Source organism: Microcebus murinus, chromosome 10 (genome assembly GCF_040939455.1).
Source record: "Microcebus murinus isolate Inina chromosome 10, M.murinus_Inina_mat1.0, whole genome shotgun sequence".
In the NCBI taxonomy this organism is placed as follows: Eukaryota; Metazoa; Chordata; class Mammalia; order Primates; family Cheirogaleidae; genus Microcebus; species Microcebus murinus.
Window position 1 is genome coordinate 56,726,603 of NC_134113.1, and position 68,251 is coordinate 56,794,853.

Sequence of the window (68,251 nt, forward strand, 5' to 3'; positions counted from 1 at the left end):
CCCCTCATTTCTACTTCTCAGTCCACCAAATTTCCAGCTGAGTTTATACTAGCGGTTGTCTGGAATTTCACTGTATTTTCATGTTTCCTGTATGGCCCCTTTCTTTTGGTGTGCTTGATTAAACGATGGCCAAAGGCTGTTTCTTAGTAACCAAATTAATGCTGCCTCCTTCATTGCTTTCCCCACCTACCCACAGCCTTGTTTTGTGCTTCTCAAGATGCAGTCCAGGGACCGCCACCTGCGTCAGGGTCCCCTGGTAGTTGGTAAATGCGCAGATCCTGGGTTCCATCCAGAACCACTGGATCAAAAGCTCTAGGGATGAGCCCAGGAATCTAGTTTAACAAGCTCCCAGGTGATTCCTGTAAGAACTAAAATTACAGAACCACGGGTTTGCGTGAGCAGAGGCGAGAGGAGGCCAGGCAATTCTGGCTGGGGTGGTGACTTTCCCTGAGCTTCTCGCAGGATCAGATTAGCCCCTTTGCGCTTCTCCTTTGTCTTTGCTGAAAGGTCAGAGCCCCACTCTGGGCTGCACACATCAGGAGCGACTGGGTTAAGGTACTGACGGAGAGAAGGCAGCCTGTATTTATTAAGTGCCTGCTAACTGCCTGGGGTACATCGCACATGTATTTCATTCATTTCTAATAGCAACAGTATTATCTTCATTTTACAGATAAAGAAATTAAGGCTGAAAGAAGTAACTTTACTAAGGTCACACAGCTAGCCCACGATTCAAACTCAGGTCTAGGGAATGCCAGACCTGAGTTTGGCATTCCCACCTGATGGGCATTCCCATCTCCCATTCATGCCCTTTTCCCACCGCATTTCCCTAACCGCCCCTTGGGCTAGGCATGCTGGCTGCCAGAATGCTCCTGGAGCTCGGCCTGCTGCAGCTTTACAGTTGTCTGACACTTCCGAGGTGGAAGGTGACTTGACCTTCTGGAAACATTTGTAGAAACATCTCTCCATAGAGTCTGCTCCCCAAGAACTCGGACAGATCTCTTTATGGGGCGGTTAAAAGAGGCCTCTTGTGTGGAACCCAGAATTAAAACTCAGACCTCTGGCTGGAGGGCGTTTGCGGGGGCGCCTGGACAGAGGCAGTGGATCCGTGCACTCTGTGTCTGGCCCGTTCCCGCACTGACAGCACAGGGAAGGCCTCCCCAGGGAAGCCTGCTCAAAGCCCCTCTGATGTGGGCTGTCCGGCCCTGGATATGATGAACGGGGACAGAGGTTTCTGGTGCTTAACTCTCTTTCATTTGATTTACAGGAAGACCTCTACTTCTCTCAGCTTATTTTATTTGGAACATTTAAAAAAAAAGATTTTTAAAAAGGCCTGACTGGATAGAAGATATTTTGCTACCAGAATACATATTTATTCTCAAGACCAAAAAAAAAAAAGCCTTTAGATTTTTTAACTTTTTTTTCCTCGATCCCTCTAAAATTTCTTTTCTCTTTTCTACTGCTCGTTCACAGCCGCCAGCCACCGGGTGCCCCTCTCCACAGCCCTGACACCCTGGGGCTGGGGACCGGGCCTGGGGGAGGAGGACCAGGACCCCCACCCCGCGCCCTGCCCCACACGGGCGACCCCAAGGGTCTTTAAACAGCCGCACTCAGACACACTAAGTACCTGGAGGGGGGACGGGAGGGGGCTGGTAGCCCCACCTCTACACTACCTAAGACCCCAGTGCTACTTGCAAGTGACAGGTCCAGCCCTGCATCGCCAGCAACCCCCAAGCACATCACCCCACAACACCAGGTGAGCGGATGTGCCCAGGGCAAAGGGCGAAGCCCGACCAAGCTCCCTCCAGGCGTGGGGGCCGGCCGCGTTTCAAGGCGTCTCGGGGGCAGCGGGATGTGGGCGCACTGCAGAGACCCAGGGACTGTCCAGGGTGGGAGGTGGCCAGGGCTCTGCCAGGGCACAGCCTGATATCCTCTGTTGGAGGTGTTAGTTTGGTCTGTGATGTTTCAAAGGAGACGGGCGCCCAGGAAAGAGGCCTGACTCACTTCCCGTGGGCCCATTTTATTGTGTAGGCGCTTGCTCTTCTGGCTTTTCTTTGATCTCTCCATGTCAAGTCACTCGACTTCTCCTTTAAAACTTTTCTTTCTATAAAACATCAATCTTTGGTTACCCTTGTATTGTACCTTTTGCCTGCTGTGAGAAATAGATCATCCATGAGGAGAGGGCTGCGGGAGCCCAGGACCCTCCCGACCAGAAGAGCTCGCTCTGGACTCCTGCGGTGGGTCGCAGGGGGGCTGGGGGAAAGGTTTGCATCCCCATAAGCCACAGGTGCCTCTGGTGGGCTGGTCTTTGCTCCCAAAGCTTGGAAATGTATTAAAAAGCTTATTGACATCTCCCAGATTCTGTCTGATTGACCTTTCAATGTGTGATGTTACTATTTTGGGGGTATCTGATTTGGTATTTTGGTTTTGCTTGGCCCAGATCCATGGTAACGTCAAGTTGTCTTCCCCAAGCAGACTCCCTTCAGCATCCTAGAACCACAGGAGGCAGCAGGGCTGGGAAGGGGTCAACCCCCTCATGTCACAGAGTCCAGACTGATGCTCAAAGCATGGAAGCCACTTCTTGCCCAAGGTCTCACTGAGACCTGAGGGTCTTGGCAGAATTGGGGGTCAAATTTTCATCTCCTGACTTTTTAGCCCCTGAGATTTAGCTTTTCCTGTGGCTGAGTGATGTCCCCTAAACTGAACACTGACCTGTTCAGACTGTGACTGTGCCCTCAGGCCCTGGTTGCTGGGAGAATGGAGGGGTGCAAGTGAGAGGCTTGGAGGAGGTCGGGGGGTCTCAGCCAGCAAACCTCAAACAGAGACAGCCGAGTGCTCAGCAGCCACAGCCTGCAGTGGGGCTGCAATGGATGCTTGGGGCTTGAAGAGAGGCCTGGTCAGCATGCACAGGCTTCCCTCTCAGGGAAAGAGGCCGGGATGGAGCGGAGGAGGGGCTGGTGGGCAGATACCTGCCTGACAACAGGAGTAGCCAATCTGTGCTCCTCATGGAGAGGTGGAGCCGAGTCCCAAAGGGCTGGATGTCCGCACCTGCTGCTGTGCCAGCTGCCTGAGTTCATCCAATGTATCGCAGGCCTGGCTTATCCTGGAGCCCCATCCTGGGCCTTAGTGGAGGGTCAGAGCCAGGAAGAGACACTTCCTGTCCTCAAGGACCTTCCAGCTTGTTCCAGGCTCCAGACACACCCATTGACACCCCAGAGATCCTCAGGGTTCCAGACACTGTGGTGCGGGAGGGGTGTATGTCGGCGGGGGGGACTTGCCTCCTTGGGGTGGGGTGCCTGTCTGATCAGTGCTGGGTGCAGGGGTTGGACAGGGCTGAGGAGGAGGAGGAAGGAGCCTGCATCTGGCATAAGAAGCCCACACACGTGCTGGGAAGTGATGGAGCCAGGTGCGAGGGGTGAGAGCAGTGAATCTGGGCTGGGGTCCTGGCTGCTGGCAGTGCTTAGGGTGAGGTCACAGGTGGGAGCTGGGGCTGTGGTCCAGGCCTACAGGGATTGAGAAGGACCGAGTAGAACCATGCTGTGGAAGTGGATAGGAAAAGCGGTGACACCAGGGGGTGACAGGGGAAACACTGCATGGGGCTGGACTAGGGTTAGTCAGCTGGAGGTGGCGCAAGAAGGGAGTGGAGACATTGAGATTCACAAGATCACATACCCTTGCATGGCAGCAGCTTTTATTGAAACACAGATTGAGACAGCTCAGAAGGCGAGGCACCCACAGACAGTCATACCCACAGAGGGAGTCTTTGAAATGTACACAGGTGGACTGGACAGCAGGACCTGCCCAAAGGCCCCCAACCGGAGGGCTGGAGGCGAAAGCATCCCCACAACAACGGGCCTCTTGAGTGGGAGGTCACACGAGGAGTGTGGCTGGAACGGTCAACCCGAAAGGCGGTCAGTGAAAGAGACAAACAGAGCACAGGCAGGAAGAATGGGCAAGTGCTTGCCGTGGGCACCATCCTTCCCAGCTGGGAGGGCCTTGTGGGGAGGGTCTTGCTCTGTTTGATTCTCAGGTTGTGGGAGGTTAGTATCGTGCCTCAACCCAGGGGAAGGCCAAGCTCCCGTGCTGTCCAGCCACTCGAGGTGACTGATAGTGTCCCAGAGAGCTTGGAGAATAATACAAATTGGCCACAAGTATTCTGGGGCCAGGTTGGAGTTAAGCGAAGGGCTGTGAATGACTTAAACTGAAGTCACCAGGAAAACTAGGACACAACTCCTCAAAATGAGAAGGTGGAGGATAGTGGCCTCCTACAGAGGGAGGATCTTTCCCTCTGTAGGAACATCTGGAAGATTCTGGAAGCAAGCACACCTTTTGCATTCACACACCATTCAGTGCTCGGCTGCCACAGGCGGGGCGGGCTCTGGACTCCACTAGGCGAAGCGGACGGACCGGCTGCTTCCGCAGCTGAAGCTGCAGGGGCGGGGCTGGCAGGGTGCACAGGAGTCGGGGGCTGGCACCGTGATGCAGCCCCCTGTGGCTGCGGGGCCAGAGGCGATCTGGCGCCCTGGGGTGGTGCTGTAGGTGAGGCCCCCACAGGAGACTCCACCACGGGAGCTGCTGACACCTGTGGGGAGAGGTGACAGAAAGGTGAGGGCTCGCTGTGATGGTACCTGTCCCATGACAGGCTCCAGAGGGTAGTGGCACTGCAGGAGCTGCCTCCTCTCCAAGGGTCCAGTGGTTGACAGCACAGACTCAGTCCCTCAGCTGCACATCCCATCTGGGAGACTAGGGCAGGAAGGAACTGAAGACCCCTGGGCGCAGAGGAGCAAAGCTGCCAGGCCCGGCATGGCCTCAGCCCATGGTTGTCACTTGTAAAGGGTGCTGAGCTCTGCTTCCTCTAACTCCCTTCATGGCCGTTTCTTACAAGGGGGAACATTCGTGGCCCCGTGGTTCAGGCCAAAGGGTTTAGCTTTGCCTATCGACAAAGCCATTTTTCTAGGGGATTTGGGGCAGATACTTACAGACATTCACGGAGCCCACACCTTCACACAGCCTGGGGGAGAGAAAGCTCTGTTAGCTGCAGACACTCAGCTGGATTCCTTGAGACCCATAGTTGCGTGGGCACAGAGAGGCTCATGCTGTGGACAGTCTATGCCCTGGGAGGCAGGAAGGGCCCCCCTAATTTGAACTAACTGCTCACTTCTTTCTTCAATGGATCTCTAACCATGGGGACAAGCCCTTCTGATTCTCGGCAGCCCTGGGTGAGACTGTGACCTTCACATGCTGCCCCCAATCTGAGTACCGTAGCCCACCCCGGGTAGTGCCAACCAAGCTCTCAGAAAGGAGTCAAGTGAGACGCAGCAGCGTGCGGAAGGGCTTTGCAGAAGGAGAGAGCTGAACGCATGCGGAGGTGCAGCCTCACTGTCATCCACGCGCCTGCAGCGGAGCAGGAAGCTCCTCTACAAGAATGCCTTTGGGGGCAGGTGACTTGTGTGCAGAGCTCTGCTCTTCTGCTTATTAACTGGGTAGCCATTAAGAAGACACTGAACTCTGAGCCTATTTCTTTATCTTTGGGTGGGAAAAATGATACTGATCTCATTGGATTATGAGGATTATAAAATGAGCACTTAGCACAGGTCTAGCATATAATAAGTATTCAGTAAGCTTTTGCTATTATTATTGAAGGTTGGCCTGTCAGAGTCAGAGCTCACACTGGCTCAAGGAAATCCACTCCCAGGACTAGGACTTCCACCCTGGATACCCTACAATGTCCTCTTTAGCCTCACCTGCTCTCCTCGCCCTCCAGCAGGCGCCTGTAGGTGGCGATCTCGATGTCTAGGCCCAGCTTGGAGTTCATCACCTCCTGGTACTCCTTGAGCAGGCAGGCCATGTCCTGCTTGGCCTTCTGCAGGGCGGCCTCCAGCTCAGCCAGCTTGCAGCGCGCATCATTGAGGGCTGCCTCGCCCTGCTGCTCAGTCTCGGCCACGGCGGCCTCCAGCTTGGCACGCTGTTGGGTTAGGATAGAGGGCAAGGATGAGAGAGAGAGCAGGCACAGCCTGGCTCACCCAAACTGATGGCAGGGAGAGGAAGGTTCTGGAGAGAAGGCTGGGCCCAGGGCTAGGTGGTTAACAGGGCTGTGAAGGTGAGGGAAGAGGTTGTGGGCTTTCTCCATCTCCACTTGATGGTGGTCTGCAGGGCGCCCCAGGAAGGGCTAGATCCTCCTTGGCAGGTCAGTGATGTGGGTCATCCAGCCTGAGTGCTGTGAGATGTCGTTGAGCCCCTGCTTTCACTCTGGGTCCCTGTTGCCTCACACTGCGAGGCCTGACTGGGGCCATGCCAGTGTCCTCTTGTGGGGAAAGAGCCTGGTGCTGCAACCTGCCTGTGCTGGGTATTTGAGTCTTCCCTGGACCCTACCTGGCACTTGGCATTCTCAATTTCAGCCGTCAGCCTCTGGACCATGCGGTTCAGCTCGTTGATCTCCTCCTTGGTGCGGCGCAGGGTCTCCCCGTGCCTGATCACCGTGGCCTTCATCTCCTCGCACTGGGGAAGCAGAGATACTCGTGAGGATCGGGATTGGACATGTCATCCATTCAGGACACCAGAGATGATTGTGCAGGTTGTGCAGTGCTCAGCCTGTGCAGCCACACATGGCAGTCTTGCCCTGCCACTGCAGCCTCACAGATGCAGCCCTTCTCTTACCATGCTTAGAGATCAGAACACCAGACCAGAGAAGCCTTTTTTTAATAGACACCTTGCTTCCTTCCCACTGCTGTGTCTAGGGGGCAGGTGTCATGCACCACTCACCTTGCTGCGGTACCAGGACTCGGCCTCGGCCCGGCTGCGGCTGGCGACATCATCATACTGAGCCTTGATCTCAGCGACAACGCAGTCCATGTTCAGGTCCCGACTGTTGTCCATTTTGACAATGACTGAGGTGTCTGAGATGTGGGCTTGAAGAACACGGATCTCCTATGGGGCCAACAGCCAGTTTGGTTCTGGTGCCTGATCTGGGCCATGTGCTGCACCCCTCGGGGCAGCGTCCACTCCCTGGAGGGGGCACTGGTCAGGGATGTTACACGAGTCCCGATCCCACCACCTTTGTTCACACATGGGCTTATTATAGAACAACAAAGCGGGACAGGGCCCCAGAGGTCATCTGGGAACAGACTGTGACTTAATAAATGGGAAAACGGAGGCCCAGAGGGTGAGAAAGGCCTGACCCAGAGTCCTGGCCAGGGAGCTGGGCTTGGATGCCAGGACAAGTGATTAGTCCACTAATTAAGACTACTCCCTGACCCCATCCACATGCACACTTTGCAGCTCGTCTCTAGACTGACACACAGACAGCTCATAGCTTGCACACCCCAACACACTGAGGTCACAGTCACAGGGCAGCCCAAGCACACAGACACCCATCCTCCTCACACACGAACGTGATGTGGCCTCCGTACCGTGGGCCCCTCGCATGTGTGTGCAGGTGCATTTCACACTTCCATCACACGCTGGCAAACACTTGCACATGCACGTACCCTTGCCCTGCTCCCCTGGTCTCCACACCTCCCCTCCACCTGCCCTGGCTGGCAGGTGCCCCTCACCTCTTCATAGAGGCGCCGCAGGAAGCTGGACTCCTCCACCAGGGCCTCCACATTGGCCTCCAGGTCTGATTTCCGCAAATAGGCGCAGTCCACGTCCTGGAGGTGGAACCAAGAGGGGAGGAGTGCATGGAGGAGGAAGACAAAGAAAGGCGCCTGTGGTCAGCCTGAGGACTGTGCCCCAAGCTGGAGATGGCGCAGATGGGTCCCCTCCTTCCTGTGACCAGCCCCCTCACCTTCTTTAGAACCACGAACTCGTTCTCTGCTGTGGCTCTCAGGGCCACCTCCTCTTCATACCTGAGCATGGGAGAGAGAAGGGCTGGAACTGAGATATCACACCTTGAATACCAGCCCAGCTCCCAGGCAAGTTCTTCCAGGGGTCGAAAAGGAATGAACCCCTCCAGACCTCGTTGTCTTGGCCTCTCTTTGATCTATTTTGTGTATTATTCATGGTCTAGCCCTTGTTCTAGCCTGGTTTCCTTTCACCCCACTCTTGCCTCTGGGATGAAATCAGGAATACACATTCCAACCCCCAAGTCTAAGATCATCTGCGCATCCTAGGTCCCAGGAGGGCCGGTCCCCTGGGCAGGGAGGACACAGAGCCCTGTCATAAAAGTAAGCTGTGCAAGGTAGGGAGCAGAGAGCTGTAGAACTCCACTGGCTTTCCCTTCCTTGCTCCCTGGCAGCCAGTCCTACGACTCACAGGGCTGGAGTCTTAGAGGAGGAGCCAGGAATCTGAAGGAACGTGGGTCCCACTGGACACCCCCTCTGGGTCTCAGGCAGCCTGTTGGAGGAATCTGAAAGATGCTGCTCCAAGAGGCTGTGGGCAGAGCCTCTAGCGCTCCCTGTGAGCTCCCCCTCACACCACACTCACCTCTTCTTGTAGCCCTCCAGCACCTCCTGCACGTGGTTGAGCTCCGAGGCCAGCCTCCCGCTGTCGGCCTCCACGCACTCGGCCTCCCGCCTCAGCGTCTCGATGTAGCCGCTGAACAGGGGCTCCAGGTTGCTCTCGCAGCACTCGCGGTTCTGGTAGAACTGCCACTTGGTCTCCAGCAGCTTGTTCTGCTGCTCCAGGAAGCGCACCTGCCATTCGGGTGGAGGAAAGAGACTCAGGGGGAAGCCTGGTGAGGGGAGGCTCCTGGTCCCCGGAGCTGCCTGCCCTTGGGAGCTGGCTGAATGGGCCTGAGCCATGGAGTGGAGTGTCTGGGGCTCGGGGGGCTCCATGCCCAGGCCCCCAGGGAGGCAGTTGTGAGTATAAAGAAAAGTTATCCACTGAAAGCCAAAGGTCCTAGTTTTGCCACTTTAAGTGGGTAAGTTGTTTAACCTCTTGGTGCTCAGTGTTCTAATTTCTAAATTGAAAATAATAGTGCCTATCTTAGAGTTGTTGTGAAGATTGAACAAGTTAATACATGTAAAGTGCTTAGAGCGGTCCCTGATACAGAGTAAGTACTTAGTCAATTTAACTATTATAATTACCAGTTGTCCTTCATTTATTCATTTATGCAACAAACACTCATTGAATATTCACTATATGGCGCCAGGGCCTGTGCTAAGAGACACGTTTGTCTATGTCTACATCATCCACCTATAAATTTTATTCAATTTTCACAGCCCCTTGGGGAGGTAGCTATTACTTACTCCATATTACAGATAGGGAAACTGAGACCCCAAGGTGTAAAATTACCAGCTCATGGTAGCTGATGGAGTCAGACTCAATACCCTTGAGTCTTATACCCCACCTTTGCCTGCCAACATAGAGTGTTTGAGCAGCTCATCCAAATGCTCTCAGCTCCAGTCTGTTATCTGAAAAATCTACCCCGTGGGGGTCATTCTGAGGATTAATTAAGACCACTAAAAAGAAACAGGAAGATCACCTCCTCTGCCCCCAGAACCCTGATCCCATGCCCTGGAACCTGTTCCTTCTGCTCTGCCAGAGCGAGGCCTGCAGACACAGGTGTGCGCGTGTGCGCCCCCCCCCACACATACAAACACACACATGTGCGTGCATGCTTTGGACCACAGACTCCATTTCTAGACCACACCTGGACCTTATTAAATGTTGCTGGAATTAAATGATGAAAACGGATCCTTCTACCCACATTGGCCTGCATTTCTTTTCCTCTGCTGCCTCAAACCTGTCTCCCCAACAGGGGACCGTCCAGTGGAAGGGGGAGGGCTGAGGTCTTCTCGGGACCAGCACGGGCCTCACTGACCTTGTCGATGAAGGCAGCAAATTTGCTGTTGAGGCACTTGATCTGCTCCTTCTCCTCGTGCTTGACGCACTGCGCGTTGGGGTCGATCTCCAGGTTGAGGGGCGTGAGGAGGCTCTCGTTGACCGACACTGTGGTGATGCAGGGGGCGCTGGGCCCGCACACGCCCCCGGAGCGGTATCCGAAGCTGCGCCCGCAGGAGCCGGCGCGGAAGCCCCCGGCAGCCACGCGGGGTCCGCAGGGGCCCAGGTTACAGAGGCTGCGGCTGCCGAAGCCCGTCAGCCCCCGGTAGCAGGAAACCCCTCGGTAGGGGGCGGCGCTGATGCAGCAGCGGTTGCCAGTTTTGGGGGCCACAGCTGAGCAGGAGCTGAAGTTCCTGGTGACCCCACATCCCGAGCTGATCCTGTAGGAGCGGCACGACATCGTGCGGGGGTGAGCGGAGTCTGAGAGGCTGGGCGGAGGTGCGGGCTGCGGACTGCGAGGCTTAGGATCTTTCTGGTCTCTCTGATCCTCCCTGGTCCTTTTATTGGTGGGGAGAGCTGGGGTTGGCTGCATAAAAGGAGTGAAAATTCATTTTATGTTGTTTAATTGGCTTGGGGAGTTTGCCAGCAACTCCCCAAGGACTCGTCTTAAAGGTGAACTCAGCAGCGACCGTGGGGCTCTGTAAAAGTATTGAAGATGTTATTAGGGACACTGTGCGTTTGCACTTTTCATCTTCAAAGCTCGTTTACATGCATTAAGTAATTACTTTTCTCACAGTCTCTCTGTGAGATGGCCTCAACCCACACTTGGAGACAGATTTGAACTCCACAACAGTCTCCGAGGTGGCTGGGTTTGGGATACAGGAAGGGGCCATTGTCTCAAGAGAGAAGTTCTAGGGTCGCAGGTGAGGTGAGACCTGAGGCGGTCATTAGCCCTGTCTGCCTGGCTCCGTCCAGGACACCTTTTCAAGTACATCATTGCATTTCAGGCGCTGACAGGTGAGGCAAATCCAAACCCACCCAGGTGGCATTGCCTAGAAGGTGGCTCAGGACCAGAGGGGCCATTTTGACCATGTTCGCTCCAGGACAGAGGGCTGGAGTGGTTGGTCTCTTGGCACCTTCTGGATTCCAGCCCAGAAGCTCTTTTCAAGAGCTTTCATCTTTCACCCAGCGAAAGTGCAAACCACACAACTCTCAGTGGCTACAATTATGGCCACTTGAGGATAATGGGGAGAATTCCCTTTAGCCACTTTCTTCTGTTTGCCCAAAAGGATTGGAGAACTCAAACTTGGGGAGAACTCAAACCCGGTGGCTATATACTTGCTCTGAGCACCTCCCCTTTGCTCTTTAAGAAGAAACAGGTCCTGTGAGTCTTCCTTCTGAGACCACCAGCCAGAGAAGGTATTCACTCCTTGGCTAGCCACAATTGCCATCCTTCAAGGAAGGTTTAGAAATTGCTCTCCACAAGGATGGGAGTAGGATATTCTTGTTTCATTTCTGGCTCCCAGGGGCTCTTGGAGACTCATCCCTCCAAAGTCTCTACTTCCCTTTGTGTCCTTGGGACACTTATTAGGATAATGAGTGCTATTCTTTTAATGTTTATTGAGCACAAACCTTGGGGATGTGGTCTCTGCCTTCAGGGAGACACCCGAGGTGTTAGGAGCTTAAGGAAGAAGAGCTGATGGATGAGCTTCCTCCAGAGTGACTCCTCCAGGAAGCTTTCCATAACCAAAACACTGCTCACTGCACTGCCATCCCCTGGGCCTCTGGGAGATGCCTTGCGCTCTGCCCTCAGTGCCACGGCTGGCCAATCCCAGGTCTACACTAGGATCGGGGTGAGGGATTCCTGCCTCCTCATCCCATGCCTGTGCTTCAGGGGAGGGTAGACAGACTTTGGCAGCTGGTGGGGGAAGAGCAGGCGGCCTCACATGCTGGCCCTAAAAGATATTCAAGTCTTAATCACCCATGGGGAAGCAGCTGGGTTTAGCAGCCTAGGCAATGGAATGAAAGTGGAAGACCTGGTTCTGGGGCCAGTTTGGACCCTTCCTAGCTGTGTGGCTCTGGGGAAGTTCTTTACCTCTCTGAGCCTACGTTTCCTCGACTACAAAGTGGGATTTATTCTTACCCTCCAGGGCTGTCGGGGGGTTGCATGGACAACACATGAGAGTGTGCTATTGGGACCATAACACTGCGTAAAGGCAAGGGCCTGTAGCTCTCTACCAGCGACAGCCGCTGCCCGGCCAGTGGAGAGTACCTGCTCCTGTCCTGCCTGCGTCACCTCCTCTGGACATTTACGACTTCTTCACCCTTTCAAGGCTACTTTTAGTGTTTTCTTCAGCCTGATTTCACGTGCCTAAATGTTTTGGGTGGAGTCTGGGGACAGAGAGAAGAGGCTTTACTGGGGGAGCATGGCGGGTGGTTCCCTCTGGGGGGGGCTTGCTGCCCAGGGTCCAGGGATGTCTGCTGGGGCTTTGGCCTGTGGGGTCACTGGCCGACTGCTGTGCAGGCCTGGAGCTGGAGTGGTGTGGCCAAGAGGGATTTGGGGAGGAGGGTGAGGGTTGAGCATGGGAGGTGGAGGAACCTAAAGCCCATAAAATCTCCCCCTCTTCGCAACTCCTACAAGCCTCTGTTCTCCTCCAGCTTGTTGAAGATGCTGGAACCAGATCCACTTCTGTCTCTCCTTAGGGGCAGGAGGGGGTGGAGGTTTCATCCCAGAGGGAGGCTCCCGTGTCAGCTGCTTTCCCCTGCCCCAAACACATACACCTCCCAAACCTCCACCCTGAACTGGGCGCCGAGGGTGGGGAAGGGGAGCCAGGGGATTCAGGAGGCCTGCGTGCAGCTCCGCTATTTCCAGAACTCAGGCCCTTGTCCAGGCCCGCGGGACTGTCCAGTAGAGGGTGTCGGCACCTGCAAGGGTGTGCTGGAATTTAGGACATGGATGTGCTCGTGGGTGCTGAGTGAGGTTTGCAATGGCAGAGCTGAGCCCAGGGCTGGCAGGGCTGTTCAGGACACCTGTCCAGGTGGAGCTTTGGGTTGGAGGAGCTTAGGGCAAGCCAGGGGGAAGGGTGGTGGTGATTCTTCATGGGGCTGATGCCAGGCAGTCCAGGGCTAATGAGGAATTCATAGGCCAGGTCAATCTGCCATAGCTGTCCTGGAGAGACCCGGGCCTTTGCTTGTGGCTTCACCTATGGAAGAGACAGAGACCTTGTACCCCTTGCCTGTCTCTACCCTTCCCCCAACCACTCGCTCAGTGGAACCCAAGTCCCTGCCGTGAGAGTCAGGGCCCTTCAGGGGCTGGTCTTGTCCTCATCCACTGCCCACCTGGACCCACTTGGTTCCTTGAATAGTCACACCCCTCTCCCTTCCTCAACCTCTCCATGTCACACCTTGGCCTGGAATGTCCCAGAACTGCTCCCTCTTCCAGGAAGCCTTTGTGAACTAGTCAGAGGGAGGCTGTGATGTCTCCTCCTTGCTGTCTCGTAAAATGCCTGCTCTGGGGCTTCCCAGGCAACTCCTATTGCTCCCTTCCACACCCTCTTGTCCTAGGTGCTGTTACCACCTCCTTTGGTCCTGTCCCCTCCTGCCCTCACACCTGTCAAAGGCTCTGCCTAGTGCTGGGAATGTCTGCTCGAGAGCCCACGAACCCCCGTAGTTTCAGATGCTCCCAAGAGGCTGTTACTTCCCGGAAGCCTTCAAGAGCTAGCTGGGTGATAGGGACTCTTCACCCCACTCTGAAGCCTCGGGCCACCCCTATGGCTCCCCCTGGATCTGCTACACAGGGTACTGTCCTGGGGTTTTCTCAGCAGCCTCATCCCTCGCCTTCAGCCCCACCCGCAGACAGGGCCTGTTGCCTAGGCTGGGTGCTTGGGGGAAGCTCTCTCTTCCCCACACTGGAGGCTCATTACCTCTCTTCCCTTCTGCTCTTTCTACTGTGTGAGTGTCCCCCTGCTTCCAGGAAAAATTCCTGGGTTTCTGAAAAGATCAGAGAGCCCTGACACCTTCCCCACTCCTGCGTGTCTGTAGAGCTGCCTGTCTGCCCTCCCGGTTTTATATTGTCTGCCTGAGCTCTTATGGGCCAGTTCACTGTCCTTCCTGGCTGGGTGGCTCTCCCGAGTCAGCCCTGATGGGCTCCCCACCACCTCTGCTGGGCACACTTCTGTTACGCATCCAAATGTACTTGCTGGTGCTGGGACACAGCCCTTGAAGGGTCTTTATAGCCCCTTCTCTGGCTTCCACAAGCCTCAGGCACGATTTAGAGATCCTAGGTGAAAGAAGTGAGGGTCGGAGCAATAGGGTAGAGCTGGATGAACCAACGTACCTGTCCAGTGCATCCCGGCTGCGTCCCCTGTCCAGGGGCAAAGCGCTCCCTGGCTTGCCACACCTTCCCTCCCATGGGCTTCCCCACCAAGAACTCAAGGGACTCTTTCCTCTCCTCTGTGCATGTGCCTTCCTGTCGGCAGTGTCCCTGGTGGCTTCGCTGTTTCCTGTGGCTGCTCTGGGTCAGAACAGACGCTCAGTCAATATAGAGCTTCTGATTTCAGAATTGGACCATATTAATGGTTTTGAATTTTTTCTCATTTTCTAAATCTTAGGAGGAAAACAGCTAAATAAAGCCATGTATTTATTTTCTTATTTAGTGAGAGGACAGATAAGCTTGGGACACAGGGCCCCCTGCCTGGTCTGGCCCCTGCATTGCCATCCTCATCACAGGAGAGCGGTCCCCATGAAACACAAGCAGGGGTGTGTTACTCCTCTCTTCAAACACCCCAGTGACTCCCCATTTCACTCGGAGGCCTATGGATGGCTGGCGAGCCCTGCACTGCCTGTCCCTGTATAACCTCTCTGGCCTCCCGTTGCTTCCAGAATGCACCAGGTGCACTCCTGACTCGGGGCCTTGGTACTGGCTGTCCCTCTGCCTGAGTGCTCTCCTCCCACCCACACAGCTTGCTCCATCGCTGCGGGTCTTTGCTCAAATATCTTCTCTCTGGCCCTGCTTTCTAAAACAGCAGCCTGCCCTCGTACACCAAGGGTACTCTCCATCTGGCTCATCCTGCTCTGAGCTATTTTTTCTTCTGTCTCGAGTAACCCCTAATACACTCTAGAATTTACTCATTTGTTCTATTTAGAGATTATTGTCTGTGTCTCCCCTCACCCCAAAATAAACTCCATGGGAGCATGGAGTCTGTCTGTTTTGTTCATTGATGGATCCCAAACACTTAGTATAGTGCTGAGAATATAGTAAGTGCTCAGTAAATAGTGGTTGACCTGTTAAATGTATGTATGAATGAATATCTTGGATATTTTAGATATTTAAGATTTGGCAGAAAATGCCACTTGTGAGATGCCTTGGCCCGTGAGCCCCGAGGAGCACACCTAGTTTGAAAAGCTCTTTTCTTTCTCCTTCAAGGCTATTTTCTGAGCACCCTGGGGAACAAAGACTGACAGAACACAGAACGGTGAAGACAGGGCTGTGGTGGCTGGTGAGAGAGGGGCTAGATTCCTTTTTAAAAGTTGCTGTCCATTTTTGTAATGTTTGTGTCCTAATTACAATTTTGGAGAAAAAAGTTGTTCTAAAACATGCTAAGCTCCCTTCTCCCCTCACTAGATCATCCAGCCCTGCTAGAAGGTTACTTTGAAAATCTCTGGCATGCTGTCTCTTCTGAAGCTGGTGGCCAGCAGAGGGCAGCAAATGTCCACAGCTGGGCTGGCAGTGGTTCTGTTGTAGCAGGGATTGGACAGGCGGGGAGCTCCACGCAGGTGGCTTAGGTTTCCAGCGCTTTGGAAGCTGGAAATAGTCCACTGATGCTCCTGCATCCACTTGTGGTGGTATTGGAGTGGTTGAGCTGCTGAACAGAATTGTCCATTAATAATAAAAATAGAAACACCATCACCACCACCACCGCCATCAAAACGATAGCAACCATTTACTGTGCACCCACTGTGTGCCAGGCTGCATGCTAAGCACATTAGATGTGCCATTGCATGAACTCTCCACAACTGTTTGAGGTAGGAAATATTTTTCCACTTTACAAGTGAAACAAGAGGTGTTTTGAGATTAGGGGACAGGCAGAACAGCGTGGTAGTGGTGAGCATGAGCTCAGGAGTCAGAGTGCCTCTGTTGCCACCACTTATTTAACCTCTCTAAGCCTCAGTTTTGTCAACTGTCCAATGGTAAATAATAAAAGTACCAATCATGTAAGGTTATAGGAATAATAAAATGAGCTAAATACAAAAAGCAGTAGGAATCCTGCTCCGTTCAATATGTTAAATGTTAGTGTTACCTATTGTCACCTTTGGTCACACAACTAGCAAATAGAGGATCTGGGATTGAACTCGGGGGTCTGCCCATACAGAGTCTGTGGGTTTAATTTCTCCTGTGTCGTCTTTGGGGAAGAATTGACATCTTAACAATATTGAGTCTTCCAGTTTATGAAAGCAGTATATCAGTATATCTTTCCATTTATTTAAATCTTCTTTGATTTCTTTCAGCATATAGATTCTCACATAATTTTTAAAGGTTTATACCTAGTTATTTCATTTGGGGGGTATTGTTTAAAAACTTTAAACATTTTTTGATTTCCAATTGTTCATTGCTAGCGTACAGAAATACAATTGATTTCTGTATATTGACCTTGCATCTTCCAACTTTGCTAAACTCACTTGTTAGCTCTAACTAGTTTCTTAAAGAAAGATTTCTTGGGATTTTCTGTATAGAAAATCATGTATTCTGAAAATAAATACAGTTTTATTTCTTTCTTTCCAAGCTACATGACTTTTATTTCTTCTGCTTGCCTTAACTCACTGGCCAGGGACAGGTGGTACGATACTGAGAGTGGTGTAAGCAGACATCCTTATCTTGTCCCCCATCTCAGAGAGAAAACATTCAGTCTTTCACCACTGAGTGTGTTGTTAGCTGTAGGGTTTTTTTGCAAATGCCATTAGCCAGGTTAAGGAAATTCCCTTCAATTCCTAGTTTTCTGAGAGTGAGTTTTTATCAGCAGTGGAGGTTAAATTTTGTCAAATGTTTTTCTGCATCTATTTAAGACAATAATATTGACTTTTCCTCTTTAATTTGTTGATATCATGAATTACATTAACAGATTTTTAAAAGTTGACCCAGCCTTGCAGTTCCAGAATAAACTCTATTTGGTTATGATATATTAACCTTTTATTTGTTGCTGTATTCAATTTACTAATATTTTGCTGAAGATTTTTATGTTTATGTTCATGAGGGATATTGGTCTGTAGTTTTCTTATAGTGTTTTTGCCTGATTTTGGTCTCAGAGTAATGCTGGTCTCCTGAAAGGAGTTCGGAAGTTTTACCTCTTCTTTTGTTTTCTAGAATAGTATGGGTTGAATTCTTCCTTAAATGTTTGGTAGAATTCAGTAGTGAAGCTGTGTGGGCCTGATGTTTTATTTGTTGGAAGGTTTTAAACTACATGTTCAATTCCTTCAGTATCTATAAAGCTATTTAGGCAGGACTGGCCACACAGTTTATAGAGTCTATCTTGGTGAATTCTCCCTGTTGTCACTTAAAAAGAATGTGTATTTTTCTGTCGTGGGTGGTGAGTTCTATAAATGTCAATTGTAAGTTTGATCGATTGTGACACAAATTACCAAAGATGGTGACAGTAGACATTAAACTTTTCTCCTGTTAATCTGTTTTTTACCAATTTAATTCACAGGCCCCAAGGACTGAACCTAAGTGGGTAGAGTAAAAGTTTTTTCTCCCTGACATTGTGTTTGGACCATTCACATTATATATAATTATTAATATGGTTTTATTTAGGTCTACCATTTTATTATTTGTTTTCTTTTGGTTCTTCTGATTTTTCTCTATTACCACTTTCTCATTCTTTGGATTATTTGAATATGTAAAAATATTTATTTTAATGTATCTATTGACTTTTGAGTATACCCCTTGCTAGTATTTTTTAGTGGCTACTCTAGAGGTACAATGTACAGAATCTAATCTTTCACAATCTACTTAGAGCTAGTATTTTATCACTTATATTTGTCTTCTTCCCTTTATATGTGGTCATAGATGTTGCATCTGCATGCATTGCAACCTTACCAGACAATTATCATTTTTGTTTTTAATGATCATATATTTTAAAGAATATAAGAGGAGCAAAATAATCTTTCATGTTTATCCAGATATTTACCATTTTTCTTGCTCTCCCTTCATTCCTGAAGTTACGTGTTTTCCTGTGGTATCATTTCCACTCAAAGCAGGTCTGCAGGTAACGAACTCTCTTAGTTTTCCTTCACTTGAGAATGTCTTTTGTTTATTTTATTTATTTATTTATTTATGCCTTTGCTTCTGAAGGATGCTTTTGCTGGCTACAGAATTCTGTTTACAGTTCTTTTCCCACTCTACTTCCCACTCTACACCTATAAAGGTGGTACTCCAGTGTCTTCGGTCTCTCATGGTTCTGATGAGAAACTATGGTAATTTGAATTGTTATTCCCCTATATGTCATTTTTCTCTAGTTTAACAAATATTTTTTTCCAATCTTCTTTTCTCTTTATCCTTCAGATTGTATAATTTCCATCAATCTAGCTGTGGACTCTTTCCTTTGTCTACTCCTTTTTGTTGTGGGGCCCATCAATGATTTTTTTTTTTTTTTCATTTCAAATATTGTGTCTTTCAGCTCTAAAATTTCCATTTGGTTTTATTTCTTATAGTTTCTATTTTCTGCTGAGAACTTCTACCTTGTTTATTTTAAGTGTGTTTGCCTTTATCTCACAGAATATAGTTATAATAGTGCTTTAAAGTCAATATCCATATCATCTTGGAATTGGCATCTGTCAATTTTCTTTCCCCTTAAGAATTGGTCACGTTTTTCTGATGTCTTTAGCTTTAACTTTAGAATATATTCTGGATATTTTGAATATTATTATGTGTAGATTCTGGGTCCTCTGGAGAATTTTCACTTTTGTTTTGTTTTGCTTTAGTAGAGAATCAACCTAGTTAGGTTCAGACTTGAAGTTCTGCCTCTCCTTCTGAGGGCAGTGATTTCAAACTCAGTTCAAGTTTCCAAGCCTTTGGTATGCTGCTTTGCATCTGTCCTGTGTTGGTACCCTTTAGGGATTTGTCTGGAACATGGGAAGTGGTTTAAATCTTACTTCAGTTCTCAATGCCTTTGATATGCTGCTTTGGGTCTTTCATGCATATGAAGTTCAAGGGAGAGCTAAGAATTTTGTGTCTCTCCTGGGACATCACATCCTTCAGGAAGCTTTTAATGATCCCCCAAGTCTGATGCCTCTCCTCTGTGTGTCATAGTATTGGTTCTACTCTTAGCGTATCGAGTCGCAATAGCTTGTGCACCTGTCCAGTTGTCAGACTAGACTGTAAGCTCTACAAGGGCAAGGACTGACTCTTGTTCACTACTATTTTCCCAGCATCATGCCTTGTATGTGGTGGGTGCTTATCATATATTTGTTGAATAAATAAATAAAAGATGACAGGCGGGAAGTGGGGTGAGGGGATGGCAGAGGGTGAAAGTGCATGGGCAGATCACACAGGGCTTGTAGGCTACGTTAAGGAGCTTGGACTATTTTTGGAAGGCAATGGGGAGCCACTGAGGGCTATAAGCAGGGGAGAGTCATGATCAGTTTTCTATATGAGAAAGACCTCTACAGGAACACCATGATGATAAGTTGGACGGAGACAAGAGTAGGGACAGAAAGACCAGAAGGTTCCTGCAAAGATCCCAGAGGACCTGGAGATGGGGTGGGAGCTGGGGAACAGGTAGAAGGGGTCATCTTGGTCAGGAGGAGGGCACCTCTGAAGTGTAAGGTGATTCCTAGAGAGAAATGGGCTGCTTGGCACTTGTTTTCTGAGCCTTTGCCTTGCAGAACTGTGAGCCCCTCCAGGGAAGGGCCTGGGCCTTCTTTCCTCAGTGCCTTGCCTGTGCCCAGGACACTAGCCCGTGCCCTTGGCAAGTCCTCAGTAGGGTGGGCTCATGAGGGGGTGAGTTGGAGCAATCTAGGAGGTGAACTCCCCCACACTCCCCCTGTGTGATCCAGAAGGACAGGCCAGAGTCCTTGTGAAGTTTGCTTGGCAAGTTTATTGGAAACCCAAGAACACAAAGAGCGGTACAAACAGACACCCACCCCACCCCAGCCCCAGGCCTCCTTGGGGCTTGCAGACACACACCCTGCTGCAGACAGGCTGGACCTCACACCACCAGCAGGGCAGGGGCACAGGGAGTATTGCAGAGCCACCACTAAACCTGCACCTCATGTGGGCTCACATGCCAGAGTTAAGCCAATAAGCCAGGAAGAGAAACAGCCAGGGCATATGCCACTGGGAGAAGAACCATCTCTAGGGACTGAGGGATCCCTGGGCCACCAAAGACTGTGGATCCCCTGAGTCAGGAAGAGAAAGAAAGAACCTTCTCCTGCCAGGGAAAGGAAGAGGAAGGAAGCCAAGGATGGCGGGCTAAGGACGCCTACAGTGTAGACAGTTTAACTTCCCATTCTCCAAACTGAGCCAAAGCCATTCGTGGTGATGGTGCCCAAACACATTCTTTTTGGCTTCGAACTGTTCCTTTTCTCCCCAGGCCCACCGATTTTTGTAGTTGCATTGAATCTGTATTTTTCAAGCTGTTGCTGGACAGTCAGGGGTGATCCAAAGGAATGAAATTGGGATGCAGGGAGAAGTTAGCCTGGCTGGGACTGCGGATGGAGGGTCTACACGGTGAAAAAAATCCTGCAAGAGGACCTGGGGTCAGGCAGAGCAGCCCGGGGAAGAGCCAGAGGCAGGCTTCCTGGAGGAGGGGAGCTGGAGGCCCCCCAGGCCCAGAGTGCCGCGGAGGGTGGTGGCGGTGGTGGCGGTGTGGAGCTCGGCTCTCAGTACTTGGTCCTGCAGGACGTGGTGGTGGAAGCGAAGCGGACGCTGGAGCTGCGGCTGCTGCGTCCACTGCGGCCACCGCTGCAGCTACTGAAGCCGCCCGGGGTGGGCAGGGGGCAGGGGACGCTGGGGGCGCAAGGGGTGCAGGCCTCGCCCGCCAGCACCGAGCTGCCCCTGGCACCCCCGCTCAGCACGTCCCCGCCCAGGCTCGAGCTGCAGGAAGTCAGGACCCCACCAGTGGCACGGATGCTGCTGCTGCTGGAGAAGGTGACCCCGCTACGGGACAGGGCGGGGCCGGCGACCAAGGGCTCAGGCCCGCAGATCACGCCGCCCCGGGAGCTGCTCACGGCTGCAGGGAGAGGAGAAGGAAAGCGTCAGGGAGCTGCCGTGGGGACCCAGGCCTCCGTGCTCCCACTGGGCTGCACCTGGAGGGTCTGGCGGCTGGGAAAGGCCACGCGGGTGGGAGGCAGAGCTTGTGGCACCTGGGGAAGTGGTCCCTATTGCCTACGCAGTCAATATCCACTTTTCCCTTCTCTCGTCTGAGTGGCTCAAAGACTGGCTACACTAAAATCAAACATCCAAATTGAAATGGAAGGATTCAGCCAATTCCCCAGATGTTTGCATATATCCATAGGTTGACTGTCATTTATGTGTGGCCAACGTCGGGTTGGGTTGTGTGAGGTGAGCAGTGAGCCACATTCTCCACACAGCTGGAGCAGGAGCCTCCATAAAGCCATGGGGCTCTTCTCTTCCAATTATATTATGTCCCTTGCAGTCCCCACATTTCTCCTAGCCTGGTGCATGAGAAACCCCTCCAACACTAGTCCCTTCTCAGTTCTCCCCTGAACTCCTGGTGGCTCTGCTCTGTAGCTCTCCACTGGGCACACCACCATGCCCCAGGGCTCAAATCTGACCACGCCTTGCCTAGACCAGCCCCGTTGGCAGAGGGGTACACTCTTATCTCCTCTTACCAGGATCTTTCCTGCCATCTGCCATCTCCCCTTAGACTTGACCTCCTGCAGAAAGCCATGGCTTGCTGTCCCCTACCCCCAGCCCCTGTGGTCCCTGTAGCTCTGACTGTCAGACCCAGCCAGTTTAGCACTGAGTTCCACCACGCAGAGATACACTCATGTTTTTTGGAATGAGAAACCTGGGTTTGAGTTCTGGCTAGCTTTGTGAGTTCTGGTAGATCACTTATTTTCTCTGAGTGGGCAAAGCGGGTATGCCAATGCCTGCTCCTCCCCCAGGGATCCTTCCAGGTTAGGTCGACAGTGGCTAGGACTCCTCCTCTCTGGGTCATAATTCTAGAGAGCTGGCTTGCCTTGCTTGTGCCCCCACCCCACGTGCATTGGGCACAGTCAGTACTTTGACCGTCTGGCAGCAGCAGGGATGCCTCTGTGTAGTCTTGCTGCAGTCCCTGCACTGGTGGGAGAGAGTCCTTCCTGGCAGAGGCCTTTCTATTCCTTCTAAGTCCCCAAGACAGTTCCTTCAAAGGTCAAGGCCACTCAAAGCACAAAGGCTGACTCTTTTCCGGAACCTTCTCCCACCTCATAGACCCTGCAAGCCTCTGTGAATGCTTCCGTCTGGGGAAGGCAGGGTCTGGTGGGGGAGTCTCAACCTCAGCTGGGGAGGTGCTCCCAGTCCAGGGGCCAGATGGCCCAGCTGCCCTGACTGCCATGGCCAGACCAGCAATCTCAGAGGGCTCCTGACCCCTCGGCAGGCCTGATTTTAAAGGAAGTTTGAAGGAGAGAGAAATGTGTGAAGAAGACTTAAGTTTCTTACATATGTTCACTGGTCCGACACCTTCGCAGATCCTGCAAAGGGAAAGAAACAAGTTGCTTTACACGTGCTATTGTTCCCTGAAAACCTACTTGCTGTAAAAAAGGCTTTCTTGTCGGAGTGGACCAGTGGAGCAGTGGTTCTCACTCCTGGCTTACACACATCTGGGGAGCTTTGAAAAACTCCATATTCCTAAACCCTACCCAAAAACTATTAAATTAAAATATTTGAGGAAATGTATTATTATTAGTTTTAGCAAACTAACCAGCCAAGCAAAGCTCCCAGTGATTCTGGTGGAGTTTGTCTATAAACTTGCATTTGAGAAGCACAGATCTAGGGCCTTCTTCTAATCTCCTGACAAGGGCAACCCAAGTACTGTTTGCAGAAAATGTATTGTCACCCCTAGAAATGGCTCATTGCCGCAATTCTTCACCTGGTCCCCTCCCCTTACTTAGTCTTTCCAGATGCCAAGTCTGACTGCACGCCCCCTGTGGCCCTGAGAGTGCTCACCTGTGCTCTTCGCCCTCCAGCAGGCGCCTGTAGGTGGCGATCTCAATGTCCAGGCCCAGCTTGGCGTTCATCAGCTCCTGGTACTCGCGCAGCTGCCGCGCCATGTCCTGCTTGGCCTGCTGCAGGGCGGCCTCCAGCTCAGCCAACTTGCATTTGGCGTCGTTGAGGGCTGCCTCGCCCTGCTGCTCAGCCTCGGCCACCGCGGCCTCCAGCTTGGCACGCTGCAGGGAGGGCAATTTGCAGGTGGGCTTTGGCAGGGACACGGGATCCCCAGGTGGGATTAGAAACACTGCTTCCCTTGGTGGGAGCATAGCCTGGTGCCACGCCAGGGACCGACCCCATGGATGCTTTCCTGGGGACTGGTGGTCCTGTAGTTGATGTCACCAGGGGGTGGAGGGTTGCTTTACTTGAGTTTCCATCCCACTGACTTTATCCTGTCTGATTTCTGCTGTGCCAGACCCATGGGGTCCAGAGAGTAAACTTACTCTTTCTGCCTCTCCTGCCCCTCTGGGTCTGCCCCAGCCTTTTCTTCTATATGGGAAGCTTGCTCTCTCTCCTTTCCATATCTTCCTCCCCCAGGAAGCCTTCCTGGCCTAATTTCCCCATTCCTCTGTTTCTGAGTCTTGGTGGTCTCCCTCACCTCATCAGACTTGTGGCTTGGGCCCCTGCCTCTCCTTCCTCTGGGGCTTCCTTTCACTTCCTTTGCCCACCTGAGCCTTGGCGTGCTCGATCTCTGCCTTCAGCCTCTGGATCACGCGGGTCAGTTCATTGATCTCGTTGCGTGTGTTGCGCAGGTTGTCACAGTGCTGGCCAGCTGTCACTCGCATCTCTTCATACTGGTGGGAGAGGAGGGTATTTTGAGGGTCCAAAGGCCAGGGCAAGACCCCAGCTCCCACTGCGTCAGGGCCTCAGACCTCCACTGGCCCTCTGCGTTGTATGTGAGTCTTACCCCCAGAGCCGCCCACACCCCTTCGCTAGCCGCCCACCCACCTTGGTCTGGTACCAGGCCTCAGCGTCAGCCCGGCTGCGCCTGGCCACCTCCTCATACTGGGCCTTGACTTCAGCGATGATCCCGTCAAGGTTCAGGTCCCGGCTGTTGTCCATCTTCACGATGACCGATGTCTCTGAGATGTGCGACTGCAGCAGCTGGATTTCCTGTGTTGGAGGATCAGCAAGACAAATGGGCTCAGATCCCATTCGGCGGCCAGGACTCTGCCACTGGGTCCCCAGGAAGTGGTGTCAGGGGCAAAGTTCATCGCTCATTGGTTCAGAGCAAAGCAAGACCATCCAAACCGAAGGCAAAGGAAAAGAAATGTCTGAGAACAATTTGAGTCTGACTTTAGAGCTCTTGTTATATACTTGGAGACAGCCCTTTAACACGCTATCTTGCTTAGGGGAGTATCAAAACCATGGGGGCCTAGGAGCTTAATGGTGGGGTGTGGGCCCAGACTGGGGCATAAACTTTTCTTTGCATGATCCACAAAGTGGCTGTGGCCACAGCCCATCGAGAGCTGGCAATATTTTAGAGCATGGCGGCCTAGGAATCCCTACATCCCAAGTCCTTAATAGAACCAGGGGGCTTGGAACTGGCCCACAGGTGAGGGCTGCAGAGGGAGCTTTCCTCAGCCTTTCCACTCACAGCTACAAGTGCAGCTCTGGCTGGGTCTATGCCAGACCAGACAGATTGTTTGGAAAGCAAAAGCTAGCTTGCAGGGTTGGCTAATTAGGTCAAACACATTTTTTGTTACCTCTGCTAGCAAATCAACTTTCCAGAGTCCTCTAGTCAGTAGATAGGAAGTGACCTTTGCAGCCCTAAGTCTTTAGATTGGTCAATAAGGAGGTGGATCACAGATCCAAGGAGTTTATTCATGGATCTGAGGCAGGCTGCTCAATGTACCTCATCCGTCTGCCAGTACATGAGCATGCAGAGCATGGGAGGAAAGATGTGTGATACCCGTGTTTGAGGATGTGCGAGCCCGATTCTGCACTCAGGGAGTCCAGGCCAAGCACTGATCTCCTTGGACACCTTAGAAAAGAAGAGTCCTCACCTCCATGTACAGGGCTTTTAGGAAGTCAATTTCCTGAGTTAGGGTATCCACGTTGGCCTCTAGGTCAGACTTATTCAAGAAAGCTGTGTCCACATCCTGCACGAAAGAGAGAAGGATTACCTGTGTGCTGTTTGGCCTACTCATTACCTGTGTGCTGTTTGGCCTTCCCACCTAGACAGGGTCTGGAGATGGGTGGGAAGATTGGGGAAGTCCCCAGGCCTCTCACAGGTGGTGAAGTCCCTGAGAGAGTGACGCTGACTATTGCCCTTCTCCCTACTACCGTGTGAAAACTTTTCCAGTGGCCATTGGACATTTTGTGATGCTTATTTGGAGGCAAGGAAAATCTAGCTAATCCAGGACACTTAGGTCATCCTTTCAGACCTCTGCTCTCATGTGACCCAATCCTAAATAATCTGAGACCAAATAAGAACATTACAGGGAAGCTGGTGTGATCTCAGGGGTTCCACTGTCACTGTGTGCGTTGTTGCAGACTCCGCAGGGCTGCCTGGCTAGTCTCCCGGGGGCCTTGAGAATGTTTACCTGTCTGGAGCAAAGTTCGAGTGGTCTGTGGCTCTCTCTTACCTTCTTCAGAGCCACAAACTCATTCTCAGCATTGGCCCGGAAGCCCACCTCCTCTTCATACCTGGCATGATAGAGATGAAGACGGTGAGTTCTCACTCTGAACAAAGAGCCGATTACGCCTATTCCCCAGTGACCCTTTTAAGACCTCTCGGTTCATCCAGGTTAACAGCTCCCTGCTGCTACCCACACACCATCATCTTCTCTGCACCATCTTTAGGACTTTTGATGAGTCAGTACCCCTCTGTTTCTCCAGATCCCTTTTACTTTCTCAACTTGGATTTAGGGTCTGAAAATCAGGGCCATTGCTATGCTCCTCTAATAGAAGCAACTTAGGGTCGTTGCCCTTGACCATAGAGGCAGTAGGACCCAACTCAGTGCTGAATGTGGGTGCTGTTTTCAGAACCAGAGTGCTCCTTTTCCCTCAGGAGGGTCTCCTTCTCCCCGTCACATATCACTGCCCCCACCTCTGTCCCCAGGTGGGGTATGGTAGCCAACACTCAACCCTGACCCTTCAGCTGCTCTCATCTGAGCTGGGCTACTGATTTGGGGGCCAGCCCATGCCTGTCCTTGGGATGCACAGTCCAGATGTCACTCACTTCTTCTTGAAGCCCTCAAGGACATCCTGCATGTGGCAGCTCTCAGCCTGGAGCCGGGCCTGGTTACTGAGCAGGGCCTCCAGCTGCCTCCGCAGGTTGGTGATGAAGTTCTCAAAGAGGGGCTCCAGGTTGCTCCTGACACATTTCTGCTCTTGGAGGAAGCTCCACTTGGTCTCTAAAAGCTTATTTTGCTGTTCCAGGAACCGCACCTAAGTCCACAGGGGCAAAGAAATGGCATTTGAAGGGCGTGATGGGGGCATCCACACCTCAACAGTTCCTCAGATGGCTGGAGAGGACTCAACCATGTGTTGACAATGTTTTCTCCTCTGCTGACTTCTGCTGGACCTCTAACTCAGCAGAAGCTGGAAGGGCAGGTCTGTGACCCTCTCCCCATGCTCAGCCAGGCTTAGCTACAAATAGAGGCTTTTGAATCACAGCACTTTAGTATCATTTTCCTGTCTGCCCGCTAAGAAAGGCATAAGCCAGTTCAGCAGGAAGTTGGAAAGGTTGATTCTACTTAAGCTGGGGTTTGCCAGTATCTGAGCACTGGCAGAGAATAAGGAGCAAAGTATATTCGGGGTGAGATTATGGTGCTAGGAAGGGGAATTCTCGGACGGTAACACCAACATCTCAGGTATCCCATTGGCTGAGATGTATAGAGCTGGAAGAGAACTTAAAGATCATTTGCTCCAGCCCCTCATTCAGAGAAGAAGAAACTGAAGCTTACAGAGGTTATGCTCCATTCTCAGACCCACTTGGAGCATTCCATCTCCCTGTGGACAGGGTTGGTGGTTTGTCAGCTGATCCACGTCACTGGTTCCCTGCCTCAGCCTGAAGACCAATGACTACTAGTGGCCATTCCTTACTATTTCCCTCAATCTAGCCAACGTGGCAGAATCTTGAAACTCTATGTGGGGACATGAATTCTTTGTTTTTTGTATAAAATGATTACTCAACTCCACCCTCCATTTTTCTAAGCCTAGCATACGAGGACCTCAGAAACTATGAAAACCGCCGGACGCGGTGGCTCACGCCTGTAATCCTAGCACTCTGGGAGGCCGAGGCGGGTGGATTGCTCGAGGTCGGGAGTTCGAAACCAGCCTGAGCGAGACCCCGTCTCTACTAAAAAAATAGAAAGAAATTAATTGACCAACTAAAAGTATATATACAAAAAATTAGCCGGGCATGGTGGTGCATGCCTGTAGTCCCAGCTACTTGGGAGGCTGAGGCAGGAGGATCGCTTGAGCCCAGGAGTTTGAGGTTGCTGTGAGCTAGGTTTACGCCACGGCACTCACTCTAGCCTGGGCAACAAAAGTGAGACTCTGTCTCAAAAAAAAAAAAAAAAAAAAAAAAAGAAACTATGAAAACCTCGTAAAGAGCATATGGATGTCAAAAGATAAAACCTTTGAGATATATACCATTCAACACCTGGCTAAAATCCTGACGTTCCACCCTTTTGGGGAGCTACTCGCAAGTGTCCCGAAGGTCGGCCTCCGGGACTTGGCTGGACGGCCCTCTTCCCTCCGGAAGACACAGCCACTGCCTCACGCTAGCCCACCTTGCAGCATTTCCTCTGGATTGTCCTTGCTCTGCAGCAAATCAACCCAGAAATCATGCCGTAATGCCATTGGTAGGCACCTGAAGGACCTGGGGTCAAGGTCAATGCCCCAGAGCTGGGCTGGTTCTTTTTAAGAAAGAGATCGCCCCAATACATTTAGCTTTCATCATCCTAGACCCAGAGATTCAGCTACCATAGGTACCTTGTCAATGAAAGAGGCAAACTTGTTGTTGAGGGTCTTGATTTGCTCCTTCTCATCCTTCTTCACCCTTTGGGCATTGGGATCAATCTCGAGGTTGAGGGGCGTCAGCAGGCTCTGGTTGACGGTCACAGCTGTGATAGATGGAGCTGTGGGGACTCCAACTCCTCCGAGTCTGTAGCCGAAGCCAGGGCCGCCGAAGCCATAACCAAGGCCGCTGCCAGCTCTGCACCCCAGACCAACACTACTGCCAGCCCCAAAGCCCAGACCAACACCACTGCCACCACCAAAGCCCAGGGCCATCCCACTGCCAGCACCAAAGCCAACTCCACAGCGGATGGGACGAGGGCCTACAGCTGCTATCCGGGGTGGATGTGATCCAAAGTTGGTGACGCTCCGACTACCAAAGCCACCAAAGCCGCCAAGACCACAGAAGCTGAGCCCACTCCTGCAGGAGACAGAGCTGGCCCGGAAGTGGTTCGGGTTCTGGGGTGTTATGGCTGAACAAGAGCTGAAGTTGCCCACCCGGTGACCAGAGGTGACGCGGTAGGAGCGGCAAGACATGGTGGCTTCCTTGGTGGGAGCAAAGGAGCGAGTGTAGAGTGAGAAGCTGGAGCAGGGAGTCCCTCTGAGGCCAGTGGATCCTTCTCACCCCTTTTATGTGTGTGGCGATCTGAGGCTTGGCCTCATAAAAATAAGAAAAAGCCATTTACAGGCATTTATGAGCTTGGGTAGTTAGCAGAAACTCTTCATGCCTGTAACCTCCTTAACAACGGGCTAACTCAGACACACCTAGTCTCATCAGGATGAGGGCTGTAACATCAAACACTAAACATTAAAAACACATAAATATATAAACATTATAGTCCTATTTTCCCCCCATAAGTGTGCCACAATTGACAATATGGGGACATTAATTTGCTTTGGTCATAAATGCAATAGTCTTTTTCACTGCAAGTGTGGCTAACCACCAGAAAGTTAGGGTGGTAACAGTGCTAGCAGGAGGCTCACAAGGGCTGCATCTGTCTACAAAGATCTCATCCCCTAAAGAGCGGCGGGTGTGTGCAACAGAGAGATGGGGTCTGCACAGCTCCAAGTGAGTAATGGTATGGAGTTTGTAAGACAGTTTATTACATCTCTGTAGATAGACACATCTCTGATTTGAGACACTCAAAGGATATTCATTCATTATTTGTTCATTTATTCATTCACTGATTCAACAATTATTGAGTGCGTACTCTGCACCAAGCGTGTACTTGGTGTTGAGGGTACAGAGGTAGAAAAGATAGCCTCTAACCTCATGGCAGTGGGGGAAGATTTATCTTAAAATAAATGCACCAGTCAACACTTTTGTGACATGATGTGAGGCCTGGGCATGTGGCCTCTGTTTGACTGGATGCTTGGATTCTACTTGGAAGGGGATGTGTGCTTGTGACCAGAAGTACCCAGCTCAGGTGTGCACAAATTTCTATTTCCAGCCATCAGCTGTGTGTCTGAGGGGGGAAAGAAGCAAAAGAATAATAACAAGAGAATATTTCTTGTCAAGATCACTGGCAGCTCCATGTTAACGTCAGTGGTCTTCTCAGCCCTCATTGTACTTGACTTACCAGCCGTATGTGACATAGTTGCCATGCCTTTTCTCTTAAAACACTTTTTTCTTTGCTTTCCAGACACTACACTCTTCTGAGTTCTTGCCATTCTTTTTCATTCTTCTTAGCTAGTTCCTCCTCATATCCCCAACCTCTAGACACAGCGCTGTCCCTGGGCCCAACCTTGGCATCCATTCTCATCTTCAGACTCATTCCCTTGGTGATATCATACGGACTCATGACTTTAAATACTATCTATCACTAATGACTCCAAGGAACTTCTTTGCCCCAGACTCCACCCCTGTAATATTGTATATTTTAACCACTATCTGTATTTGGATATCAGCTATGCATCTCAAACTTAATACAGTTGTCCCTTGGTATCTGAGGGGGATTGGTTCCAGGACCCCCTGTGGATACCTAAATCCACTGATGCTCAAGTCCCTGACATAAAATGGCATGGTATTTGCATATAACCTATGCACTTCCTCCTGTAAACTTTAAATCATCTCTAGATCACTTGTAATACCTAATGCAATGTCAATGCTATATATATAGTTATAATACTATATTGTTTAGGGAATAATGACAAGAAAAAAGGTATGCGTGTGTTCAGTACAGACAGTTTTTAAAGAATATTTTCCATCTATGGTTGGTTGAATCCACAGATGCAGGACCTACAGATACAGAGGTGTGACTTTATATCCCTAACTGTTCTCCTAATTGTTGCTACTAAATATGTTCCAAATGCCAACTTCACTATCCCTGCAGTAGCTCTGGCCAAAATTCTTGGGATCTTCCTTGTGTCTTCTGTTTTTTTATCCACATCCCACATCTAATCCACCGGCCCATCTTCCCTTCATGACATGCCCAGACTGCTATCTCTTCTCCCCGCCCCACTGCTCCCTTGCTGGCCCGAGCCTATCACTTGTCACAACATCTGCTCAACTGTCCTCCCCACTGGTCTTCCAGCTTCCTCCCTTATCCCTTTAAACTTTTGTGAGCTCCATAGTCAGGGTGATCCTTTAAAACCATGTTAGATCATGTCATTTCCATGGTCAAAACCTTCCACGGTTTCCCAGTTACTTGGAGTCCCTGCCCCGCAAGACGCTACACAGGGCACCTCCCGTCCCTGACCTCATTCCCTCCACCGTCCTGCTGCCCGTTCCTCTCCAGCTGTCTGGGCCTCAGAGCTGTCCACGAAACAGGCAGGGAGACTCCTGCCTCAGACACTTATCCCCTCGCTGTTTCGTCTGATGGGAACTTTTTTCCCATCTTGGCCGCAGCTATGTGGCCAAGACAGTTTATTACATCTCTGTGGACAGATACATCCTGATTTGAGACACTTGAAGGATATTCATTCATTATTTGTTCATTTATTCATTCACTGATTCAGCAATTATTGAGTGCCTACTCTGTGTGGCCAAGTTCCTCAACTCTTCCAGGGCTTTGTGTATACATCACCTTCTCACTCCCTGTTGAAGGCTCCCACCCCAAGTCCTCCCTGTTCCCCTGCCATGCTCCTCTCTCTCCTGAGCACGTACCATCATCCAAGGTTCTCTCCTGTGTGGACTTGCCTGTTGTAGTCTAGCTGCCCTGGCTGGGGCCTAAGCTGCAGGAAGCAGGCACTGCTGTGTGTTTTGTTCTCCTTTGGGTCCCCAGGGCTTAGGAGAATGTGGCACATGGTGAGCATGCCGTAGAGTTTCATTATGTGAATGGATACACTGCAAAGATTAAAAGCAAGAGGAAAAAGGGGAGAAAGGAGAGTGAGTATAAAGAAGAGGAATTTGGGCATTTGGTTTTGCAGATATTTCAGGGAAAGGAGACTCTGGGCTCCCACATGGACAGGAATGGCACTGAGGAGGACGGTGGTGCAGAGACCAGAGAGCTCCCAGGAGAAGCAGTCCAGTCTGCCCTGCAGCTCTGGCCTCTGTGGTCTGGGTCAGGCTGCTAGAAGGGAAGCACATTCCAGTCCTCTGAGCCAGGCAATGGGTTCCAGGAGGTAGGGAAGGGGACCGGAGGATGCCCCATGGAGGTGAAAAGCGAGGGAGCAGGGAGCAGGAAGGATGGCCTAGATAGCACCAGTGAGGGCAGAAGACTTGATCCTGATCTTGGAGCCAGATGGACTCAGTTTTGCCACCAACCAGCAGTGCGATCTTGGGCAGTGATGTACCAAGGTCTGCTCCAGGTGCAGGCAATGAGGAGCACTTATCTACAGGGAACTTAAAAGCAATGACACTTTCATCCAGAAGTTGGCCTACTCTTTATCATCGCCAGGCACCAGTCACTCAAAACCACGTCAGTAATCACCCCCATGTGTGCCAAGGGCCTTGGGGAGATTGTAACCTGTCTAAGCCTCAGCTTCCTGGTGTGTGGTGTGGAGGCACAGCTGCTTCATGGTGGCATGGGCATTGGACATGACACGTCTGGGATGTGTGCTGCATAGTGCCTGCAGCTGTCACTGCTGCCCACTTCTCTCCCTGCTCTTTCCTCCCTCCCCACCACCCCCTTCCTCTGGCTTTTGCACAATCCTCCCTTCACTTCTGAGCAGTCCTCCCTCTTCCTATCCAGCACCCGCCTGCTTCCTGCTCCAGGGCTGAGGCATTCAGACACCATTAGCCATTCCTGGACTGTCCCATGTCACAGCTTCCTTCAACCCTGACCAGGCTGGCTGGGGTGGGGCTAATTGGGACCAGTCAAGTATAATCCCTGCTCTGGGATGAGCTGTTGCCATCAGCAGTTTATAGGTCAGAGGCCCTGTTTCGCCAGATGATGTATAACACAACTCTCAGGCATTCTAGGGGGTGGCAGGTGGAGAGGGGGTAGGAGTTGCCCTGGCAGCTCTGGGCTGGAGGTTTTGCTGCTGCGACAGTTTTGTTGCTGTTGTCAGCCAGCCTGAACGTAATCCCGGAAATCTGCTGGCCTAGCCAGGCCACAGCCCCTCTGCTGGGTTACTGCACACTGTCTGCTGGCTCATCGATGCTATCTGTGGGGTGGGCGTGATGGGGACGCTTCAGAGAGCTTCCGTTTCGCCCAGGGACGAGTTCGTGCTGGTGAGAGGCTAGGGAGGTTCTCCTGCTGAGACCTGCCCCTGGGAAAGGAAGCTCAGGAGTCCCCCAAGGCGGGGCCAGCTGGGGGGTGCTGCACCCACCCTTGCCAGGACCTCAGACTAATGAACAGTTAGAGGGAGTTGAACACCTCCCCAGAGAGATAAAGCACCCTCTTCTTGTTTGGTCTCCCTCCACCCTGCCCTTATAGGAATGATGATTTTTTTCAGGTTTATTCCAAATGCCTCATTGCCCACATAGCTGCCACCTGTCCAGAGTGAAAGTGCTGCTCCTCATAAGTGTCTAGCTCAGTTTGCTGCAACCAGCCTTTTTTGGGGTGCTAATGTATACCTGACATTGCATTTAGGGCTGGGATGGCTGGGACAGCCCTCTTCCTTCTACCAGGTGCAGTGACCCTAAGCTACCCCTCCTCTGCTCATGGTGCCATTTCCGAAGCCATTTCCCCCACCCAAGCCCCTGCCAGAAGGAATTCTGGCATGGTCCCAATTGGAGAGTGGCAGTAGTGGGTGGGCCTGGGCCACAGATGTGACAGGCATGAGGCTGGGCCACTGGGGCAGAGGCAGAGGCGCCTGGGGAGAAGACAGGCTGTGGGTCAGCACCTGAGAGTGGCGGGAGGCAGAGGACGGGAAGTAGGGGGCCTTCTGTGGAGACAGACACAGACACAGAGCAGCTCCATCCACCCTCCCATGCCTCTTGGGGCTGTGTCCCCTCCTGTCCTCACTGGGCTACTCTGAAGGGGCTGGGATTTGGATTCTCCAGGCCAAGTCAGATGCAGTGAAGCTCTGGCTTCATGCAGGCAGTTCTGTCTCCCGCCCAGGGCAGGAGGCTGGGCCTGTTCCTCCCGTACCTCAGCACCCAGCCCAGGGCTGGCCCGGAGAAGAAGCTCTGGAGACGCCTGCTGAGTTGAATGGAATGAGGATGGCCCCGCTGCCACCAGGAGGCACTTTTGTCCCATCTGCCTTGAGTCATCTCCTCAGGTGGGAGGAAGGGAGAATGGGGGCCCTGCTGCAGGCTCTGAGGGGAGTCCTTGGTGGATGTTGTTCCAGGTACGTGCCTGGCCTTGCTCGCTCCCAGGACTGAGCTGGGTGCCCACCACTGGGAAGAGCAGTGCGGATGGATGGCTCTGGGCCCTCCCCTGCTCAGCAGGCACCCTGGGACCTGCCAGGCCCCAGAGCCCACCTCACAGCAGGGAGGGGGATCCTGCCATCCCTTTCCTCCTTTACTGTGACCTCAGTCAAAATACCGAAGTGGGCGTTTCCTGCCTCAGGTAGAGTCTGTGGGATGGAGGTGGGCGGTCTCCTTGGAATCTCTCAGTTTTTGTTGACTTGGGACAGAGCGTCCCTGCAGCTTCCAGAGCTCTGACTATTAATCAGCAGGGAGCTGAGCTGCCCTTAGGGCCAGGCCAGAGTGAGGAGGCTACATGTGGGACGAGGCTCTCAGCCCTGACGAGGCTGTCAGCCCTGTCGTTCCCTTCCCTCCTTCCCCGGATATGGACTTGCTCCCTGCAACCGCAGACCCCGGTGGGCCGGGCCGGGCTGTGTGCCTGGCTCGCAGCTGCTGGCACGTCAGCCTGGAGCCCCCGAGCTGCCTTTCCTGACGGGCCCACTGGCCTTCAGGGTTCAGGCTGGTCTGCCGCTCCTCGGGGAGCTCCTGGAGTCCATGACTGCAGTGGGGCCCTCAGTGTCCTCCATGGCCCTCTGCTCTGCCACCCCCACAACGATGCGCACCGCTGTGACTTCCTCTCCAGGGCTCTTCTTCCGGTTAGGACGTGAGCCCCACGGGGTGTGGGGCCAGGGCTCCATTTCTTTATGTAGCCCTGTTGAGATATCCATATTAACGCACAATTCACTCATTTATAATGCATGATTCAGTGGCTTTAGTATGTACGGCCATCACCACGGTTAATCCTAGAACCTTTTTATCACCTCGAAAAGAAGCCTTTAGCCATTAACTCATATAACGTCCTCTAACCTCCCTCCCTCCAGCCCTAAGCAATCGTGTCACTGCTTCCTGTCTCTGTCACTTCCTGATTCTGGACTGTCATCTGAAAGGAATTGTATAAGAGGTGGGCTTTTGTGACTGGCTTCTATCACTGTGCCTGTTTTCTTTTCTTTTTTTTTTTTTTTTTGAGACAGAGTCTCACTTTGTTGCCCAGGCTAGAGTGAGTGCCGTGGCGTCAGCCTGGCTCACAGCAACCTCAATCTCCGGGGCTCAGCGATCCTACTGCCTCAGCCTCCCGAGTAGCTGGGACTACAGGCATGCGCCACCATGCCCAGCTAATTTTTTGTATATATATTTTTAGTTGGTCAATTAATTTATTTCTATTTTTGGTAGAGACGGGGTCTCGCTCAGGCTGGTTTCGAACTCCTGACCTTGAGCAATCCGCCCGCCTCGGCCTCCCAAAGTGCTAGGATTACAGGCTTGAGCCACCGCGCCCGGCCTACTGTGCCTGTTTTCAACGTTCATCTGTGTTGTAGCATGTACCAGTCCTCTGTTCCTTTTTATGGGTGAATAATGTTCCATTTATCTGTTAGTGGACAAATAAACAAAATGGATAAAACATGGACTATCTACAAAATGTTTCTACCTTTTGGTTATTATGAATAATATTGCAATAAATCTTCATGAGCAGGTTTTTGTGTGGACATACATTTCCATTTCTCTTGGGTATATACCTAGAGCTGAATTGCGGGGACCTGTGGTGACTCTAAGTCTAACATTTTGGGGAACTGCCAGACTGTTGTCCACGGAGCTGCCCAATTTCTCACTCTCTGTCATGGGCCCTGGATGCCGTGTCTACTGTGCTTACTGGGTAAACCGGCCCTGACTGGAGCCGCCTTGCTCACCGCTGTGTCACAGCCCCTGGGCACCCTGACCCACAGCAGGTGCTTGGTCAGCACGCATCGAGTGAATGGAGCCGTGAAGGAATAGGTTCTTCTGAAAGTGCTGCCAGCGAATCTGCCACTCCAGACATCCTTTCACCCGCTGTTCTTACAATCTTGTCTGTGAGCCTCTCTCTAACCCCCTTCCAGGCACAATCGTCAGTTGCTTCTTGTTGCTCTCATACTCTCTGGCGCTCATTATTTATGACTCCTCTGTGAGGCTGGGCGTCTTGGGGCTAAGAGGGTGTCTTAGTCACCTCTGCATCAGCAGCCTCCAATGCGGGCCTGGGTGCAGAGTGGGTGCTCTGCGGGGGCTGGGGACGGGAGAGGGGAGCCACAGAGGAGAGAGCCCCTGAGGAGGAGTGGTTCTGGGGTACCAGTGAGGCAAAGGGGAGGAGACTGAGGCCCCTCAGGGGATGGAACTGCTGCCACCAAGTCGTGTCTCCAGGTCTCAGGCTAAGTGGGGAGAGGAACCTGGAGTGTCCTGGTCCTCCTGCTGCCATCTTCACTGCCTTTCCCACACTAGGACTATCCAGGCACCAAGGATGGTCCGGGAAGGGGCAGAGCCCAGGGCTTAGGGGCTGCTAAGCATGGACATGACAGGGGACCCCACAGATTTTCCTAAGGCCATATGCTGCACATCATGCTACGAGTGCAGTGAGTGCAGTGGGGAGGCCCGTGTGCAGCAGGCACGCAGTTTTTAACATGGTGAGTGATTTGCGAACCATCTGGGCGTGATGTGCAGGTTTCGAGTGCAGTTTGTACAGAGCTGTATTTATTCCACAGGCCACTCGCACATAGTTTACAGGTAGTTTCCCCATTTGTATAATAACCTTCCTTTCCACTCCCAAAGCTCCAGTCCCCAAAGGCTGCTATGGGCTCCCTTCAGCCTTATGTGTCCTCTATAGAGCAGGGTGAATACCCCTGATGCCTGCAGTCTGCGAACAGAGACATTGTTTTGGGAACAAACAAGCCCAGACGTGCATGGCAGAGGCCTTGAATCCTGGGTGGGCCAGGCTAGGCAGGAGGGGCTCCTGGGAGGCGGAGTCAACCCAGCACCTCCCTGCCCGCTTTTAAGACGGAAGCCTCCAAGTCGCCCGGGGCAGCCGCATCACTGCAGCGAGGGTACACATTTCACAGCAGGCCCAGAGCAAGAGAAACTAAAAGGAGCAGGGCAGGAACAGGCGGCTGTGTGCAGAGTTGGGGGGGGAGGGCTGGTTCCACTGGGCAAATGACGTCAGCTCTCGATGGTCTGCCGGTCCAGTAAACACCCATGTCCCCTGGCCTTTGTTCTAGGCATTTCCCTGCTGCCACTTGCCAATGTGAGCTCAGAAAAAGATGTATTTTCATAGTTTGAGTTCAACACACCTGAGCAGGTAAATCTACTGCCTATAGACCCCTGCTGATTCTCTGTGCTGAGAGAACACGGGCAGGTCTGGACTAATCCTGAACTCTCGGCACTTGGCTTGGGAATGCAGAATGGGATTTGGGGGTGTCACCTTCTGATATTTGCAGTAGTGCATATTTCAGGTGGTGCTAAAAGAAGTCCACTTTTTTCAGGTGAACGGGTGCCCAAAGTAAGGGAAGTGGGGAGCCTGGGATGGGGGAGTGGAGCTGGCTTTGTGGGGACACTTCCACAGGGTGATCCATAGGCAGACTATGACGCCCTCTGGCCTTCTGGGGGCATCGCCATTCCCCTGGCCCAGGGGTCAGGAGCGATGTGTTCTCTTTCTCTGTCCCCATCTCCACCCTAGGGCCCAGCTCAGGCTCCGGGCACAGCTGAGTGAACAGCTGAGAGTGACTGGTGAGGATAAGGAGGGGGCCAAGGGGCAGCTCAGTTCCCAGGAACACCTGAGGGGAGTCTGGAGGAAGGTGGGGCTAGAGGAAGGTGGAGCTTTGGAATACCCTTGTCTTCAGCCCTAGTGCGGTGTGACATCCAGGGCCAAGGGCTGGGGCCCTGTCCCCTGGGTTTCCAGCCTCTGGGGCGGTGCTAACACTTGTGGCTGCAGGGGCTGCTCCCAGCCCCGAGCTTTGCGCTGGAGCTGCGCCCGCCCCCACAGCCCAGGAGCCCCTGGGGGTCACAGGGGACGTAGAGTTCACTGGTGCCCACGACACTGCAGCCCCCACTGCTCCTGAGGACGCTGGCGGCCCCTGGGCAGTACTCGGTCCTCAGCATAGGCGTGCTGACGCCACATGGCTCGTATAGGACAGCGCCTTTGGAGCTGCTCACGGCTGTGGGAAGAGAAAGGGGTGCTCAGAGCCCCACAGTGCACAAGTCTAAGGGGATTGGCCTGACACGTCTCAGCCAGGCCATTCCTCCCACCTGCTGCCACTCGGCTCTGAGGACACACCCATTCCAGCCACCAGCTTCCATGTCTCCTCCCCCCAAGCCACATGCCTCTCCTCTCTCCCCAGAGCCTTGGCTGGGCCCGGCCTGCTATCTCCTTCACCCTCTCTGTTTCTATTTGTCTTATCCCTCCTTCCTGAACCTTCTTCAAATCCTCTTCCTCTAGAAAAGCATCCTCCTGTGAATATTGCTCCTCTGCCTTCTGGGCTCTGAAGCACTGGGACCATGCTTTGAATATGCTCCCAGTCCTGACTTCCCAAAACTATGGGTGGCGGGAGAGCTTTGCCATCAGCCCAGGAGCTCATGGCAGACAGAGCTCTTCCTTTGGGGTTGGGGGAGGCATCAGAGGTCTGGGGAGGGATGGTGTGGGCTGTCTGTGTTGGGCCAACCAACCCCCAGGACCCCAGTGCCCTCGGGGCATGGATCATCTACTTACAGATGTTCACCGGCCCAATGCCTTCGCACAGCCTGCAGATAGGAGGAAAAAGAAGACAGGTAACTACATCGAAGAGAACTAGGCTGAAAAATGTGGCATCTCCCCTCTCCTGCCCTCTCCAGAGATTGTGTGCTGTTGCAGGTTTCCCATGACGGGGGAGGGGTCATAGCAGCAGCAGCCATAGGAGGGCTGAGCAACATGCACACCTGGTGCCTGTTCATGCTCAACTCTTCCTTATGGGCTCACCTGTGCTCCTCGCCCTCCAGCAGGCGCCTGTAGGTGGCGATCTCGATGTCCAGGCCCAGCTTGGAGTTCATCACCTCCTGGTACTCCTTGAGCAGGCAGGCCATGTCCTGCTTGGCCTTCTGCAGGGCCTCCTCCAGCCCCGCCAGCTTGCACTTGGCGTCGTTGAGAGCCGCCTCGCCCTGCTGCTCAGCCTCAGCTATGGTGCCCTCGAGTTTGCAGCGCTGGAGAGGGCACAGAAAGGCGTCACTGGGGGCCCTGGGACCCCTGGGATGGACTCTCAGAGAGAACACGGTGGTGGGCACAGGCCAGGTTCAAACTAACTGTGGGTTTCCTGTTAGGATTGTGACATCTGGTTCCTCCAGGGAACTGGGACTGGTTTTCTATCTTTAACACCTCAAGGAGGTCTGAGATTTTCCTCTTAGCTATACTGAGCAATGTCTTTGGGGCTAATAGATTTTAAGCGCCTGCCTGGTCTTCACTAACCTAGGAGAATAGAGTGGGTCTGATTTTATGAACAATTCAGAGTCACCTTGCATTTCGGGATCACAGGATTGGAGTCTTTGAAGGGACCATGGAGAACGTCTTTCCCATACTCCCATCTCGTGAAACACCCCTGCCATTTCAACTCTGACAGGAGGTCACCTGGCCTCTGGCGGGACCCAGCCCTTTCCTGAGGCTGCTCACCCTGCATTGGCCAGCTGTTTTGTAGAAAGGGCTTGCTTCCTCTTCCACGAGGAGCCACAGGTTTATTCCCTCTCCAGCAGCACTCCCAGGGAGGACTGGATGTGCCCCATGTGGTCGAGAAGGCCGGACAGCCTTTGACGGCTCTCACAGCAGGGCGGCCTCCCCCACCTCACCTGGGCTTTGACGGTCTCAATTTCCTGCTGCAGCCGCTGGATCAGCTTGTTCATTTCCAGAATCTCGTTCTTGCGGTTGCGGAGGTTGTCACAGTGGTTCCCAGCTGTCAGCCTCAGCTCCTCATACTGCCAGGACAGAGAGGTCAGAACCCCAGGCCTCTGTGGGGGCATCTCTTGCCCCCTTTCTTGCTGTCCTGAGGCTCTGCTCCTGTGACTTTGAGTCTGGGTGCTGTCTGGGTGCCCATCCATGTTCTGCTCCCTGATCCCTCTCCACTGCTGGTCAAGTTTGGAGTCCTTGTATGGGCTGCTCCTGATTCCCATCCCACCCCCGAGCCTTAAACCCTTCCCAGACACTGAGATCCCCCTGTCTGACTGGCTGCCCTGTATCTGGCCCTTTTCTCTCTGCCCCAGAGCCCAAGTTCGCCCAGGGGCTCTCTCCTCTTAGATGTCCCTCTGGACCTTGGCAGGGACTACTTGCGTAGCCGGGCTCCCCTAACAGACCACATCTGCCCATCAGCATGAGGACATTTGTGTGTTTTCCCTCGAAACTATCAAACCCAAAAATGCAGTGTTATATCCTACCTGGGCTTGACACTTTTTAAAAATATCTTTGTATTCTGAATTCAATTTGTGAATAATATGTGTAGATTCCATTCATAGATTTTTAAAAATGAGCCAGCTTTAGATTTTCCGATAGAAGATGGGAACATCTTGAATAGAAAATGCAAAACAAGAGATAAGCTCATAATTACTCTCTTTGGCTCCTTTGTTATTTACTGTGGGAAAGCCTATAGTTGTTTAATAGAAATCCACTCTCCCCTTCTTCTACAAACAGAACCCTGCTTTTATTTGGGGTGGCAATGAGCACAGATAAGAAAATATTTCTCAGTCTTCTCTAATCAATGAGATCTATGGCAGTGGCTGGTCAGGCTGCAAGGAAAGCTCTTTTTAAAGTAGGAAGGACTCAGTTGGCATCTTTCTTTTTTTCGCCTCCTGTTCTTCCTGCCTGAAATACATGTGAGGCACCACAGCTACCTTGGGATGCCAAGCAACCGTGAGGATGAGGCTCGTGCTAAGGATGGCAGAATGGAAAGCTGGAAGAGTCCTGGGTCCCGAGAGTGTCATAGAACCCCCATATCATCTTGGGCAGCCTAGTTTTGTACTTAGAGCTATCTGAGAAAAAAGTAACAATTGAATTTGTTTTTAAAATTTCTGACCCTCGTAACTAAATGCAATCCTTAATTAATAGACTTGTCTTCATGATTCTGACTTAGGAGGATGGGAAAATGAGGTGGCTGTATTCTCTGAATCCACCTGACAGATGGGTGGCCCAGGGCAACCAGAGAGAGGCCAGCTGGGGTGAAACCTGGCTGTGGAAGGCCACGGACTGAGTCACCAGCAGATGGCTCAAGGCCCGAGTTTGATACTTTCGGTCCCCACAGATCTCCAGAAAATAGACAGAGAATCACTTGGGATACTCCCTGGGTAGTGGTACCCCTTGTCTTCAGGAAAAGATCTAAAGGCCTTAGCACAGCTCTGCAGATGTGCTGTGACCCAGCCCCAGCCCACCTCTCCAGCCCGATCTCCTCCACAGCGCAGAGGCCCACTTTCACCTTTTTGTGCCCCAGCTCCTGCCTGGCACCTCTCCCCCATTCTCTGCTCACTGAAGTCTTACTTGTCCTTCAAGATCAGGTCAAATGACAATGCCTCTGCCTTTCCAGACATAATTTGTTGCTTTTATCATCAAGCTTCCTTAAGCTGCTTCTCGACCTTTGCAATCACTTTATGCAACCTCGTGTTTTGGTTTGGCAAGCCCACCCTTCCTGGCCACCTATTCAAATCTGCGCTCCCTACATGCACTGTAATTTATTTTCTCCATAGCACACATCACCATCTAACTTATTTGTCTTGTTTATTGTCTGTCCCACCCACCACCTGCACCTGCCTCTGGAAGGGAAGTAACATGAAGGGAGGGACGGGTGTCTGTTCTGTGCTCTGCTGGATTCCCAGCTTCTAGAATTGTGCTTGGCACATGAGAGATGCCCAATAAACAGTGTTGAATGAGGCGAATGCATGGTGGTGCCTTGCACAGACAGGGCAGGTGACACTGGGATGATAATGTCTGTCAAACTGAATTGCTCTCAGGGGCTCCCCCTCCCCTCCCAGCAAGCCCCTAATTACTAAGTCTGGGGCCACTTTAATCACCATTTCTGCCCCACCATTAGTAACCACCCCATGCCATCAGCCTCCTCCCACGAGCAGCCCAGGGCCCTCTTCACCATCATCGCCAATTAGTATTTATTGAGTGCTGCTGAGACGAGCACGTCCGGTGAGTCTGCAGGTAAATAAAGCTGTCACCTTGGTGCCCCAGTGACAGGCCTGGGCTGTCTGTGGGGTCCCTCCCACATGCTCTGCAGGGACGCGATATGGGGCCTGGCAGAGACAGCAGGGGCTGGGGTTTATGGGTCCCCTGTCACTGTGGTGTGTCGCAGCCTCATTAGCTCCTTACCCACTTCCTGGGGGAGAGAGAGAGGGTCTGGGGGGCCTCCCCTGTGCCCCTTCCCCTCCGGTCTCCCGCGCCCCCGCCCGGGGCCTCACCCGGCACTGGTACCAGGCCTCCGCTTCGGCTTTGCTGCGGGTGGCGATGTCGTCATACTGGGCCTTGATCTCGGCGATGATGCTGTCCACATCCAGCTCCCGGCTGTTGTCCATCTTCACAATGACTGAGGTCTCGGAGATCTGGGACTGCAGCAGGCAGATCTCCTGAGAGGGGCCAGGTGAGAAGGTGTGAGTGCTCCGAGGGCACAGGTGCAGAAATGGGAAGAACCTGCTTGGACCTTCCCACAGCAGATTTGCACAGAACCCTGCTAGAGCTGTTCTGGGCTTCAGTCATCAACGGGCTCCTTGTCCCCACCCTCTAGTTACCCAGAGCTCTGTGGTGGAAACTTTCCCAGAGGGGTCTGCAAGCTGGGGATCTGGACGATCCGACCTTTGGGGTTCTCACTGCCTGAGAACTACCTCTCCAGTGCTGATCTCTCCACGTGCTCACCCTGACCCGTCCCCGCTGGGCAGACGCCTCCCAGCACCCTTGGGTCCCAGGCACCAGCCCCTGACCAGCCACCCGGAGAGCAGTGCCGCGGGTACCTCCTCATACAGGCCTTTCAGGAAGTCGATCTCCTGGACTAGAGCCTCCGCATTGGTCTCCAGGTCAGCCTTCATCAGGAAGGCTGTGTCCACCTCCTGCAGCACAGCAGGGACAGGACCACAACTTGGGTTGGGGCTGGGCAAGGGCCACACCTTCTACACACTGGCCCACCTCCTAGGCAGGCTGGTGGCAGGTGCAGGTTGGGGCCCACCTTTCCTCAGTGAGCCCACATGGACGCGAAGGGGCGATGGGCCCATTGTGGGAGAGGGTCCCCAGCCCCGGAACCCCATGTCTGTGTCTGGCGTCCTGACTGGAAGGGATCTGAAGGGAGCTGGGCGGGGGGCGGGTTTAAAGGAGCCCTGGATGTGGCTTCTCAGAGCTCACTCGGCAGAGCTTGGGCCTGGAGATATCTGGCTACCTGTTGAGGAACCATCGCGATTGTTTCCATTTTTGAGGGTTTGCATCAGAGCTTTTGTTTTGCTTCTGATTTGGCATTAAGCCATCTCTAGCTGCCCGGGCAGGGCTAGACATGACCCTTACCCAATTTTGGCCTGAAGAGTTGGGAGGTGGAGACCAGGCCAATCCCTACCCTTTTGCCAGGGGGCAGGGGAGAGGGAGCTGGCCCAGGAATCTGGGGGTGGGGGCACTTTAGCTGGGTGAGTGGGCTGTAGACACTCTGGACATGGTCCAGGGCTGGTGGCCCCTCCCTCACCTTCTTCAAGGCAACAAAGTCATTCTCGACACAGGGACGCAGAGAGAGCTCCTCTTCATATCTGGTGGAATGGGCAGGAAAAAACACTGTAGTCGGGCATGGAGTTTGGAAGAGGCCTTGGCGTCAGGCCTTTGTGGTGACTCTACCTGTCACTGAGCACCCTGGGGAGTCAGCAGGTCCAGCCCTGTCTCTGGACCTCTTGCTCCTCCACCCACTCAAGGCTGATTTTTGATGACCTTACCATGGCTCCTTGCAGACTCTTTTCAAGTTTACCCCTCCTCCTCCCCAGGAGCCCGTGCCTGTGATGAGCAATCCTCTGGGAAGTCCCGTGAGACCCCTTCACTCTGCCTCCCTGCTGAGGAAGCCCACTCGTCTATCCGCCTCCTCTAGGAGGTGGAGAAAGGCTGTGCGGCACGCACGGCTGTCTTTTGTGAGTCACAGATGTTCCCAGTTGGCCCTGGTGGTCCTCCTCTCTTGGAAGGTTCTGGGGCTGGCCCCTGTCTGCCATCCAGTTGGTAGAGGTAGCAATTACCCCTTCACCAGACCCACAGAGACAGCTGACTGTTTCCTCCCAGCGCCTTGGGGCTCCTCAGCCCACTCACTGCCCCCCCCCCCCGAGGGCAGAGGGAATCAGCAGGGCTTCAGTCTGGCCAGAAGGACTCAGGGGGTGAGCAACATGGATCCACTAAAAGCGTCTCCTTTTTCCAGCAGAACTCTGCCATGGCACTGACACTGGCCGCTGGAGCCTACTGCCCAGTCTGAGTCCCGGCTCTGTCACTTGCTGGTCGTGGCCCAGTTGGTTAAGTGCTTTGGCCTCTGTCCCATCATCTACAGTTCCATCATCTGCAGAGTGAGGGTGATGCTGTCCTGCCTCACAGGCTGCTGTGAGTTAATATATCACATGCGCTACTAGGACAGTGCCTGGCACAGGGTCAATACTGTGTGTGCCACTGCTGTTATTATAAAATGCGAGTTTGATCTCATCCTTCTATTGCTCCACTTTTAACCACTTCGGTACGGCGCTCATCGGCCAAGAAACCTTGCCCACAGCCGGCACTCATAGTCCCCACGATAGTTTGTGCTGTGCATTGATGACAAATCCATTTTGCTCTTGTGTGACGAGGAAAGCTTTAAAGCACTGAAAGCTTGTTTTACTTTCCAGGCAGCTTTACTTGTAATGTAAATCAGAATAGGTAACATATACATATATGTTTTCATTACATTATTTTTAAATGTTCACAATTTTATTTTGATAAATGAAAAATTAGAAAAGTCATATCACAGCTGCCGGCTAAAGTCACTATGCGTGTTCATCTGTGGCTATCGACTATAGTCGACGCTGGTACCAAAGTGGTTAAAAGCCCAAGTTCTCATCTGGAGCTGCAAATTATGTTTCCCGGGTTTACCTTGCTACTTACCTCTCAGGAAGTGTGTTGTTTCTGCCGAGAGGCCAGCCTCCACCCCTCCCACAGCCTCTACACATTTCACCTGTCACAGTCTGCTATAGTTGTCCCCTCACCTGGCATGCTCTGGCCCTTCCTTGTCACCTGCCCTTGTCCTGTCCCATTCCCACTTCTAGGGTTTACTCTGGACTCCCGTTTTATAAGAAGCCATTGCAATGAAAGTTAGTTATCCTTCAAGACCGAGAGAAAACGGCACCTCCTCCAGGAAGCCTCCCTGGTCTCCTTTGGCTCCCTCCTTCCATTGGGATTCATCTCCCCTTCTGCCCTGTGCCCTGTTGCAGCTGCTAGTGTGTGTGCACAGGGGCCCCGTGCATCCTGGACAGGGCATCTTGAGGGCAGGAGCCAGCCTCTTCCCTCTCTATAGCACCGGCGCTTCCCAGCACAGCATCTGGCACCAAGTAGGCACACGGTTGACACCTGCAGCACGAGTGCCCCCAATGGGGTGCCAGTCCCCTCACCCACATCCCTTATGACCTGTTGCTCTCAGTATATTTAAACTTTTCCCCTTAATGGAAAGATGTCTGTCCAATCCTCCCCACCCACGTGCACTCCCACGGGGCGCTGGGCCCAGGGCCCAGTGAGGCAATGGTTCTGGGCCTCAGCTTCCTGCCAGCACCAGCTCTCAGGGCCAGCAGGCTCTTGATTACCATGTGCTTATCAACCACCTACTCCAAGCTGTGACTCAGACTCTAGAGCTTGCTCCCAGGGAGGGCAAGTTAGCAAGTTAGAAAACAGGAACCACAAAGAACTTGGAAGTGACATGGGGAGCTAGAACTGTGATAATGAGGAGGGAGGTGATTTCCAGCGTGAGATTTCCAGCAAGCCAGAGTCAGGGGGTGAGAGAAAATGTGGGCTGTTGGTCTGGATGTGTGGGAGAGGTGCTGAAAGGGGGCTTGTTGGCAGAATGAACAGCAGGAGCAAACGCTTGCAGGGAAGAGGCCTGGGGAACAAGTTAGTCTGTTTGGGGAATCGGAAGCAGCATCTGCAAGGCGACTGATGGAAGAGAAGGCAGACCAGGTGGCTTGGAGCAGGGACCCAGAGCTCCAGAAACGGAAGGTGAAAGAGCTTGCTTTACAGCGAGAGCAATAATGGGAGTCTATCTAGTCAGGGAAGTGGGAAGGCAGATGAAGACAATGCACGATTTCTGAGCTCCCATGTGCCAAATGGGACGCTCCACCTACATCGTCCGACTTAATTGTTCCGCCGCCTAGTGAACTGAGCTATGGAATCTGTAGCTTTCCTCAAGTTCCCTGGTGGGGTGAAAGCAGAGCCAACTCACTTCTTCTTGTAGCCCTCCAGCACATTCTGGAGGCTGCAGAGCTCGGACTCTAGCCGCACGTGCTCCCCGGACACGCAGTCCAGCTGCCGCCGAAGGGCGCAGATGTAGCTCTCGAAAATGGGCTCCATGTTGCTCTGGCAGCACCTCTGCTGCTGCATGAAGTTCCATTTGGTTTCCAGCAGCTTGTTCTTCTGTTCCAGGAACCGCACCTGTAGCCAAGAATGGGATGTCACCAGGCAGCAGGGACCATGAGGATCATGACTTGGAGAAGGCAGTGGGATGAGTTCGTGCCCTCTCTCTCAACACACCACTGCCAATGCACTAGAATTTGCAAAAATCATAGGTCCACATTCCAGCCTGCCTGCCTCTCACTACCCTTGTGACCTTGACCAAGCCTTTCAGGCTCACTTTGCTTCCCAAAGCTCCTAGCTGGGACTGTGCATGGGAAAGCACTCTCTAAGTCTTCACGTAGATGTAAGAATGTGTGATGCTTGGGAGTTGAGGCTTTCTTTTATTGTAGCCCAGAGGCACTCAGGGGAGAAGGTAAGGTTAAGGGTTTTTATCCTAGGACTCTAAGGTCCTTTGACCTGCTCTGCTGCATCCTGCATGGCTGTATCTGAAAAAAACCCAGGTCATAGTGATGTATGTGGAAGCTGCTAGCCCACCTCCTCCCTTTTTGTGGATTGAAAACCAAGACTAGGAGAATTTGAGTGGGTTGGCCATGGTCACCCAGCTAGCCATTGACAAAGGGAACATAGTCTCTAGTCTTTGCTCTGGCATTTTCCCCATGGTGCATCCTCTCTCAAGATAACTTCAGGAGTGATGCGGCCCTACTTCTGATTGATGACCACACCAGCAGGAGGCTCCTGGCCTTACAGAAGGAGGTGTGATGTTGCTGATGACAGGGCTCATGTTGCAGGAATGAGTTTATGGCCAGAACTTAATGAGCTTTAAAAATGAAACTGTAAATGTGGCTAAACAAGTACCTTGTGGAGCATTTTTGCATGTATTACCTCCTTCCATTCTCCCACCATCTCTCTTCTAACCCCCCAATGGGGCAGCAGGGTCCCCAAGGCCGAGAGATGAGTGCCTTGCACAGGGATTCAGGGTAACAGGAGTGGAGCCCACGCCAGGGCTCAGGTCTCCTGACTTTTGGCCCAGGACTCTTGCATCCAAACCTTGGGGTCACCAGAAATTCCAGCTCTGCCCTGGGCGTGGATCCTGACTCCAAGAGCCTCCCTAGGGTGTGGGGACAGGCCCAGGGACAGCTGAGGGATGCCAGCCAGTTCAGCACCTTCTAAAGCAGCACCTCCACATTCCCTGTAGGCTTTCAGAGCCATGGCTCCGGAGTTGGCAGATGTAAGACTTTCGTGACAGTCACCTTGTGCTTCTAGCTCTGGGTGCTCCACTTTTTCCTCATCCCAGGCCTAAACTGATGGCAAACTCTGGGGTCTTAGTGCCCATCTTTGCTTCAGGACCAAGAGTCTTAACATAGCTCAGGCACACAGAAGACAGTTCTGTCATTAAAGCCTCGTAAGCAAGGGCATTCTTCTGCCTCTTTGGTCATTCCTTTCAGTATTGCTTTGGAAGTTCCTCTTATAGTCTGACCTCCAGCAACCTTGGCGACTTTGCCAGAAAGAGATGACATATTTAAAAAAGGACCACTGTGACTCAAGCATTACAAAAGTGATACATGTAACCTAAAACATTTGTACCCCCTTAATATTTTGAAATTAAAAAAACAGGACCAGGGGGCAGAAACATTCAGTGTGGAGTCTGATCTAACAGGCTTCCAAAAATGAGCGGTCAGGAACTGTGGGAGAGGCCAATGGGTAAACTGTGGCTTCTCTCAGGCCAGCAAAGGACCAGATGACAGATCTGCAGTGGGTCTTCTCCTGCGGCCCTGGAGTGCTGGGGCTGCACCTTACCTTGTTGATGAAGGATGCGAAGCGGTTGTTGAGGCACTTGATCTGCTCCTTCTCGTCCCTCTTCACCCTCTGCACGGTGGGGTCGATCTCCAGCTGCAGTGGGACCAGCAGGCTCTCATTGATGGAGACAGGCGTGATGCAGGCAGAAGGCCCACAGGTGGCCCCCACTCGGTACCCGAAGCTGGGCAGGCCACACCTGGAGGCGACCCGGGGCCTCCCAAAGCCCACGTTGCACAGGCTCCGTGAGCCAAGGCAGCCCACGGCCCGGAGGCCCCCGGACCCCACTGGCCGGCACGGCCCCTTGCTCACTGCATACTGGGTGACCATCCGGGGCATGACGGCCGAGTAGGAGCTGAAACTCCGACTGCCACATCTGGAGCTTGGCTGGAAGGAGCGGCACGACATGGCAGGAGAGAGAGGCAGGGAGATGTGGCCCTGGAGGGAAGGACGGGGGCAGGAATGAGCCGGTTGTGGCCCGGTTCCCCCCCTTTTATTTGGTAGAGAGATGGAGGCTGAGCTGGGTCAAACCCCAAATCAGGTTTATGAGCTTGGGATATTGGCAGCGCTAAGTAGCAAGTGGATAATTAGGGTAGCCAAGAGCAAAGCGAAGGTGCCAACGGCCAGTACTGGTGGGCCCTATAAACATCCCACTTGTCCTCCTTCCCTGTTTACAGGGGCGATGAAAGAGGCCAGCCAGGCAGATATGTCTGCCCTATCCAGTGTCTCGGCCTCAGCGAAAGGGAGAGTAGGGACTTTACGTTGTTTCATAGGAGAGGAGGGGGCGGCGTGAATTACATGCCCTGACTTCCTGGGTTTAGAGACCAAACCCCACATGCGTGAGGGTGCTCCGTCTACCTCCCAGCTCCCCCCGGCTGGCCAGGTGTGGCCCTTCACAGAGAGTGCAGTAAGACGTGGGGGCTTTAGGTTAAAATATGGAAGAATCCCCAGAGGTGGATTTAAAGCAAAGGAGGTTGGAGCTTCATTGTCTTTAAAAATGAGATTGATCTCTGTCCCCCTTGGGTCATTTGAGACGTACGCAGGATGGAGAAAGTGATGTTCTGAGGTCCTTCCTGATGGTGGGTGAGCAGAGCAAGCCCAGGTCTTGCCTCCTGAGGAAAGTCCCTGGGCACATTTGCACCCTTGGGAGGCCCGTCATCTGCGATGCTTCCCTTGCATGGGCTGTGTGGGGCCCAGTCCCAGGTCTGCCCAGAGGCAGGGGCAGGGACTGGATGACATCTGGGAGCTTGGTCACACCTGCTTCTTCAACACCTTCTTCTTCAACACCGGTTGTCAATGTCAGAGCGCAGCCTCTGCATCCTCAGTTCAGCTTGGAGGTCTCCACCTTGGTGGTGCGGAGTTTGTGCCCAGCCGGCCGGCAGAGCACTGCAGCTCCTCGCACCGGGCGGAGGGAGGAGCAGGCCTTGGGTGGGGCATGCATGCGGCAGGCAGGGGCAGCCAGGCCAGAGAAGAGAAGGCTGAGGTTTCCCAGGGCCCCAGAGGCATTCAATGTGCTGCTTGGAGACGCCCCGCTGGGCCCCACCTGCCCATCAAACCTGTCTGCATTGTCCCTCAGCTCTGCCCCTCATTTCCAGACCCACCGGTTTCACCCCACAGCTGGACAGCTGTGGCCATGCTCTTCCTTCCCCTCTTCCTCTGCCAGGTCCTGCATCATGCATCTCACCCTCCAACTCAGCATTGTGCAGGGTGCCCATCACTTTTCCTGTGTGTTTGTTTGTGTTCCTTGGCATTACAGGTTACATCCCCAGTGACTCCCAGATCAGAGCGTTCCTCTCACCTGGAAAATCCCATTCCGTGACCCATATCAAGCCCCTGTCCCCAGCCCCTCAGCTCCAGCCAGTTCCCTCTCCTCTCTGGCTCCTTTAGCCTTTCCCAAGAGGCACTGAATTCTCCCTGTCCTCCCCCTCCCTCTCTTTTCCCCTGTTGGCACTGGTGGCTGGAACTGGGTAGCTGTCCCTTGTCTCTCTGATGCAGGGCATTGGAGGTGTGTCTATCTTCCTCTTGGCAGAGGGACTGACCACCTCCCGCCTTCATCTTGCTGTTCCCCCAGGTCCTGAGGTCGTGCCCAGAACAGAGGGTGAGCCTCACGCTGAACTCAGATCTCATCCACCCCATCAGCCTGGGATGTCCAAGAGGACAGGCTCTTACCCTGTTTACCTTTGAAACCTCAGTTCTCTGTGCTTGTCTGCTTGGTTTGGCCTTGCTGCCTCACCTTGGTCTGGTACCAGGACTGGCTGCGGTTGGCTATGTCTTCTCCACACTGGGCCTTGACCTCAGCAATGATGTCCAGGTCCAGGTTGTGCTTGTTGTCCATGGACAGGACCACAAAGTTCTCAGAGACCTGGGCCTGACGCTGAGCCAGCTCCTATAGTTGGGCCCAAAGGAGAGAGCTGAGCAGGTGTACCTGTGTGCTGGGAGACTGTGCCCTGCCCCGGGCGTGCACTGTCGGGGTGCAGAGTTCTGCTTAGGCCCTAATGTCTGGGAAGGACATTGGGCAGGTCACTGAGTTCACAGCTGTTCTTTATCATCAGCTCACCTGCACAGGGGAGCAGCACCCCAGGCAACTCTTGCCAGAATTCTCCAGAAGCCACTCCCGTCATCAAGACAGCACACCTTGCTGTGACCTGTCAGTACCACAGTGTCTCATGTTCTGAGAAAACACAGCCCTTTGCACCAAATGAAGAAATTATCTTGTGAAAGAAAACTGAGTCAGGCTCCCCGAAGGAGCCTGAAAACTCAGATACTTCCCAATCCTGTTTCCCAACGTGGCTCCTCCCTGCTCCTTGGGGAAAGGAAATGGAAATCAGCTCAAATAGCACAAAGGGCTCCAGACTGAAAGATTCAAGTCTTAGGTCTGCCGAGCAAGTTTAGACAGCACCCTAGTCTCCGAGAGTCGGATCATAACACTGGCCTGTGTGATTGCTGCGAGGATTAAATGATGTCTATATGAGATGGTTTTGGAAACAGTAAACCCACAATTAATTTGTCAATGATCACTTTTCAGAATCATCTAAAGCAGTGGTTCTCAAAATGTGGCCTTAGACCAGCAGTATCAGCCTCACCTGGAAATTGATTGAAATGCAGCATTTTGGCCCCATCCCAGACTTACTGAACCAGAGTCGGTGTTATAACGAGATCCCTAGACAATTCTGATCCTCTTTAAAGTTTCAGAATCACTGTTCCAAAGCAAAAATCTAAGTAAAAATATCCCTTTGCTCTCTTTTATTAACAACTGGTTCATACAATTCCTCTTTCAACAAATTATTATTTTGTTGTTTTTGTGTAGCAGTTTTTCCCAAATAGTTTTCTCTGGTTGCTAACCTAGTTTGAAGGCTTGCTGGCTGCAGCTAGTTCAGAATCAGAAGCCACACTTGTTGAAGAGAGCAAGCAGAGAAAAGGAAGACTTTGTGTCCCACGTGGGCTGTGGGGTGGTGACTGAACCCACCCAAAGACTCAGAGCTGACGCTCGGGTCCTGGAGCAACACGACCAGCTCCTGTCAGGCACCCAATGTATGTAACCCCATGGGCATAACACCTGTCCTTACCACATCTTCCTGGAGGTGCACAACCACCCTAACCCCCCCACTCCACCAATCTCCTCCTCACTACATTGCCCCAGCCATGCTGGCCTCCTCTGGGCACTCCTGGGTCACACCTGAGGCACTTGTACCTCCTGGTCCCCCCCGGCTAAAACACTGTCCCCTCCCTCGTCTTTCTGACTCACATCCTTAATTCCTTCAAGTCTCTTATCCAATGTCACCTCCCCACTGCCTGCGATTGCTGTCTATTGTCATTTCTCCTCATTGTCCCCATCACACCGGAAATTCAATCACTCTGAATTGCCTGCCTCCCGCTATCACCTCAGCTTCGAGAACTTAGGGGCTCCATGGAGCTTGCTCAGCGCTGTACCTGCAGCCCTGTGAAGAGCATTCTGGTGCTGCACAAAATGTGTCTTCGGAGAACGAGGCAACTGTGCGTGTGCTTCCAGAAGCACCTGAGGGCTCACTAATTGCCATTTGATATGTGTGATTGCATCATCTTGCAGTTGCTCTAGGAAGAGCAGCAGGTAAATTTGGGCTGGGCTGGGTGAGTCAAGCTGCTCAGAAAGTTCTATGGAAACTTCAATGATAGGCAGCCAGTCCTTTACCTGCCCGACAGAACGTGCCTGGTCCAGGTGGTCAAGGCTGAAGTTTTTGCCTCTCCTCACCTGTCAGCTGCCCAAGAGAACCTCCTTTTCCTTTTTCCTTTTCTTCCTTGGTAGAGGATGAGGAGCAGAGCAAAGACCAGGGAAGGCAGCAGCCCCTGTGCCTAGTTGCAGCCTGGCCCCTTGCCCCTGGCCCTCCTGGCACGGTGTTGGGCTCTCTCACCACCTTGCAGGAAGCTCTCAGGAAGTTCATCTCGTCCATCAGGGTGTTCACCTTGGCCTCCAGCTCCACCTTGTTCATGTAGAAGCATTCATGTCCTGAGCACAGAATATGCTGTCACTCTAGGTCCTACCCTTCGTGGGCTAACCGGCCCCCTCCGCCTGTGAGTTAGGTGGAAGAATTTCATCTCCTGAGAACAAGGGCATTTGTCTATTCCAGGCCAAGGAGTGGAACTTTGTGGGGAGGGGGAAGGTCCAAACCGTGTGAGGACGAGGGCTCTTAGCCTTGATCACCTGGCATTTGCTCATGAGCAAGTGCCACATAGAAAGATCTCCCATGTCACCTCGCATGGTGAGGACAATCCTGTCCTGGTCCTTGGGCTTCTGCTGCCTCTGGGCTCTTCAAGGCTTTCCAAGCTGCCATGGCTTTCCCACCCCCTCACCCTTCTGTCTGATCTCCTCTGTCACACACTGCTGCTCCCTTCTTCCTCCTGGTTCTGTCCCTCATCCCCAGCCTGTGGTCCCCACCAACAGAAACAAGTAGAACTCCATGGCGTGAATGCCTGTTCCCCCTCTCATCCCCCGTCTTTCCAAGCCTGACAGTGTTTTGGGGACTTGGCTCAGGACAGGCCCGTTGTGCCTCCCCCCTGCACGCTGAACTCCATGTGGGGAGGTGGCTAGTATTGCGATTTGCAGCTCAGACTCTGGGGTCCTGGACCCTGACTTACTTCTGATTATCTGAGTAACCCTGTGTTAGCCTCCCTGAGCCTCAGTTTTCTCACTTTCAAAGTAAGACCTGCTTCTAAGACTTGTGCAAATTGAGTAATGCCTTGTGTGCACTGAGCAGGCTGCTCAGACGCCATGGGAACCTTGCCTGGCCATGGACCATGAGCACACTGTTCCACAGGTCCCCACCCTACCCCTCCCTTGTGCCTTCTGTCTTCTCAACCTTAAACTTTAGTCTTCTCCTTCAGGAAGCCTTCTTGGATTGAAACACTGTTGCCCTGTGTTTGCATTATATAAATATATTTGCATATTATAAATTATCCATCTGCGCTTGCTTCTCTTGTCTGGGTCTGTATCACCACACACACACACACCTAATTGTAAATATAATAAACATAGCTAACACTTATTAACACTGTGCACCTTATCAAGTACTTTACATTCGAGTGTTGATTTAATACTCTCAACCACCTTACAAAGAAACTGGGAGTTAAAGAGGTTAAATAGTTTTCCTGGGAGGTCATTCAGCTCATGAGTTGAGCCAAGATTCTAAAGCTACTGACTCTGGATTCCACAGAGCTGTCCAACAGAGCTTTCTGCGAAGGTGGAAATGCTCTCTCTGAGCAGATTACAGGACCCAGCAGTGGCATGTAGCGACTGAATGCTTAAAATGTGGCCAGTGTGACTGAGGAGTTGAACTTTTAGTTTTATTTAATTTTAATTAATTTAAATTTAAATAGTCAAATGTGGCTACTGGCTACCTCATTGGACCGCACAAATCTAAAACCTGAACTTGTGCTGTATTACACAAACTACCAAAATTCATTGTCAAGTTACTAGTTTTGGTGTGACCAAGAGAATTAGAAATAAATTAGAATGAGACAAATGAGAATTACAAATGAGAATTAGAAATAAATTAGAATGAGACAAATGAGAATTACAAAAGTTCTTATTAAAAAAAAAGAACTGTATCTATAGGCGTGAGCATTTGAGCATTATGTTTAGTGACGTGTGTATAGTCCTGGCAGAAGGCAGAAAATTCCTCTTTCTTTTTTGTTCCTCAGTCTCTTGACCAGGGGTGGAGTGAATATGAGAACACTGTAAATTAGCAATGAAATGTAGTGGAAAACATGTGAGAGTGAGATTCTGTGGGATTAATTCTTAATTCCTGAGTTGCCACTTTGTATCATCTTGGATAAGTGGGTTGCCATGGCAGAGCCTTACTTTCCTTGTTTGTAAAGTTTAAAGGGCGTTGCATGTATCAAGCTCTGTGTACCCATGTTAGCTATCATTATCTCTGACTCCAGCCCCTCGCTAAAGCCTCAACATTCTTGACCTCTGCAGGTGCCAGTACCAGACCAGGTAGGGTGATTAAGTTTAGGAACCAGAGCCTCAGTATTGCCTTTGGTTAGGTCTACACATTCAGTGATCTGGGTCCATGTGATGAGGCATTTTATAGCCTGATAGACCCGCAAAGGGACCTTTGAGTCCATCTGTCCAATCCACCCCAGTCCTGAGAAGTTTGGTGACTGTCCCAGGAGTGGAGACCACACTGGAACCCAGGTTGGCTGCTTCTCAGTTTAGCACTCTTTCTTCCAGGCCCCAGACATGGAGCCTGAATGATCTTGAATTGGTTCTTCACAGGCAAAGCCAACCAGCGTGGGTGTGCAGTGCTGGAGGTGCAACACAGAATAGTGTCGTGGAGGGGCTCTCTCCCAGGGCTGGGAAACTTCCGGGATGCCAGGTCGTGCAGCAGGGAGGACTCAGGCCAACCTCCCAGTTTTACTCTTGCTGCAAGAAAAGGGCTAAACACTCCGAGTGCACCCTCACCACCCACTCAGCTTCCCAGAAATATACCTACCGCCATAGAAGGACACTCGTCCTGATTAAACTGGGCAAGAAAAAGTGGGTCCAGCCTGCTTCCATGAACTGAATTAATTATCCTTCATTCCTTTATCTCTTTCTTTCCAAATGGATCCATTTTAACTGTTTAACTGTAAGCCAAACGCATGGCCACTACCCATCAGACCAGCAATGTCCTTGCAGTGGGTCAGAGAGCTCTTGAGTGTAGAGATGGGAATGTTTCTGATCCCACCTCAGCAAGGTAGGAAACCACCCCTCCCCCTCCAAGTCAGCAGACTGCCCAGCTCAGAACAGCACAGGAAACAGAGGTCCCTGGGCAGCAGCTGCTTCCCTGCTGGGGACCCCACTTGCCACTCGCCTTGTCGATGAAGGAGGCGAACTTGTTGTTGAGACTGTTGGTCACTCCTTCTCCTCCTTCCATATGCACTGGAGAGAGGGGTCAAGCTCCAGGTGGAGGGGCGTCAGGAGGCTTTGATTGACGGTGACCTCATGGATACTCCCAGCTCCAGGCACCATCCCACCTCCAAATCCATACCCACTGTTGGCTCCCCCACTCTGTACCCTGTGCCCCTGACACCCAGCCCATAGCCAGCACCCCCAAAGCTAGCCTGGCTGGAGCAGTGGCTCCCCACTGATGGAGAGTCTGTTGCTACCCCCAAGGCTGTGGCGACTCCTCATCCTGAAGCCACCCCTGAAGCCACCCCCATAGCAATTCCTGCCCTGGGACATAGAGACAAGGTGAAGCTGGGCCAGCAGGCTGGGAGGAGGCTGGCCAAGGAAGCACTGAAGTTCCAAGCGCCACTGACTTGATGGTGACAGAGGACCCTTGAGTCATGGTGGGAGCTGGTGCTAGAGGGTCAGAGGAGTGAAAGTGCCAAAGGAATGAGGCGCCTTCAAAGTCTGTGTCTCCCAAACTCTCCTTGACTTTTATCCTTTTCAAGAACTGGGCTTGGCTGGAGAAGATCAAAGACCTCCAGTCTGTTGAGTTCATCTCAATGGCGTGTCTGGCCACAGCCCATCTTCCTGACCCACTAGTCACCGGAGGAACACCCTGGGGCCTGGGGCCTGGGGCCGGGGGCAGCCCTAAGTTCCCAAGCCCCCCACCCGCCCAGGCTCTCAGCCACCGTGGACACTCCCACTGCTTCCCGTCCCAGCTCCCTCCTCTGCTGCCAGGTCTTGGGCTCTGATCCCAAAAGCTTGACTGTGCCCTTCCCATTCTGGTCATGTATGATAAAACAACAACAACAACAACAACAAACCATTAATTGAGTATTCAATCTGTGTTCCACCACACAGCAGGTCAGCATCATCTCATTTGATTCTCATTAAACTTTGTGAGAGTGGATGATAAAAATAATAACAACTGTGAACATTTTTTGAGTTGCTGCTCTGGGTAGCTGCTTTACACCTGTCTTCCCCTTTCGTGATGAATAGCGCTGCGGGGGTAGCTATTCCTGTTCTTGTTTTACACATGAGGCAGCTGAGGCACAGTGTAGTCAGTGTAATTAGGCACCTTGGCTGAGGTCACATGGCTCATGGATGCTGGGGCCAATGTTAGAATGTAGTGGTCTGACCCCGGTCACATGCCCCAAATCACCATTCCTCACGCAGAGGAGGTACAGTGGAGCACATCGGGCTCAGAGAGGACAGGAAGCTTGTCCAAGCTCCAGGATTTCCCTCCAGATTCCTGTCCCTCCACTGCTCTCGTCCCTGGGTCTGCACTGGAACGCTTCACTCCCCTGCACCAGCGGATTAAACAATTGTTCTCAGTGTCATTTCTCTCCTTCCTGCTGTCCTCCCCTCCCAACCATTCCAAACTCTAGCCCCTGATCTCATGCTCATCTTCCCTCCTTCTAATTCATGGCCTCCGATTCCCTTACTCTGGACTGGGGATTTCAAAACCTGGCTGGCTGAGCCCACTGCGCTCAGCCCTGCCCAGGCCTGAGGGGAGGGGTCCAGGAGCCTTGTAAACTGGTGTTTATGGAAATGGGGGATGTGGGAGCTTCCTGGATGTCTCCCTGCTGCCTGCAATTATGGGCTAAACAGCTCCTTGGTGAAAGCCGTGCCCTCAGGGCTGACTTCTAACTCCTGTCCTGACTTCTAACTCCTGTCCCTGGCCTGTTATTTCTCTGCTCAGGTCTGCAAGTGCCAAGCTGTCAGGGAACAATCAGCCCCTTTGCCGAGGAGTCCCGGGCCACCTACCCTACCTCAGTGCTGGCAGCATTTCAGAGCACGGTCTGGTCCAGGAGGGGACAGCACCGCCCTGCATGACACAGGGAGCAGAGAGGCTGGGCAGGGCCTCTCCCAGGGGCTTGGGTTTCCCAACCCAGGCGTGCCACGGAGAAGGGGAGGAGTCTCGTGGGCCCTGCCTTGCTGTCTTCAGCCGGCCTTGTCAGCTCAGAGGGAAGCGGGCAAGGGCGGATGCCTCTGTCCCTGCCTGTGTGGAGCCCGCGCAAGGGGGGGCACACTTGGGGGAGGAGGAGAATCGCCCTGGGCTCCATCGCCAGTCGCCATTCAGTCGCCATTCTAAACAGAGTGCCTGACGCCAAGCACATGACACACACCTTTAATGCACAAATGCCAGGGAGGGGACAGAGGGAACAGGCATGCCAAGGAGGCAGCTTATAAGCACCGTGAGGTGGATGGGGTGATAGACACCATTGAGGTGGCTCTGGAGACACAGACTCCCCATCTCTGCATCTGGGGGGAGGGAGGGAGAGGGGGGGGCCGAGGAGGAGTTTCCAGGCTGCCTGGGCCTTGCAAGACAGGCCGAATGTGTGCCTGGAGACGGAGCGGGCTTTGGTTTTGGATATGCAGCGCAGAGAGATGCTGCCGGGAAGACAGAGGCTGGCTCAAGCCAGGGAAGGGGGTGTCGCCAGGACGCCAGGCTTCCCAGCAGCACAGGTGCGCTGTAGGGAGGGGAGGCAAGGAGAGGGCCCCAGGTGTCCAGGTGTGAGTACAAACAGGCCTCGAGACAGGGCTGAGGGGGCTGGGTGGCTGCCCTTAGTGTTTGTAGCTCTTCCGGCTGGAGGACGTAGTGGAGACAAACTTGACACTAGAGCCACTGCCCCCCGGGCCCCGGCTGCTGCTGCCACTGAAGCCAGAGCCCCCCAGGCCTGCGCCTAGGCTGTGCCCGCCGTTGGTGGTGAAGGAGTAGCTGCTGCCCCCACCGACTCCCAGGCTTCCGCCTCCAATGCTGCTGCCACCGGCGTAGCCACTGGAAACGGTGGAGGTGACCACAGCTGCCGGAAAAGGGGAGATGTGGTCAGAGTCAGGGGCAGGAGAGAAGAGGTGACAGCTGAGGTGTCAGGGCCTGTGCCCTGGAGCCCTCGGGGGGGATAGGAGTCTTGTCAGGCAGCTATTTGCCCCCTTCCAATTTCTCTTGCTTAGTGAGACCACGCTGTGCGCCTCAGCCTGCGTCCCTGAGCTGTAGCGCTGGCATTCCCCAGGCAGACGGCCTCCTGTGCCCCCGCTACTGGTACTCAGTGTCTCTCTTCCCCTCCAGAACCTGCTGGAGACCTCGACCCGCTCCAGGAAGCTGCTCCTGTCCACCTGCCTTCCCCGTGGTCCCACCATGCCATCCCTACTGCTCTGCCAGCCCATCTCCCTCTCTGGGCCTGGCTCTGGACTCTCCCTTCCTCTGGAAACCTGTGGGGGCATGTGTGCTCTTCTCTTGACATCCCCTAGCCTAGGCCCTGGGAATCCCAGCGGGTGGCTCGAATGTTCTCGATGGACCAGTGACGGATGAACCCAGTTAACTCTGCCCTCTTTCTCCTCCCAATCTGTTCTTTTCCTAACTTATAACCACTGTTCACTTTAAACATTCTGGCACTCTACTTCAGGCTCTGCAGAAGGAAAATTGGAATTAAAAACAGACTCTGTTATGGGATGAATTGTGCCCTCCATAAAACTATGGTGAAGTCCTGACCCCTAGTGCATGTGAGTGCAGCCTTACTTGGAAATAGGATCTTTGCAGGTGTATTTGCATTAAGATAGAGTCTTTAGGGTGTCCTAATGCAATATGACTAGTGTCCTTATAAAAAGGGAAGACATTCATCTGAAGCCATAGATGCGTGGTCTCTAAGACAGACACTAGAGTGATGCAGCTGCAAGCCACAGGACACCGAGGATTGGCAGCACCACCGGAACTAGGAAGAGGCGAGGAAGGATTGTCCCCTGCAAATGTCAGAGGGAGTGTGGTCTTGCTGACACCTTGGTTTTGGTGTCAGAACTGTGAGATAGCACACTTCTGTTGTTTTAAGCCACACTGTTTGTGGTACTCCATGGCAGAAGCCCCAACAAGCCTATGAAGATGTTTAGGTGTTTTCAAGAGAAAGGAGCTTCAAGGTTATGCTCTCTATTCCAAAAATCACTTTTGAGGGTCTCTGGTACCATTAGACAAAGACATCAGGGAAGGAGGACACCTAGGTGGTTCAGAAGGCTCCGACTTCTAGAATCATTGACTAATTTAATCAATTGCTCCTATGAATCCCCCATCCAGAAAACCAAACTGACTTGTAGAGTGCAAGTTGTAAAAGTCATTTCAGCTGGGCTCACAGTGCCAGCACCGAGCTCTGTGAGTGACGATTTCTGCTCTAACTGGCACAGAGCTGTGCTGGCTTGCTAATGCCGCTCCTGTGTTGAAGTAGCTGAACCCAACTGCCATGTTTGATGCTGCCCTTGCTGTCTTGCAAACCCTTGGCAACTCTCTGCACTTATACTCTGCAGAGCTGAGCCAAGCAGTGGGGCTTCTTCCCAAACGGTTTTGGGGAAGAGCCACCTGGGTGGCAATGCCCTTGCACCCAGCATGATGACTTCCTCCAAAGGCCCAAGGCAGACCAGGAGTTTCCATAAATCCTGTCCACATAAAATGTTCATTTCCTAGCTCGGCTTGCAGCCCCAGCAAGAAAGGCCTGTACTCCTGGGAAGTGGGAGCTGTGGCTGGGGTCTTCTAGACCCATGCAGAGCAATGACAACAAACCTCCCCTCACCCCTTCTGTGGCACCTTCACTCTCAAAGAGAAAAGAGTTGTGACATTAAAGACTCTCTCCTAAGATAACTTTCTTTTTAATGTACTCAAAACCTCCAACCTTCTCAAAATGAATCCTGTCTGTGGGACCCCCTCTAATGCCCTGCATCCTCACCCTCCTGCAAACCTGCCCCCCTCATCCCTCAACCACACATACTCCAAAGGGCAGAATAAGGAAGCCATACTCACAGATGTTAACTGGAGCAACTCCTTCTCCACTCAGCCTGATTGGGAAGAGAGGGGAGAAGGAGGGTTACTATTCTGTCCGGCAACTTGGGGGCATTTGCAATGACATTTTTGCAATTATTTTAAATGCATTTCAATACTCTTTATTATTTTTACTGCAGAAGTAATGTAGATTGAATTTATTTAAGTACTAGTAGCATTAAAAATAATAATCTAATGAATGATATAATGTGGAATTTGAGGTTCATAGGAGCAAAACCTGTAATTTCAGAAACATATTTTTGGTTTAAACTATTTAGACACCTCAAGGAAGTTAAAAGTAATATTATACTGGTGCGAATCAGAAAGGCAGAACCTGTCCTGTAACAAAAAGGTTTGTCTCTCAACAAGGGACTATTGTCGTGCACTGGGCCAGCGTGGAGGTTATTGCAGGTGTGGAGAGGAGTCTGAGTCATGAGAATAACAATAGCAATAATCAGTCTGTTATTTTGTTAGCAACCAGAGCAACTTTGCTTTAGCATGTTGAGGACAAAACTGGCATTCATTCATAAGCATGTACTTAGAACCTTAACAAGAGCTGATGATTATTGAGTACCTGTTACCATATTATACCACTAAGTTCTCTCAACCACCCCATTTGGCAGGATGTATCTCAATCTCACAAAGGGAGAGACTGAAGCTCAGAGAAGTTAATTGACTTGACCATGGTCATAAATCTGGATTTGAAGGCAGATTTATCTGATTCTAAAGCCCATTCCAAAGCCACTAAACTGAATGACACCTAACATTTATGAACACTGTGTATCATGCATTGTTCTGAGAGCTTTGTGAATATTCCCTTAGTTTAACCCTTCTAAAAATATATGAATTTGGAGTTATTGTTATCTCATTTGATAGGTTAGAACACCGAGGCATGGAAAGGGTAAGTAATTTGCCCTTGGTCACAGGGCTAGTAATTGGCAGAGCACAAAGCTCCCACTGGACTTTGGAGATCATGGAATCTGGCCTCTTCATTCTCTCATTGAAGAAATTGAGGGCCAGAGAGGGGAGACTGACTTCCCCAAGGTAACGTGGCTAGTTAGTGGTATACCTGTAAGCCTCAATACTAGGACACTTTATTCTCAGTACAGGGCTTTTTGTACCACATTTCGAGACCAGCTATGTAACCAGTTTCTCTTTTGATTGAATTTGATTACTTAGACCTAACCAGGTCCTGGATTTCTATGGGGTACTCAATGTAGTTGCACCTCCAGTGATTTACTAGCCTGGAAGGAAATTGTACCCATGTTCTTTGTCATGGCCCAACTGCATCTGCATTTTGCTCCCTTTTCCAAAAGAGGAGGAGCTGCAGCATCCTGAGCCCCTAGGGATTCCCAGGCAGCCAGGCAGAGGGGTGGGCAGCTCAGCTTGCTTTGAGGATGGAGTTGGTGCATCTGCTCTCACCTGCTCTCCTCGCCCTCCAGCAGCTTGCGGTAGGTGGCGATCTCCACGTCCAGGGCCAGCTTGACGTTCATGAGCTCCTGGTACTCACGCAGCAGCCGGGCCATGTCCTGCTTGGCCTTCTGCAGGGCCTCTTCAAGGTCCACCAGCTTGGCCCGTGCATCTTTGAGGGCTAGTTCTCCACGCTGCTCTGCGTCGGCGATGGCCGTTTGCAGGCTGGAGCACTGTGAGGAAAGGAGGAAGCCATGAGTCCCACCCACAGCCCCTGGAGGTATGCTGCTTCTTGGGGAAGAGTTGTGAGGTGGCAGAATGACCCAGAAGAAATTAGTATTTGAGGAGCTCTTGTCCTTGCCAAAACTCTACCTGCTTCTTGACACTGTCGATCTCAGCTCTCAGCCTCTGGATCATGCGGTTCACCTCAGAGATCTCTTGCTTGGTGTTGCGGAGGTCATCGCCGTGCCTGCCCGCGGTGACCTGCAGCTCCTCGTACTGAGAGAACCAGAGCAGACTCAGTCAGCTAGTCAAACGCCTGGCCTGGGCACTCGTTGTGTGCACCTGGCCCTTGGTGCCACAGGTAGGTGCATTCATTCACTGATCCTTCACTCATTCCCCTGAAGCTTACAGTTTATTGGGAGAGATAGACGTTACTCAAATCAGCGTATGATCACATTACAGTTCCAAACTGAGATAAGTGCCCCTTAGGAAATGACCAGGGTCCTGGGAGAGTGTAGTAAAAGAATTTGACGTAGACTTGCGAGTGGCAGGTGGTGGTCAGGGAAGTCTCTCCAGAGACTGAGATGCTCCACCTGTGGTCTAAAGGATGGGAAGGAGGGACCTAAGTGACCAGATTTTGGGGAAAACATTCCAGACAAAAGAAACAGGCTGTGTGAAGACCCTGGCTGAGGAAGGAATGGTGTGTTCTGGGAGTGAGGCAGTGACTTGGTCACTGTCCCCGGGGAGTTGCTGGTCGCGGGGCATGCGTCCAGACCAACTGTGCCCATGGATTTTGTGAGCCCTCCCAACACCAGTGCCGGGGAAACAGGGAGGAGATGCAGGGAACAGCGCTGGGTGGTGCAGAGGCCGTAGGCGGCACCTGTGGAGACTTTGGAAAAGAATCCTCGAGCTCAGGCAGCTCTCAGTCTAATGGCGCAGATCTACCACGCACTCATTTAGGAGAAATAATTACACCCTGTCTGCTCCAGCAGACTGCTGTGAAACCCACACATTTCCCCGACAGAAGCAGAGCCCCTGCCCGAGGCAAGATCTGCCAGGTTTTGAAAGCGCTGAATAGCTCAGCTTCCTGTTTCTAGACACACATGATTAAAAGGAACGACAACCCAACAACGCAAGGAATCCTTTGCTATACAGTTCAACCACTTCACCTTGGCGGTAAGCGCACCCCATATGCTCTCGCTGACAAGGGGCTGCCACTGCACTGTGGCTCCCTAGCCCCGGCCCCGCCTGCCTTCCTCTCCACCACTCTGCTGACCGGAAGGGCAGTGCCCAGAGCAGGGCAAGGGACAGGAGCCGGCTTGTCCGTGAGCAGCTGCCCATGAGGGGTCTGGACTTGGCAGGGAGCTGATCTCCTGGGTCGACTCTACCCCTCCAAAGCCATCTGAGCCTCTGGGCAGCAGGTCTTTAGGGTTAGCCTGAGTCCCCCTCTTCCTGACTCAGACTCTCCTGCTCAACAAAGCGCTCGTTCCTGCCTTCTAGCTACTTGCGGGGCCTCACACATGTCCCTGCTCCTCGGCCATCTTTGGTCCCTCACTGCTTCCCAGCTGGACTAGAAGCCCACCTCTTCCTGGGAGCTTTTTAGTGATGTTGTCTTTTCCCTTCCATGATTGTCCATTCACTTTATGGCCTCCTGGGCCTGGGGTTCTCTGTTGGTAGTTTATTCGTTTACAGCCCTGCAATCCTGCTTGGCATACAGTAGGAGCTCAGAAAATATTATGGAATAAATAGGCCTTTCAGAAACTGCTTCACAACCTTTCCTGGTTGTTTTGGGGGCTCACCTTCCCTGTCCCCACTGAGATCTCAAGCAATGTGGGGCCCTGGATGTCCTGAACACCCAAAGTTGCCCTGACTGCATGTTAGTGTGTATGGTTAGGTTTCAAGCTACATTTCCATAGCATCAAAGATGCTCCTGCCAAGTTGAAAAAACCGGAAATGCTCACACATTTCCTGAGGCCTGTAGCTCGGAGTTAAGTGATGATACGAAGCCTCAGAAAACACTAGCCCTGGAACCCATCACGGAGGTGCCCACACTCACCTTGGTCTGGTACCAGGACTCAGCCTCAGCCCGGCTGCGGTTGGCGATGTCCTCGTACTGCGCTTTGACCTCGGCGATGATGCTGTCCAGGTCCAGGTTGCGGTTGTTGTCCATGGAGAGCACCACGGATGTGTCGCTGACCTGGGTCTGCATCTGGGACAGCTCCTGCGGGGCAGTAAACTCAGCGTCACTGAGGCATAAAAAGAAGGGATCTTGAATCCTGTGGTTGACTGCCCAGCCAGGTCAGGAATCCCTTCTTTGGCATCCCTGGCAGATCCTTCCAGCTGTTCCCTGGGCACTCCCACCCACTTACGGGACCCGGTAAGTTTCTGGGTCATTGATCACTTCTCAAGGTTCCCATCTGTGGGCTTTCCTTGGGTATCAGGGTGAGTAAGTGTCCTCTGAGTTCAAATCACATAGATGTGAATGTGACATGTGTCTGCTCAATATGCCAGCATAAAAGCTTTCTTCAGGATCTGGTGATGTTTAGGACCCTGCTGTCCCTGCATGATATGACTTCATCACTTCCTACCTCTCTCCCTTTCCACAGACCCAGGTCTCTGCCTGCAGAGGGGCAGTGCCCGGGGTGTGGCATTGTCCAAGGGCAAGGAGCCCCCAGCCAATGAGCTGAGAGGAAGCTTGCTTTTGTTAACTTTTCTAGGAAGGAGAAGGGAGCAGGTACATCTTGATTCCTTGGGAATGTTACCCAGTGACCTAGAATTTGGGAATTGGCACCCCCTCCTTGCCGGGGGTGGTCCTGCCATGGGGCAGGGAGAGAAGCCTCAGAGCTGGGGTAGTTCAGCATGACAAGGTTCCCAGCAGTTTTCCCTGGTTCCCCTGCTCTCTAAGGCCTCAATTGGCATATACAGCCAGATGCCCGGTGGAGGCACTGAGTGGACAGCACTCTGCTGCAGCCTTCCTGTCCAGACTCCAGATCTAGGAGCAAGAACACCTGCGGACTCTTACCGCCTCAAAGACCAAACGGTGAAAGTTGAGCTCATCGGCCAGAGATTTGACCTTGGCCTCCAGCTCCACCTTGTTCATGTAGGCAGCATCCACGTCCTAGAATGACAGCACAAGATGCTCCTCTGAGACCATAGCCCCAGGCAGTGAATCCAAAAGAAGCCAAACAAAGTTTTCCCTGAACATCTAGTTTGGATTTTAGAAAACTCTGGGTCTGAGGGCTTTGTGTGTGGGGATGGGTGATGACTGAGAACAGGGGCTTGAGTTCCCTGAGCTGGCAGAAACCCAAGCAGGGACAGTGGGGCCGTAAACACAGAGGGAGTGTTTTGGCAGGTTTGAGTTCTCCAGTTGTTCTCCAGGTTGATGTGACATTTCTTGGGTGGCCCATGGGTCAGGCCACCCCACACTCCAAGATTCAGTTTTAAATCTTCTCCTTTGAGCTACATTTCCACTCACCTTTTTCAGGGCCACAAACTCATTCTCAGCAGCCGTGCGCTTGTTAATTTCATCTTCATACCTGTAAGGACAGAGGAGGGGTGTGCTATTGAGCAAGTCCTCCATTGAACTCTCCCAGCCTGGTGTGGCAAGAGGTAAGAGACCTCACATCCTTCCCCGCTCTTCCGCTGACCTGTGTGTGACTTCGGTGATTCACTTAACCTCTATTTCTCCCTCTATAAAAGGGGGATAATTGTTTCTGCTAGTTTTTTTTTTTTTTTTAACTTTTGTAAGACTAGAAGGTGAGCATGGAACTTAAGGGAATAGAAATATATACTTATGCCACTGCATCTTTCTATGAATGCATAATTCTAATCTTTAAAAACATTTGCTGCCTCAAGTGCCTGCTGAAACTGTGGGGTTAACTTAATCTGCTTGGGAGACAGTCCAGGTATATTTTGATATATTTTTTTTGAACCTCAGGGTGGCCATTGAAAAGAAGTGTGTTTTTGTATCTAGGCGTAGCTAAAACTCAGAAGCAAGAGTAAGCCAGCTAAGGGGTTGGCTAGGGCCGTCCCTTTCCACTGGCTACCTTACCCACTACCGTTCCAATGATGTGCAGTCAGGATTTGCCTCCACGAGGAAGATGAGATTGCCTTGCTGAAACTCTTCCTTCCTGCCTCTCTTCACTCCCAAGCTAAGGCCTTCTGGGAATTGCAAGTTATCTCAATAACTGAGCCCATGTCCAGTGGAATTAAATAATATGCAGACTGTGAAATAACATTATGCTTTTCTGAGTGAGTAACAATGTTTTGTTAGATAGTGCTGGTCTCCCTTTGTGGTCATGTAGACATAAGGATGGGCTCCTTGTTAACAGTGATGCATGAGATGAAGGTCCCTTTGTTACCCCACACCACACCGTCTTCACCTTATGTGATAATGACTGCCAGTTCCAAAGCTCCTGGCTGACACTGGCATCTGCTCTTTTGCTCCTCTCTGGTCCTCAAACAAAGGAGGCCTGGGATGGCTATGTGTGGCCAGAGGCTGTGTCCCACTTACCTGACTTTGAGATCTTCCACGGTGTCCTGCATGTTCCTCAGCTCAGCCTCGAGCCTGCCCCTCTCATTGGTGATGCTTTCCAGCTGCCGCCGGAGGTCACTGATGTAGGCGTCAAAGAGGGGCTCCAGGTTCTGCCTCACGGACCTGGTGCCCTGCTCCTGCAGGAGGCTCCACTTGGTCTCCAGGACCTTGTTCTGCTGCTCCAGGAACCGCACCTGCAGGGGGGAAGAGAGAATAGGATCTTGAGAAGCCAGGGAGGCAGAGTCAGATACTCCAGTTAATAAAGGAGGGAAGAAAAAGATATTTTTTCACCTGACATCCATCTGGCAACTATGTAACTGACAATGCCAACCCCAAAGGAGAAACCCCACGAAGCTACCCCAAAGTTCCCTTGGGCTTCACAGAATGAGCATGGAGGGGCCCAGGGGCCTCCGTGCCTGGTTGAGTTTCTCAAAGCCACCTGGGCTGGTGAGGGCAGCTCGCTCAGTGGCAACTGTCCTCCTGTAGAGAGTCAGCTTAGCTTTGCCCTCGGTGTGGACTTGGAACCAGCCCATGGGGCTCTAAAAGAGGAAACTGCCACAAGGTCCTGTGGGCAAGCTGGCCCACCTGGAAAATGCCTGGGCCCCCCGGGGGGCTTCCCCACAGGGAGGCCATTGCCCTATTGCTCTTCCTTCTGGGATGGGGCCTTTCCAACAGTTTGTTCAATCCCAGACTCAAGGGAACAGACAGAGCTCATGTCTCACCTTGTCGATGAAGGAGGCGAACTTGTTGTTGAGGGTCTTGATCTGCTCGCGCTCCTCGGTCCTCACCCGCTGGATGGTGGGGTCAATTTGCAGGTTGAGGGGAGCCAGGAGACTCTGGTTGACCGTGACCTCTTGGATACCTCCAGGGGGGCAGGCAGGGAAGCCAGGGCCACCAAAGCCCCCTCCAATTCCAACCCCATAGCCAAATCCACTGTTGACCCCAAACCCGTTGCTAGCCCTGCCACCAAAGCCACTTCGGAAGCTGCTGCCGCACCCACTGATGGAGACCCGCTTGGGCCCCCCCAGGTTGTAGAGGCTGCGGCTTCCGAAGCCGACCCCAGCACTGCTGACCCTTCCCGGCCCCCCGCTGCCCCCGGTGGAGCGGGCCACAGAGACGGAGCTGAAGCGGGAGCGGCCGGCTGCTGGGGTGGTGGCTGAGGCCGTGCTGAAGCCCCTGCGGCTGCCGGTCTGGAAGGTGACAGTGGACTGCCGAGACATGGCGGCAAGGAAGGCCGGCGAGAGCAGCGCCTGAGGTAGGCTCGTGCAGGGGGTGGAGGAGGCAGGTGGTAGGGAGCCCCGGACCTGGGGCTTTTATGGGCCTCCAGGAGGGGCGGGGCACTCTCACGGAGAGGGCTTTCTGATGGCATCCCCTGGGCATTCGCCAACCCTGAGCTCACATGCGGCACCCTCGGGACATGTTGTAAGAGCCACAGGCTGGTTCCCTGGCATACCCCCCTCCATGGAAACTCCTTTCCAGTTGCAACTTGATCAGCAGACCAATGTGAGGCAAGTTAATTGCTTTCAGTCATGTGCTAATCATGCATCTTATAAGGGACTCAGAAAACACTGCCTCATTTCTAAACCGCTTTCCTCGGCCTGGGACCGACTCCCTGCTGTCCAAACACCTTGTGTCAGTACAGGTGTCTGCGACCCACTGTTTCCTGTTCCTTAGGCACTTCCTGTTTCTGAGCATTTTCTCAGTAACTGCAGCCGGCCCTCCACAGCCTTCAAGCTTTCCCTCCAGATCTTGAAAATCCTGCTCTGCAAACCATCTTCCTTAGGAGCCCACCCTGTTTTGATGGCCCCTTTGTTTTGCTCTTAAGCTTTCACATCTATTGTGTAGGTCACACATGATTTTCCAGAGCGTGTGTGCTGGTGCCATGCCCACTCCCACGTAACGTGGCTCTCCCGGCCAGCCAGCTCCCGGTCTCCTGTGCAAGAGGGCTTGGGTTTGAATCCCAGGCCTGCCAATTACTCATCGTTGTTGGACCTTGGGAAAGTCATGAAACTTTTCTGAGCCTCAACTTGTTGTGTCTGCCAAATGGGGCCGTGATGAG

At 52.4% G+C, this 68,251-nt stretch overlaps 4 protein-coding genes across 4 annotated transcripts; all 4 read right to left on the minus strand.

The window, feature by feature from the left end:
- Positions 1–4,385: 4,385 nt before the first annotated feature.
- LOC105870410 (keratin, type II cuticular Hb5) lies at positions 4,386–10,180 on the minus strand. The gene is made up of 9 exons (XM_012763012.3): positions 9,761–10,180; positions 8,422–8,630; positions 7,784–7,844; positions 7,551–7,646; positions 6,760–6,924; positions 6,370–6,495; positions 5,742–5,962; positions 4,977–5,008; positions 4,386–4,579 (listed from the first exon to the last, which is right to left on the minus strand). Exons 1-9 carry the CDS (start codon positions 10,178–10,180, stop codon positions 4,386–4,388), a joined length of 1,524 nt encoding a protein of 507 aa, XP_012618466.2.
- Positions 10,181–20,595: 10,415 nt separating this feature from the next.
- On the minus strand, positions 20,596–28,498 carry KRT84 (keratin 84). The gene is made up of 9 exons (XM_012764954.2): positions 27,872–28,498; positions 26,112–26,320; positions 25,516–25,576; positions 24,934–25,029; positions 23,876–24,040; positions 23,596–23,721; positions 22,886–23,106; positions 22,379–22,410; positions 20,596–20,945 (listed from the first exon to the last, which is right to left on the minus strand). The coding sequence occupies exons 1-9, from the start codon at positions 28,430–28,432 to the stop codon at positions 20,596–20,598; spliced, it is 1,821 nt and encodes a 606-aa protein (XP_012620408.2). The 5' UTR covers positions 28,433–28,498.
- A 7,686-nt stretch (positions 28,499–36,184) lies between these two features.
- KRT82 (keratin 82) lies at positions 36,185–48,279 on the minus strand. The gene is made up of 9 exons (XM_012764802.2): positions 47,821–48,279; positions 45,893–46,101; positions 43,151–43,211; positions 42,438–42,533; positions 41,892–42,056; positions 39,294–39,419; positions 38,437–38,657; positions 38,191–38,222; positions 36,185–37,639 (listed from the first exon to the last, which is right to left on the minus strand). Exons 1-9 carry the CDS (start codon positions 48,223–48,225, stop codon positions 37,398–37,400), a joined length of 1,557 nt encoding a protein of 518 aa, XP_012620256.2. The 5' UTR covers positions 48,226–48,279; the 3' UTR covers positions 36,185–37,397.
- A 9,078-nt stretch (positions 48,280–57,357) lies between these two features.
- On the minus strand, positions 57,358–67,498 carry KRT75 (keratin 75). Its single transcript, XM_012763015.2, has 9 exons — positions 66,915–67,498; positions 66,172–66,386; positions 65,134–65,194; positions 64,681–64,776; positions 63,715–63,879; positions 61,809–61,934; positions 61,449–61,669; positions 60,009–60,043; positions 57,358–58,032 (listed from the first exon to the last, which is right to left on the minus strand). Exons 1-9 carry the CDS (start codon positions 67,410–67,412, stop codon positions 57,794–57,796), a joined length of 1,656 nt encoding a protein of 551 aa, XP_012618469.1. The 5' UTR covers positions 67,413–67,498; the 3' UTR covers positions 57,358–57,793.
- Positions 67,499–68,251: the final 753 nt, after the last annotated feature.

What these genes read in the sequence shown, in the direction of transcription:
- KRT82 (XM_012764802.2), bottom strand. Translation starts at nt 48,225, where the DNA reads ATGTCGTGCCGCTCCTTCCAGCCAAGCTCCAGATGTGGCAGTCGGAGT. An exon ending in CTGGAGGGCTACAAGAAGAA is followed by an intron (nt 43,212 to 45,892) that starts GTGAGTTGGCTC and finishes CCATTCCACCAG; the next exon opens with ATATGAAGAGGAGCTCTCTC. An exon ending in ACTTTGTTGCCTTGAAGAAG is followed by an intron (nt 42,534 to 43,150) that starts GTGAGGGAGGGG and finishes GCTGTGCTGCAG; the next exon opens with GAGGTGGACACAGCCTTCCT.
- KRT75 (XM_012763015.2), bottom strand. Translation starts at nt 67,412, where the DNA reads ATGTCTCGGCAGTCCACTGTCACCTTCCAGACCGGCAGCCGCAGGGGC. An exon ending in GTGGAAGATCTCAAAGTCAG is followed by an intron (nt 65,195 to 66,171) that starts GTAAGTGGGACA and finishes CTGTCCTTACAG; the next exon opens with GTATGAAGATGAAATTAACA. An exon ending in CTGGAGGGCGAGGAGAGCAG is followed by an intron (nt 60,044 to 61,448) that starts GTGAGAGCAGAT and finishes CTTCCCAATCAG; the next exon opens with GCTGAGTGGAGAAGGAGTTG.
- KRT84 (XM_012764954.2), bottom strand. Translation starts at nt 28,432, where the DNA reads ATGTCTTGCCGCTCCTACCGCGTCACCTCTGGTCACCGGGTGGGCAAC. An exon ending in TTGCCTCTTTCATTGACAAG is followed by an intron (nt 26,321 to 27,871) that starts GTACCTATGGTA and finishes CTGTGGACTTAG; the next exon opens with GTGCGGTTCCTGGAACAGCA. An exon ending in CTTGAGGGCTTCAAGAAGAA is followed by an intron (nt 25,577 to 26,111) that starts GTGAGTGACATC and finishes CTATCATGCCAG; the next exon opens with GTATGAAGAGGAGGTGGGCT.
- LOC105870410 (XM_012763012.3), bottom strand. Translation starts at nt 10,180, where the DNA reads ATGTCGTGCCGCTCCTACAGGATCAGCTCGGGATGTGGGGTCACCAGG. An exon ending in TGCGGCGCCTCTATGAAGAG is followed by an intron (nt 6,925 to 7,550) that starts GTGAGGGGCACC and finishes TTGGCCCCATAG; the next exon opens with GAGATCCGTGTTCTTCAAGC. An exon ending in TGTGGGCTCCGTGAATGTCT is followed by an intron (nt 4,580 to 4,976) that starts GTAAGTATCTGC and finishes CTCTCCCCACAG; the next exon opens with GTGTCAGCAGCTCCCGTGGT.